General features: G+C 32.6%; 4 protein-coding genes and 1 long non-coding RNA gene across 12 annotated transcripts; 3 read left to right on the top strand and 2 right to left on the bottom strand.

Moving 5' to 3' along the window:
• The first annotated feature begins 11,015 nt into the window (after positions 1 to 11,015).
• Positions 11,016 to 12,161, top strand: LOC104881456 (disease resistance protein At4g27190). The gene has a single exon (XM_010661797.2). The coding sequence runs from the start codon at positions 11,016 to 11,018 to the stop codon at positions 12,159 to 12,161; it is 1,146 nt and encodes a 381-aa protein (XP_010660099.2).
• Positions 12,162 to 13,266: 1,105 nt separating this feature from the next.
• On the top strand, positions 13,267 to 19,214 carry LOC104881440 (uncharacterized). 2 transcript variants are annotated; one of them, XM_010661718.3, is made up of 5 exons: positions 13,267 to 13,375; positions 15,233 to 15,739; positions 16,186 to 17,235; positions 18,663 to 18,804; positions 18,898 to 19,214. In XM_010661718.3, exons 2-4 carry the CDS (start codon positions 15,272 to 15,274, stop codon positions 18,786 to 18,788), a joined length of 1,644 nt encoding a protein of 547 aa, XP_010660020.1. In that variant the 5' UTR covers positions 13,267 to 13,375; positions 15,233 to 15,271; the 3' UTR covers positions 18,789 to 18,804; positions 18,898 to 19,214. The 2 variants fall into 2 exon arrangements, with proteins under 2 accessions (XP_010660020.1, XP_010660019.1); XM_010661717.3 differs by having other exon boundaries at positions 18,663 to 19,214.
• Positions 19,215 to 40,177: 20,963 nt separating this feature from the next.
• On the bottom strand, positions 40,178 to 42,151 carry LOC104881439 (uncharacterized). Its single transcript, XM_059742875.1, has 5 exons — positions 41,694 to 42,151; positions 41,399 to 41,602; positions 41,147 to 41,239; positions 40,957 to 41,064; positions 40,178 to 40,856 (listed from the first exon to the last, which is right to left on the bottom strand). The coding sequence occupies exons 1-5, from the start codon at positions 41,793 to 41,795 to the stop codon at positions 40,776 to 40,778; spliced, it is 588 nt and encodes a 195-aa protein (XP_059598858.1). The 5' UTR covers positions 41,796 to 42,151; the 3' UTR covers positions 40,178 to 40,775.
• Positions 42,152 to 48,621: 6,470 nt separating this feature from the next.
• LOC104881438 (uncharacterized) lies at positions 48,622 to 49,028 on the top strand. Its single transcript, XR_002031872.2, has 2 exons — positions 48,622 to 48,739; positions 48,844 to 49,028. It is a non-coding gene; the product is annotated as an uncharacterized LOC104881438 (long non-coding RNA).
• A 6,772-nt stretch (positions 49,029 to 55,800) lies between these two features.
• LOC100241932 (protein BONZAI 3) lies at positions 55,801 to 65,140 on the bottom strand. 7 transcript variants are annotated; one of them, XM_010661713.3, is made up of 17 exons: positions 64,817 to 65,139; positions 64,515 to 64,746; positions 62,713 to 62,760; positions 61,315 to 61,463; positions 61,143 to 61,191; positions 60,739 to 60,795; positions 60,127 to 60,306; positions 59,887 to 60,021; positions 59,508 to 59,569; positions 59,264 to 59,363; positions 59,059 to 59,173; positions 58,894 to 58,970; positions 58,219 to 58,356; positions 57,001 to 57,165; positions 56,749 to 56,862; positions 56,506 to 56,602; positions 55,801 to 56,180 (listed from the first exon to the last, which is right to left on the bottom strand). In XM_010661713.3, exons 2-17 carry the CDS (start codon positions 64,677 to 64,679, stop codon positions 56,044 to 56,046), a joined length of 1,788 nt encoding a protein of 595 aa, XP_010660015.1. In that variant the 5' UTR covers positions 64,680 to 64,746; positions 64,817 to 65,139; the 3' UTR covers positions 55,801 to 56,043. The 7 variants fall into 7 exon arrangements, with proteins under 7 accessions (XP_010660015.1, XP_019080269.1, XP_010660014.1 ...); XM_019224724.2 differs by having other exon boundaries at positions 64,521 to 65,139; XM_010661712.3 differs by having other exon boundaries at positions 64,515 to 65,139.
• Positions 65,141 to 72,089: the final 6,949 nt, after the last annotated feature.

Below are 72,089 nucleotides of genomic sequence, written 5' to 3' on the forward strand. Positions count from 1 at the left end.
GTTGATCATAAGCTAAAATGTAAGTTATATATATTCCATTATCATAAATATATTATTTTATCAACTTTTTATTTTTTTATATTACTTATTTTGTAAAATAATTTTTTTATTATAAAATAAAATTTATGGTTAAAAAGGAAAAACTAAAAAAATGTTTATAAAATATATTGTAAAATAATATTAATTCATTTAAAATATTTATTTAAATATTATATTATTTTAATATGATGTTTAAATCCATTCATACAAAATGTACTATATAACTAGATTTAAAATTATGAAGAATTTAAAAATTAACAAAAAAAATCCTAGTAGTTGTAGAAGTTGTTATTGCTGATGCGTAGTGTAGAACCAACTAAATGAAAATCTAAACATAAAATTAAAATAATATTAAATATGAAAAATATTTCATATCTTTTTAAAGTTATATTTTGTATACATTTTTTATTTTTTATTTTAAAAAATAAAACATACAAATAAATTTTATATGAAAAATAGAATGTCTTGTAAAAATAGTATAAATTTATTTTATATTTTTAAAATCATTTTCAAAATTTCTTCAAAATTTAAGATAGTAAAGGTTTTTATACTTTGAACTTCTTAAAATAATTTTTAAAACCATTATATTTTTAACATAAACATTTTAAAATTTTTAATATATTATATAAAATATAATATAATTTTTTTATATTTTAAAAACAGAAAATAGAAAATAAAAAATGTAAACAAACTTGATTGATTTAATTAACATGTACGTTTTAAACACGTGTAATAAATGATGATTAAGTAATTTGTAGCCCATGAATACGATAACAAGGAAATAATTTTGTAACAAACATTTTTATTACAAATATGCATATTTGAAATTTTATATTCAATTATTTGTAAATATTATAACAAAAATGATAACACAAAAATGACACATTAAAATAAAACTTTTTATCAAACTTGATCTTACTAAAGAATTTGTCACATTAGTGAATTCTTGTGTTGACATCAATTGTGTCCAAGAAGGATTAATCCTGTTGGATACTTTGAGCAAACCCTTCATTTTCAATGTTTTCTATAATTTGAATTTTTTGCTTTTCTAAGACTTTTAGTCTTGCATTTAAGTCTTTGATGCCTTACAAAGAGAAACAGAGTCCGACTTTTTGAGACGGATTTGAAGAACTTTAAAATCCACGGATTTGAAAACTTTCGAATCCAAAGAAAGTTATTTGTGTTTTTATGCGGCTATCTTGGAATTTGAAGAATGGTTTTGAAGCCGAGTTTACAGCCAAATTAATGTTTATTGAAAAAAAAAAAAAAAAAACCAAACTAATACATCTTTCAAACTATTTGTTAAACTAGTCTTTTGAATCCACATCAGCAATCCACTACTCTGAAGATCCAATTTTTCATCCGAAATCATTCAACAAAAAGCCTAACTATTATTTTCTCTTCTGTGCGGCTCCCACCATCTACGGCTCCCACCAGCAACTCCACTAGCAACATCGGCTAGGTAAGTTTTTTTTCCCCTCATTTTCCTTAGCTTTCTTACTAACCAAACAGAGGAAAACGAAAAATTAAATGAAATTGTTTTCTGTACATTAGGGGTTTGGGTAGATTTCGAATTTGGGCAATGGTGGGTTAGGGTTCGAAGAGGAAGAAGAAGTGCAGGTCATGCAAAAATAACAAAGTTTTTACCCAAATGCAAAATCTTTGATTTTGCCCAATTTAATAAAAAAAATAAAAATCTTCTAGCTCTGTTCTTAACCCAACGAAACCCACCTCTCAAGGAGGCCTTCATCTTTCCCTCGACGCCATAAGGCTTATACAACGCGATCCTCTTCCTTTTCTTGATCTCGGGATCACTGAATCCCCATGATGAAGACGAGGAGTCCTCGTAATAATATTTTTTGAAAACGGAGGTTTTGCCGGAGCGAGGAGGAGAGTATGGCACCCCACTCACCTGTATGTTGGTGGAATAGGCCCTCGGCTCGCCTGGCCTGCCTGGCCTTTTATAGCATGGGAATATTGTGGATTTCTCATCTCTCTAACCTCTCTCATCTCTGCGTTGAAGCTTGGAATTTTTTAGTTTTGATGATAGAAAGAGGACAAGAAGGAGGGTAGGGAGGGCTGAACACATAAAAAAAATTATTTTAACTTTCTTGGGCTGTTGAAAAGGATGGTTTGGAACGCATAAAGAAATTATTTTGACTTTCTTGGGCTACCGAAAAGGATGGTTTGGAACGCATAAAGAAATATTTTAACTTTCTTGGGCTGCCGGAAAGGATGGTTTGGAACGAATAAAGAAATTATTTTAACTTTCTTTAAGGGATATTTGATAATTATCTTTGAATTAATTTTTATAATTTTAAAATTTTGAAAGCTAATTGAATTTTTTAATATAAAAATTATTTGTTTAATCATTTTTTATTTTCCCTTTTTAATAAAAAATTACAAATTAATCACAATCCACTTGTTTATTTTCCTTTTTTGAATAAAAAATTAAAAATCCACTTGTTTATTTTCCTTTTTTTAGTAAAAAATTAAAAATTAATCACAATCCACTTGTTTATTTTCCTTTTTTTAATAAAAAATTAAAAATTAATAATAATCTACTTGTTTAAAAATCGAGTGGGAACAAAAAGAAATAAAAAATAGAAGAAAATTAAAATAAATAAATAAAAACCACAAAGGAATATATATATATATATATATATATATATATATATATATATATATATATATTTCACTTATTATTATTATTATTATTATTATTATGAAAACTAAAAAATATCAAATTGTGTATAGTTATTAATTGTTTTCAAACACAAGTTTTTGATAGATAAAATATTATAAATAAAATATATTTTTAATAAATATTTGAAAAACAAGAAAACATGTCCAAAATCTTCCCATATGTATTTTTATTCTAAAAAAAACAAATAGAATCAAATTTAAAACTATTTTCAAAACACTTCCTAATAAATCCTTAGGGTTATGAGTTATAATTAAAATATTTTATCTTCTTATTTATTATAATTACTAGATTTACCGAGAAACCATCATTACAAATGCTTAAGTTTTTCAAATTATTTTTAAATTTGTTTTCATCATTTATTAACTTTATAAAATTGGAAGTGATTATTAAATTTATTTTTGTTTCTTTTTCTCCTCTAAAAAAATATATACTTTTTATTATTATATATATATATTTAAAAAATTTATTAGGATCAAGGAGATTTGAGTGTGGCATTTTTCAATCATCATTTTTATAAAGATAATACTATTGTGCATATAACAATCTCTTCCCCATTATAGGGCTCCTAGAACTCGAATCATTTAATGGCATGTGGAACATTTAATAGCACCTATACAAATGCTAACAACTTTATAAAACTGTAAAAAGACATGTAGAACCTCTGGATCTCCAAACCATGAAAATTGCTTGTAATTATTGGTTAGCTTTTGAATTGTATCATATATTAGAAAGTGTATCAAATTCTCAATTATTATAAATTCCTTTTTGTAAAGAATATTGTATAAAGTATTTTCTAAGTTAATTTATTATTGTGATATCATATTTCCTCATAGAATAAGGAAAGTTATTTAGAATATTTTTATAAATATTTTAGGTCATAGAGGGAAAAATCTATAAGATCGATTAATCAGGATCTTTGTTTTTTGGAGAATACCTTTTTTATAGGGGATACTATGTCGAAATTGTTTAAATTATAATATTAACATTAGTTTATTATGACAGTATAGTAATGGAGCATAGAGAGGGCAGATTCGATCCAGATCCGTTAGATCGCTCTATTTTAGCGCTATAGGACAGACATAGGTCTCAATTAGTGGATTCTGGTCAGGTATATATGTATATATAAATATAGATGTATAGAAAAATAAAATCATAAACCTTAATTAAGTTCTTATTTAATCGAAATGGTATCTTTTGTAGTTTAATCAGGTATTGACATGTCGACAACGTTTATGGACATTCATGCGAGAGTAGGAGATGGACCCTCGTATTTGGCGATATGTGATGCAGTCTGGATTTTATGGTGTATATCGTGTCGGACACATTTCACTAGATTGGCCATTGATCACGAGTCTTGTTGAGTGATGGTGGCCCGAGACACACACATTTCATTTATCTATTGGAGAGATGACTGTTACCTTACAGGATGTAGCCATGATTCTAGGATTACGTATTCATTGGCCTCCTATCACTGGCACATGTGACATAGATTGGTCACTACTATGTTCTGAGCTTTTAGGTGTCGTCCCACCTACATCTCAGATTAGAGGGTCATCTATATCAGCACGATGGTTGCGTGAGCAGTTCTCATATCCATCAGCAGGGTTCGATGATGTTATTTTACAGCGTTATGCGCGTGCTTTCATATTAGCACTATTGGGTGGAGCATTGTTCGCAGACAAGACTGGCACACATGTACAGTTATGTTACCTTCCACTATTGAGAGACTTCACTGAGATTTCTCACTATAGTTGGGGCAGTGCAGTGTTGGCATACCTATATAGAGAGCTATGTCGTGCGAGTTTAGATAGTGCCACAGAGATTTCTGGACCTATCACACTATTACAGGTATTTCGACATAACTATCTATTATAATTAATTTACTCACATTATTGTTGTAAGTTGTCTAATTTTGATAATGTTATATGATTTTGTAGTTGTGGTCATGGGAGAGACTTCATGTGGGTCGACCTGATTTCGGTCGTCCTCCAGTGTCTATAGTAGTCCCACATGTACATGATGATGTAGTTGATGGTTTACATGATCATCTATTGCCAGATGAGGCACTCTCAGTCGATCCATTGGGCCATAGGTGGAGAGTACCCCTGTCTTGGTCTCATAACCCATCACCACATGTGTTGACATTCTATCGAGATCAATTGGATGCCCAGACACAGGATCAAGTAAAGTGTAGATGCGTAAGATTACCTTTGCAATATTTTCCACCAATGTGACTAATTATTTTCTAAAAAAAATTACAGGTATTATGGGAATTATATATAGCAGATTTTATTGCACATCTTCCAGCTATATGTCAGGCTGATGAAGAAATTTGGCGAACTATGTCGCCTCTACTTTGCTTTGATATTATTGAGTGACATAGACCAGAGCGAGTTTTACGCCAGTTCCGTATACAACAAGGGATACCTCCACCTTGTTTGATAGATATGGAACTACATTTAGTGGATAGGCGAGGACGACATCAGTACGATTGGGTCACATTCCATGCTTAGTATATTTCTCTTTGGGCTACTCGTTCTGAGTGTATTGCGACAGTACCACTTGCGATTACTACCATGACTTTTTATGATCTATATATGCAGTGGTATCGACATATCACGCGATGCCTGATCGCACCTGTTTTGCATAGAGATCATATGAGGTTCCATAGTACAGCTTTTGCCACTGAGTTATTGGTGAGAACATTTGAGATACAAAACCATTTTTTAATGAATGTTAAACTTAAATTATGTGCAAATGCCTCATGTTTCATTTTCTTATACAGATCACCGCTGTATCGCAGATGACTATTTCAAATGATTTGGAGGAAACTCACCGAATTGCTATTGATGTTTTACGTGCTATAGGAGAGGACCATCGCGTACACTCGACACATGAGTCATCCACATCTTCAGGGCCATCCATGAGACCACCATCATTGATTACGCCTATTAGGGTACCACCCATTAGAGGTCGGGGGAGAGGTGGTCGTCGAGCTGGTCACCGACATGTACCTTTGGCATCTACTTTGGTACAACCCTCACATCCACTAGTCACATCTACCTTTCCTTTATTTCAGCCATCTGCATCATTAGAGTCGCCACTTTCTCCCCCTAATGTATCCATACCAACCCATTCATCTCGACCCGAGACTACCATACCATCTACCCTTACCCCTGTTCAGCCATCTATATCATTGGATGCACCCCCACCTATTATAGAGTCTATTGCACCCCCACCTGTTACAGAGTCTATTGCACCCCCACCTGTTACAGAGTCCACTGCACCTCTACTTTTTCTTTAGGGGACAGCTCATGCTGCACGATTACATGTACGGGTACCTAGAGGACATCGAGCTCCACGTGTATGTCGAGTTCTACCTCCATCAGTTCCATCTAACTCGACAGCTCATGTAGATGACGTGTCACAGTCTATAGAGATGGAGACTTTTCAGATAGCACAGATGGATACAACAAATATGACCATCTACCGTAGATGTTCACAACGAAAGAGAAAGATTCCATCATGTGGGACACATTGAGATCTTTTTTCATGTTTGTAGAACTATTATACTTTGATTTATACATTTAAGGTTATATAAAGTGTTAATTCAAATTAGTGATGTTATGTTATTCACATGTTTCCTTGATAATTTAAACAAATAAAACTCAAATGCATCCTAAAGTCTAAATGAAAGAAATTCTAACTAAATAAATTATTACAACCATTACCTATTTTTCTTTCATATAATTAAAAAATTATACGTTTTAACCAAGACATAAGTTCAAATCATACTTAATAATAAATAACCTAAAATCATAATCATTGGCATTAATTTTCATATGAAAATATAAAATTTTAAAATAATATAAACAATTTCTTTAGTTATTTTAAAATTTAAAAATAATATGAATAAATAATTTTCTTTAGTTCATATATGAAAATATTCGTAAAACAAATAAATATTTTATTTACCATAAATATATAAATTTTTATGGGAATGCATGTAGACCAAATTATTTTCTCAAATTTTCAAGGAAAATATGAAAAAATAAAGATAATATATATATATATATATATTTAAACAGTCATAACGAAAAAATTTGTGAAAAGCAAAGTTCTAAAATCCCATACTTTTTTACACATGAGTTCCCCTTAAAATATTTGTGAAAATTGTAAAACCACAGTCCATGACTGTGGTTTTAAAGAAAATTATAAAACCACCATTTGTGACTGTGGGTTTTATAACATTTTTAAAACCACAATTACTAACTGTGGTTTTATGGTTATTTTGATAAAAAAATATTTTAAAAATAATATTAAAATTACAACACCATTAAAATAGATGTGGGTTAAAAATAATTGTAAAACGACAGTTACTAATTGTGGTTTTATGATTATTTTGATAAAAAAATATTTTTAAAATAATATTAAAATTACAACACCATTAAAATAGACGTGGATTGAAAATAATTGTAAAACCACAGTTATTAACTGTGGTTTTATGGTTATTTTGATAAAAAATATTTTAAAAATAATATTAAAATTACAACACCATTAAAATAGATGTGAGTTAAAAATAATTGTAAAACCACAGTTACTAACTGTGGTTTTATGATTATTTTGATAAAAAAATATTTTAAAAATAATATTAAAATTACAACACCATTAAAATAGGTGTGGAATAAAAATAATTGTAAAACCACAATTACTAAATGTGGTTTTATGGGAAGTTGTAAAACCACAGTTTGTAACTGTGGTTTTAAGAATATTTTTTTAAAACCACAATTAGTAACGGTGGTTTTAAGAGAAATTGTAAAACCATAGTTTGTAACTGTGATTTTAAGGATATTTCTGTAAGTTTTAAAACCACATTCATCAATGGTGGTTTTTTACACTTAAAATCTATGTGGATGTTTATGTGGATAAAGAACACTATTATGACAAATATTTTGAAATGGATACTATTTTTACCATTTTTTTTTACAAATAAATTATTTTGTTCTTAAACTCTTTGAAGCCTGCCGAATTAGTCCACCGAATTGGAGGGCAGTTTTGGTGACTCATTAGTTTCCCGCCCACCGATTTGACCCATGGTTTCGAAGAACGGTGTGAACTGTGGATTTATGTCTCCGTCTTTTTGACTTTCTTCATAGATACAGCTGTTTTCACTGATAATTGATACAGAAATACATGGGAGCCCCTTTCCACAACATTAATAACGATAGGGACTTCATGTACTCAAATCTCATTTGATTTTCATTTTGCTTTAATTTACAAATTCAATTTTTAAAGGAAAAAAGAAAAAGAAAAAAAAGGCATACCGTTAGAGTTATTCTCTCGAAAATCATTTGTAATTGAAAAAATTATTAACAAAAGTCTTGATTAGAAAGCTTAAATGTTCCCTAATTTTTTATAAAATAAAAATCTTTTTAACAACCTTAAACGTTTTTAACCTGTTCCCAAAGAATGGGCTGTAGCAGGGAGATAGGACGGCTTCAGTGTCTTGGACAGCTAAAAAGTCGTGGTTGTGACAGGGGTAGGGATGGCTGAAGGCTGTGTTGTCACTAGGTTTTGGGTTGGTATGAGAGGCTATAGGTGGACGGCTGGTATGAATGATTGACCTCTAGATCATTTCTGGGGCTATAATGGCTAGGTGCATGGCTCTGTTCGGTTATTGTTTTCTCTTTTTTAAAACAAAAAAAAAAACTAAAAACTTGTTTCATGTTTTATTGTTTCCCTGGTTCGCAAAAGAGCATCAGGTAACAGCTGGTCTTGGTGTTTTTCTTCTCCTTCTTCTCACTTTTTTTCTACCTGTGGTTTCTCCTCTAGCACAGTGAAAGGCGTCTCCAACAGCACGAAACGAAGGTAACTTCACCAACCCATTTTTTCTTTCCTTTTATTTTTTGTTGTACATATTGAAGTTATTTCTGATAGCTCTGATAAAATAGGCTTATTTTATGACATTTGTTTGGAAAAATGTTAGATTTCGGCAAAGAAATATCTATATTTTTTTTTCTCAGCTCTTTTGTTATAAAAAAATATAGAAGTTATCGGAATACATACTGCGAAACCCTTTTTGTTTTGTTTGTTTCGCCATATCAAAACGTTACTTAGTTTTTGTTTGTTTTGAATTTGATTTTTGTTGCCAATAGGATTGTGGGAATCGTTTCTCAGTTATGTTATTCGAATGGGATCTAAATTTTTTTATTCTATGAGGCCTTTTTGTTTTCTGATTTTATTCCCGTTTAACGTTGAGAAAACTGGGAAAAGACCAGAAAAAGAATTTGATAAGAATCTTGAGATGTTTTATTAAAGGGAACGAAACATGGTATTCTTCCATGTTTTTTGTTTGAAAAATCGAAATTTTTGTTTCACTATGTCTGATAATCATTGATTGATTTTATGCATTCCGAAATACTATGTCCACTTTCTTATTCTTCTGAATATTCATATATTTTAAATTTGGTAAATTTTTAGTTTCAGCAGCGGGTACATTTTTTTGTATCATTTGAATTCAAAATTTGCTTAAGAACCTGCAAGTGAGGGAAACCGAATTGCTGGGGCAAAATTTAATGATGAATTTCATTGAAGATAATTACAAGTTTAATAAAATTTAAAAGACTCAAATAAAAACTAAAAACTTAATTTTTGTGTTGAATTAGTCGCTCTGTCATTGTGTATCTTCAAGGGGCCCTTCTATCTGGATTTATAGACCCGTAAATAAGATTGTACATTAATCCAAATATCTTTCTGAATTTATAAATGGCAGCTGTTAGACTGGTCACCATTCATTATGTTAATTTTGCAGATCCTTTGTCACCATAGATCTGTTGTCACCAGTAATACGAATTACTGGTAAATTCTTTGGTGGATCATTTTTGATAACTCAATCAAATAATTTTTCTAATGTTTTTTAGAACAAAAACCTAATTTTCTGAATTCAATATTTGACAGTTTTTTTAATTTATTTATTGAAAACACCAAAAACTGATTTCTGGAAAAATTTTCAAAGAGCCAAATATGCCCTAAATGTTGCAACTTAGGTGGTTTAGGGAGCCTGGTTTGTTTAGGAATATGTCAAAATTTATTATTAAAGTATAGACGATTATGAATAAAGAAGAAATTGTTATTAAAGTTTATAATAATATGTTTGTTATCAATTAAAATAACTTTTTTTTTTCTTAAAGCCTGGATTTAATAGTTATAGACAAAAATCAAATTCCTAGTTTGAATTATGGTTGATGAGATATTAGGAAGAATATTATCATAACTATACTCAAATGGGCCTCTGATGGAAAATCAAAGATTATGAGTCAATGAAATTGCATTGACATTCAAGGTGAAAGTTAGAGTTCTCAAATGGTTAATTATTTTTTTATTAATGTATGCAAGGATAATTTTCCCTATTCGAAACCATTATTCTTAAATTTTGCTACAAGAAAAGCAAACCATATATTGTACTTCTCTTCAAAATGAGAATAAGCTGATGTTCAACTGAATCAAACTGCATGCATCCCTTGTGCCTTCTCAATCTCATAACTCTGTACCCCTTTGTCCAATTTTCTTGTTTCACTCATACTCACTTCTGATTCTCCTTTTCATCTCTTTGCTTGGAGCAAGTCCTCTTCTCCTTTCATCTCCTAGTTTGGTTTCATTTGTTGCACTCTCTTCTTTGATTCCTGTTATTTCTGCTTTCATACGTTATGTTTTTTTTCTTTCTCAGTCACCATCTGTTTTCCCAAGCAAGCTAAAAGGGAGGGAAAAAAAAGAAACAGTCCGCCTTAGACGAAATGACAGACATCGTTATTAACATTGCTGCAACAGTTGCCGAGTACTTGGTTGCTCCAATTAGACGCCAACTTAGATATCTGTTTTGCTACCGGTTACGGATGATCTCAACAACAAGGTTCAGGAGTTGGGGCGTGTTAGGGATGACCTTCAGAGAACTGTTTGTGAAGAAACGACAAGAGTGGGGTATAAAATCAGACCTATTGTTCAAGAGTGGCTGAATCGGGTAGATGTGATTACAGGGGAGGCAGAGGAATTGATGAAAGATGAAAACAAGAGCTGTTTCAATGGGTGGTGTCCTAATCTCAAGTCACAGTACCTGCTAAGCAGGAAATCATACAAGAAGGCGCAGGTTATTGTTAAAATCCAAAAAGAAGGCAATTTCCCTCATGAAGTATCATATCGTGTCCCTCTACGAAACCTAACCTTTAAAAATTATGAACCTTTTGGATCGAGAGAATTGATTTTGAACGAAATAATGGATGCATTGGGAGATGATAAGATCAAGATGATTGGAGTTTGGGGGATGGGCGGTGTGGGCAAAACCACACTGGTTAAACAAGTAGCCGAACGAGCAAAGCAAGGGAAGCTGTTCACAACAGAAGTCTACATAGATGTATCCTGGACTCGAGACCTGGAAAAACCTCAACGAGGAATTTCTAATATTCAAAAAAAAATTGCAGAGATGTTAGGCTTGAAATTTACGGGGGAGGATGAGTCCACAAGAGCAATTGAACTGATGCATGGACTGAAGAAGCAGAACATCCTTCTTATCTTAGATGATATTTGGAAGGTGATAGATCTGGAGCAAGTTGGAATTCCTTGTAAAGATGATCGGATGGCATGCAAAGTAGTGTTGACGTCAAGACAGCATGGCATGTTATCTAAGGATATGGGTACTTGTAAGGACTTCCATGTTAATCATCTGTGTGATGAGGAAGCTTGGAAATTATTTCAGAGGACTGCAAGTGATTTCGAGCAGGAGCATGAATTGCGGCCCATAGCAACTGAAGTATTCAAAAAATGTGAGGGTCTTCCAGTAGCTATTGTAACAATTGCAACGGCGCTAAAGGGTGAGGGAGTGGCTGTATGGAGGAATGCCTTGCAGGAGCTGAGAATGTCTACACCAACAAACATAGAAGGAGTGACTGAAAATGTGTACTCGTGTCTGGAGTGGAGCTACAAGCATTTGAAAAGTGCTGAAGCGAAGTCATTGTTCTTGCTCATTGGTTCACTGGGCAATGGTGATATTCCATTGGATGACTTGTTAAAATATGGCATGGGTTTGGATTTGTTTAGTAAGATCGATTCATTGGAGCACGCAAGAGATAGAATAGTTTCCCTGGTGAGAATTCTTAAATCCTCAAGCCTGTTGCTTGATGCACTTGAAGATGATAAATACTATGATAGAGCTCCAAGCTTGCTTTTTGTGGAGGAAGGTAACGGGTTTGTCAAAATGCATGACGTGGTTCGTGATGTTGCCAAATTAATTGCATCGAAACATCTTCATCAATTTGAGGTGGACGGAGTTGTTAGATCACAAGAATGGGAAAAGAGTGGCGCTGAACCGAGAAATTGTACAGGAGTGGCGCTGAACCGAGAAATTGTACAGGCATATTTTTGAAATGCACACGTGTTAATGCCCTTCAAGAAGGATTGGTATGTTCTGAGCCTCCATTTGTTTTGTTGGATAGTATTCATTTTTCTTTGAAAATTCCAGATACTTTTTTCAAAGCAGAAGTCAGAGTTTTAAGCTTGACTGGATGGCATCGGCAACATCTGTCTTTATCAATTCACTCTCTTTCAAATCTTCGAACATTGTGTGTACACGGTCACCAGATCGAAGACATAAAAATACTTGGAAACCTTAAGAGACTACAAATTCTTAGCCTTGTAGATTGTTTGAGTTTCAAGGGTCTCGAAGTAATGATGGAATTGACTGATCTAAGGATGTTGAGTTTAAGGGGCACAATTCTCCCCAGTAGAAGTAATCCGCTGATGATATCAAGTTTACGTCGGTTAGAGCATTTGTGTATTAGGATTAATATATTGGAGGACAGTCCACTCTACCTAGACACCATTCCTACTCTTTGTGGGTTGAAACACTTGTCCTGTTTGAGGGCTTTGGAATTGGTCATACCATTTTCACGTTTGCTTTTGGAAGATGTTTCCTTTGAGAACCTCACTAGATATGATATATGTGTAGGCGATGGTCCATGGGCTTGGTGTGATGATGGTCAATGGGGTCGGTGTAATGATAGTACAAAGGCCTCTAGAAGGTTGTTGCTCAGTTTGGGTCAGAATGAGTGGAGCCAGCTCAATCCGAGCCTGCACGATGTGGTCAAAGTCCCCCATCTGGTCAAGTGCTTCTCCAAGCTTTTTAAGACAACTGAAGTTCTAGTATTGGACAGACTAGTTGATACCAAACATTTTATTAATGAGCTAGGCTGCGATGGTTTTCTTCAACTCAAGTATCTGTATATCTCTAGGAGTGATGGGATGCAATACATCATGAATACAAGGGAAATGGAATGGGTCGATCCACCACGTGCCTTTCCTCTCTTGGAAAGATTAAAGCTCAGATGTCTCGAGCAATTGGAAGCAGTATGGCATGGCTGATTTCCGGTGGGGTGTTTTGCCAACTTAAGAGTTCTGGAAATAGAGGAATGTAACAGCTTGAAATATATCATATGGCTTCCTACAACACAAGCCAGGGAATCAGTACTAGTGTTTCCTCAACTGGGATCCTTGAAACTGGAACGTCTGCCAAATCTCATTAACTTCTACTCCACAGGAACCAGTGGCAGCCAGGAGCCAAGCAGCTCTTTTTTCAATCAGGTATGTTTAATTTTCACTTTCAATTTCTGCCATTCAGCTCTTTTTACTCTTCAACTTCTCTTGCAAACAAATTAATCATATACATTAATTAAATCAGTAGTTTCCTAATGGTAGTATGTACTACTAAGAAAGCCAAATAGCCTGTCACAAGATTTGTTCCTCCTAAACATATTGATCTTATTTCGCCGTGAAATATGTATATTTTCTATTTCAATTTTTTTAAACTTACTAATCATTTTCTCTCAAAAAATTACATAACTAACCTTATTTTTTCTCATTAATTCTGATATAAGGAAATAGATTAATTTTGTCCATGAGTAAACTCTTATTAAGAAAGTGGAAAGTGATCCCTCATCATCCTGATTATGCCTCTTTCCTATTCCATTTCACAAGTTTATCTTCACTTTTTTAGGCTTATAAACATATTTATATTATTTAGCACACAAATATGTATATTTTAATTTTGAATTTTTAACTTAGAAAGTATTTATATTGTTTCATCCAAAATGTTGTAGATATAACAAAATTTCAAAATATATACATTTTTTTTCATTTCTCAAAGAGTTCCACTTCCATTATCTCATGAGTCTCCCATCATTAATCTCAAAAATTAACTCTTCAATCATGTTTAATTTCTAACATCAAATAAGAGGTGAATTTTGATTCTTTAATTTTATCTTGCTCTTCTTTCCATTATTATGAGTTCACTTTTTTTCTTAATATGCTTTTCATTTGTTTTTCCAATTCATTTGGCAAATCTCCATAGTTTTTCTAATATGGCATTTATTTTTATTATTTTTGCATGAAATATATTTTATTTAAGGAAAAATAAGCTAAGCTTATTCAACTAATTAAATATTTTTTTATAATAACTATTAACACACATTGTCGAATTATTTATCTCTTTTTGCTTTTTCTTTTTAAGCAATGTTATTCACCATTCAAATGGTGAAAATATTAGGTTAAAAAATGAAAATTTACAAAGGATAAAATTTACAAAAATTTGAAAATTGCATTTTGTTGCAAGAAACAAAAAATGGATGAACAATAGGGCAAAAATCACAATTGAAAATTAGAGCTTAAAAATTAAAATAATATGAAAGTCACATTATATACTTGTTTTATGAATGAAAATGTTAAAATAAAGGCTGATAATAACGAGAATCGTAATAGTTGCAATCAGTTCATAATGATTGAGTACCCTATCATTATTGAACAATTAATTTAAATACTTCAAATTTTAGAAAGTAAATAATCAAATAAAATAAGTCATACAAAACGTACAAATAAAATTAGTGGAAAAATTACCTATGTAGTGGAAAAAGTAAAAAAAGATAATGCATTAAAAATTTGATAGAAGTGATGTCAATATCAATCATGAGGTGCACATTAGTGGGACAATTAATTTGTAATTAATGAAGAAAAGTATTTATACAAATATCATTTTTTCTATTCTTTATTTTAATCTACAAAGCATGGTATGTTTGTGGATTGCATTTTTTTTTTTGCAAGCCTATAGAATCTGAACAAATAGATTGATGACTATTATGGCCGCCTCTACATGATCTACAATGATTTATCGAATAAAAAAAAAAAGATACAAAATTTAGGATCATTCTATTGCCTTAATTGTAAGAAAAAATTCAGTACCAACTTCCTTAAATTTAAAAATAGAGATGAAAATTGGGTTATCTTATTTTCTTATTTGAAAAGAGAATTTATAGCAAAATCTTAGTTAATTTTGTAGTTTGTCACATTGACATATTGATTGAAACCTCATATATTCAATTATATATGTTATTGGAATGTAGGTGAACGACTACATTAATTATTAATTCTATGTTATAAATTGGACAGGTTGCATTGCCCAGGTTGGAGTCCTTAAATTTGCGTTCAATGGAAAATATCAGAACAATATGGGACACGTGTGAGGAAGAAATTTGTTTAGATGGTCAAAATGTGAAGAGCGTGAGGAAGAAGGATCCCCAAGGATATCTTGCCTTTCAAAATCTAAATTCATTGAGCCTTTATGATTGTACTTCCTTGAAATATGTTTTTCCGGCTTCAATTGTGAAGGGTCTTGAGCAACTTAAGGACCTACAGATACATGATTGTGGAGTGGAGTATATTGTTTCAAATGAAAATGGAGTTGAAGCAGTGCCTTTGTTTCTTTTCCCTAGACTAACCTCTCTCACACTTTTTTGTTTAGGCCACCTCAGAAGGTTCGGCCAGGAGAAGTATACTTTGACTTGTTCACTGTTGAAGAAATTGGAAGTATATTGGTGTGATAAAGTGATCGTACTTTTTCAAGAAAAAAGTGTTGAAGGTGAACTTGATAAACAACCTCTTTTTGTGGTCGAAGAGGTATTACTCCTTTTGCACATTTGGGTTACTAGATTTATAGCCAAATTAATCAAATTAGATAAAGAGACTTTAGAATATGGAGAAAGAGGCACAAATAATTAATAGTCATGAGAATTTTGAGGTGTAATAAGCATTATGTTTTATAGATCCAACAATTTTTTATTGAGTTAACGGGTGCTACAAATGCTAGTGATATTATATTACCCATATTACCCAAACTGCATTTAGCTACTATAACTATCTATTCAAGGTATTTATATTAATTATCATATTCATGTTATGATTGTGTTCAATAATAATAGTAACCAGTTTTCATAAAATTAGCTTACTAGAGAACCTATAATGAAGATAAATTACTTGGAAGCCTTTTTATATATAGACCTTGTTTATTTACTAAAGTTTTGTTAGAGTAATAAAATATTAATGTTATTCATTTGATTTGTCAGAACGCATTTCCTAATTTGGAGGAACTGCGGGTGGGCTCAAAGGGCCTCGTGGAGATATGGCGGGGCCAATATTCAAGTGAGTCATTTGGAAAACTAAGAGTTTTAAGTATAGAAAATTGTGACGATATTTCAGTTGTGATCCCCTGCAGTAAGCTGCCAGTATTACAGAATCTAGAGATACTTAAGGTGTCTCGTTGTAAGTCAGTGGAAGAGGTAATGCAAGGTGAAGAGCTTGCGGGTGAGAAAATTCCCCGGTTAACTAATATATCCTTGTGTGCATTGCCTATGCTTATGCATCTATCCAGCTTACAGCCAATTCTTCAAAATCTTCATTCTCTGGAGGTATTTTACTGTGAAAATTTGAGAAATTTGGTATCACCCTCGATGGCTAAAAGACTAGTGAATCTCAAAAACCTTTGGATTGCGGTGTGCTTCAGTGTGAAGGAAATAGTACGAGATGATGGGAGTGAAGCTACAGATGATGTCAGTTTCACTAAGTTAGAGAAGCTACGACTTCGTGATTTAGTAAATCTGGAAAGCTTCTCCTCTGCAAGTAGCACCTTCAAATTCCCGTCCTTGGAAGAAGTATACATAAAGAGACTAGCAAGTCTCACACATCTATACAAGATAATCCCTGGCCAGAATCTTCAAAAGCTTCGTATTCTAGAATTATTGGGTTGTGAGAACTTGGAAATTTTGTTAACACTGTCAATGGTTAAGACACTTGAACAGCTTACTGTGAGCGACTGTGATAAGGTGAAAGTAATAGTTGAAAGTGAAGGAGGTGAAGCAACGGGTAATGAGGCTGTTCACACCAAATTACGAAGGCTAAAACTTCAGAATTTACCAAATCTGAAAAGCTTTTGCTCAGCAAGATACTGCATCATATTCCGATCCTTGACATTCGTGGATATCAAGGAATGCCCTCAGATGGAATTTTTTTGCCAGGGAGACTCATTCACACCAAGTTTAGAGTCTGTATGGATGAATAACCGGCGGGAAATTTTGGAGAATGACCTGAATACTATCATACATAAGTTTACGGAAAGGGTATGTTATAATTCCCCTGACTTCCTTCTACTCTTAACACCATCTTCCCCCATCACCATTCTCTGCATATCGTGAATTCTAATTATAATTCTGTCTGTTTACCATCTCTCAATTCTGCTTGCTATGAGAAGAAGACATAGAGCGCAAGCCCATAAAATTTTCATGTTTTTCAAGTCTATAACACATGTTTAGTTTCTTAAAATAAGGAATCTACATTGATGGGGGCAGAATTTTTCATGATTTGTGTGAATCAATCTTTTATTTTCGTATCCTTAGGCTACTTCATTTATTGTTTTTTTTTGGACAAAGTTAATCTTACTATCTGTTTTTGGTTGCTCAAGTATTTTAATGCATCACTTTTTAAAACATGACCGGACTGCACCCCAATTGAAACAAATTTAAGATCCATGGGAAAAGGTTATAGAAAATTTAAACCTTGGGTTTCCAGTCAGTTCAGATGCGGACCTAGAGAGATGGCCTATGTTGTGGGCTGAAACTAGATGTTATAATGTTCACGATAATTAGTTTTGTGTCTAACTTTGTTCAATAGTCAAGTTAGAATAGCTAGAGATCGAAACTTGATGATTGTGTTGATTATTTAAAAAATGACAAGACTTCTCATATGCATTGTTGTTTTAAGATTGGGGTTGTTAGAAAGTCTAAAATGCTCCTGTAAAAAAGGTTATATATATCCATAGAAAATACAAATGCAGCGAGAAAGTGAAAGTCAAGTGTAGTGGTTGCAAAAGAAATGAGAATAGATATGAGATCTTATCTTCGATCCAACATAGTTAAATAATCAAGTTAAAGGATGGAATTTGATAATTAAGTTCATTTAATGACCAAGTATAGATCAAAAGATGTTCTTGATCATTTGAGTTTGCATTGTTGTAGAGTTGGGTTTATGTTGTCAGTCCTTACTTGAGCACAGAAATTTACCAGTTTCCATTGATGTTAAAGGAGGTTATCTTATTTCGCATATTTCCATATTCTCAAGCATTTAAAACCAGTAAATCAGCAAAATCTTTTTAGCTTGTAATTTCTGTGGTGCAGTTTGGGGAGTACAATCCCAAGGTTCTTAGGAATGCCCCTAAGTTATTATCATATGTTTGGAGGTAAATCATTTAAAAAATTGTGTGAGGATTGATGCAGATTGAGGATTATAGGGGACAATAGATTGAAGGTATTTTCCTGTTAGAGCTGCATGGAGGGTCTCATTTTATGGATGGAGGAACTTGGTGAGACTTAATTAGGTCATTTACAAATAGTTATTAACGTTGAGAAATAACTACAAGGCTACCATGTAGCAGTAGTTTGATTTGATCATTCTGTGATTCTCCTTTCATACCGAGTACGTTTAAATTTTGTTCTTGTAATTTTTACTCTTTCCTGCTTAATATGATGCACTACATGTGTTGAATGCCCAGCATTCCAAGGGAGAAGTTCATGATGAAGAAGATGCTGAGGAAGGGGATTCTGAAGAGCAGCATCACGGGGTAGAGGATTCTGTGGAAGAAGACACCGAGGAAGAGGATTCTGGGGGAGGAAGTTGATCCTTAGGGCAAAGATGTGAGCGAGAAGCTGTTACAATTTTTTTTCCCTTTATATATCTTCAAATGTAAAAAAAACGCTTTTGTTCTTATCGTCTTCATTTTTTTTTAGATATATATGCAGAACTTGGCTTCATTAGAGGACATGTATTGATACCATCCCAGTCAGAGAGATGCTGCCAATGAATTTTTCATCAGTCTCTTTGGTATGTTTTGCTTTATGATGTCATATCTGTAAGTTGCTATTGTTCCCTGGCACTTAAGAGACCATTCAACTGCTTGGGGTTCAAAATATATATGTAGGTTTTGTGCACGTTTGACTTAATTTGCATTATTCTTGTGTACGTGTATTCGTATTATATAACCAAGCTTGTTAGGACCTTTCTTATTCAAATTTAAGAATAGCTTTAAGTAATTTTTAGTATAAAATATTCTTTCAAAAATGTTACAATCGTGATGATATAATAAACTCGTATGTGCCAATATAAAGATTCAAAATTATCTTTTGATGGTTACAAAATCATTTAGTCAACTCCAAACAAGGCTTGTTTTGTTGTGATCTTATTGTTGGTAAACAATTTACTCCTAGTCAAAACATCTCGTCAAAAAGATCATCTAGTGTTTCCTGCTTCAAGAGCAGATATTTTTAATGAGTTTAGGAACTCTTATGCTTTTTTTTTTTTAGCTTGGGTAGGTCGGCCAAATGATCTGATGACATATATTTATGTACCTTTTTGCTATTATCTAGAATAATTTAGTTCAACAATGACAAGGTTTGTTTGTTTTTTGTTTTTTGTTTTATAGCAAATCAAGAAAAGTGTCTTGAAAGTCAAAAAGTTGAAGAATAATTGTTTTGTATCATGTAAAGGAAAACAAAGAATTTGGTTATGTTTGGGAATTGTTCTCAAGATTATTTTTTAGTTTTTGAGAATAAAAAACATGTTTTTAAAAATAGTGTTTTCTTCTAACATATTTGAATTATTTTTACATGTTTCTAAAGATTTTTAAAAATTAATTACACCAATCCGTTTAACCTTGCACTATGTGATTGCTTTAGGCCATATAATGACTTTCTTAGGTGGTGTTTATTTGTTTTACTTTATTTTTAATAGAACCTTAATATTTAATAGTATTAAATATTAGGTTGTTTGTTTTTATAGTATTTTATTTTTTATGAAGTATTAAAAAGTAAAGCAAAACAAATATGTTATTTTTTCTATTTAAAAAAAGTTATATATTTTGGTTTCTTCTATTTAATAAAAAGTTTATAATAAGTCATGAAAAAGTAAAAAAATAAACAACTTTAATTCTGAAAACAAATTGTTTTTAGTATAAAGGAAAGAAAACAAACACCACCTTGGTCTACTATCTTTTATATTTTCTTTCTTCATCAAATCCCGAGGGTAACTCTGTATAGGCTTCTTCCAAGTTTCTATTTAAGAACACATTCTCCACATCTCATTGTTGAAGAATCTAACTAAATTGGTTGCAAATAACAATAGGACTTATGACTATATTTATCTTAGCATATAGAGTAAACGCTTCTTGGTAATCAATTCTATAGGTTTGAGTGTATTTCTTCGCAATGTGTTTTTCCTTGTATCATTTAATTGATCCATTTGCATTGTATTTGATTGTAAATAACCACTTACATCCCATAGTATCTTCTCCTTAGTGTCACAGACATAGTATTTTCTTAAGCTCGTGAGACAGTTACTCAAGTCTAGACACTTGATCTTGCTAAGTTAGCTTTACTTCTATGTTTAGCTTTTTAGGTTAAATTTACACGTCTTAGAAGTTTTAGAAGGCATAGTAGGTAACAATTAAAGAAGGGAAGCTTTTATTGCCCTTAAGGATGGTTTACAAGTGCATAGGAGGAAGCTCATTTGACTAATGCCTTGGCCAAATGAGGGCCTCATTTATTTATAGGCACCTTGGGAAGTCTGTAGAACCTTGGAGGGTTTCCTTACAAATCAAGAATATTCTAGATGCTCTTACACTAGTTTATGTATTAGGCTATGTACAAGATGACTTTGGAAGATTGTAGAACACCTCACACTATTGCAATACTAGCCAAGTGTAGAGATGTGTGGATATCTCTAGCCCTCTCTTGAAGCTTTCATACTCTTTCCAATTTGTAGTCTTCAAAGTCTTTTTAAGCATCTTGTGACATTAGCCTTTTATGGAACAACCCATGTACCATTTTGCATCAACCATGTATGGGGAAGGGACTTTCAAACCTCCTCGCAAGGCCTTTATACATTAGCCTTAGTGACTTGAATTGTTGAGGGAAGGATCTTGACAAGCACCATGCTCTGACTTTATGCATCGTGTGACGTCGCTTTTTATTAGCCCACTTTTTCATTTTCTTAGTAGCCTTGTCCAAGTATGAGCTAGCTATATCGGCTTGCTTATGCCATCCATTAGCAAACTTGAAAGTCGTCGGACTTCTTCCTGTATAGTCGATCTCTAATGTGGGAGGAGTCAATGGTTGTTGTCTTGTGGATAGCTTAAATGGGCTTTTGTGGGTCGCCTTACTCATTTTCAGGTTGTATGAGAATTGGGTCACATCTAGCAACTTAGCCCAATCCTTTTCGTTGGCACTCACAAAAGTGCCTCAAGTATAACTCTAGTAAGGCATTCACCCTCTTAGTTTGCCCATTTGTTTATGGGTTAAAGCTTGTAGAGAAATGAGGCTTTGATATTCTAAGTTTGAAGAGTCCCTTCTAAAACTTTCTTGTGAATTGTGGGTTGCGGTCACTAAAAATGTACTTGGGCAACCCCCAATATTTAACCACGTGCTTCAAGAATAGCTTTGTTGTCTCTTCCATGATATAGTTAGTAGGGGTTGCTAAGAAGGTGGCGTACATAGAGAACTTATCCATTACAACGATGATTGAGGTATAGCCGTCCAACTTGGGCAACCCAATGATAAAGTCCATAGTGATGTTCTCTTATGAACGTTTTGCATTGGGTAGTGGCTCCAATAGGTCCCTTGGTTGTTACTATTCTACCTTATCTTATTGGCACACAGGATAAGTCCTCACATAGACCTCGACTTCATCCCGTATTTGAGGCCAATAGTAAGTCGACCTGAGTAGTGCTCGTGTGCGTCCTTGTCCAGGGGTATTCTACCCACTTAGAATCATGGCATTCCTTGATAACATATCTCATGTTCCCTCACTTGGGCACGTAGAGTCGTCTCCTTTTAGTGTAAAGTAGGTTTTTGTCCACATAGAACCACTTAGTTTTTCCCTCATGGGCCAAGGGAATGAGGCTCTTAGCCATTGGATCATGTTGCAACTCCTCCCTTAGAAGGTCCAGCATGGCTTGTCATAGTAGCTAGTTTCGTCTTGCGGCTTAGGGTGTTGACCACATGATTAGCACTTCCCGACTTGTACTCTAATGTATAGTCGAACTCGGTCAGGAAGTTTTTCCACCTAGTTTGCTTGGGACTTAGCTTCTTCTGGGTTTGGAAGTAGCTAGTGGCAATGTTGTTGGTTTTCATTACAAAGTGAGACCCTAGTAGATAATGCCTCTATGAGCACAAGCAGTGGACAATGGCAGTCATATCATTTTCTTGCACCTTGTCTCGCCTCTGTCATTTAGCTTGCGAGTCTTGTAGGCGATCAGATTTTTATCTTGCATAAAAACCCTTCCATTAGCAAAGTAAGAGGCATCTGTGTGTACCTCAAACACCTTGGTATGGTCGGGTAATGCCAACACCGCTTCTTAGTCACAACCTTATTTAGGTCCTCAAAGTCTTGTTGGCACTTCTCATCTGATTCCCATGTCTTGTTCTTCTTGGGAAGATTGATGAGAGGAGTTGCCCTTATAGAGTAACCCTTGATGAATCGTTGGTAGTAGTTAACCAAGCTAAGGAAAGACCTTAGCTGAGGTACCTTAGTAGGTGGATCCCATTCTTAGATGGCCTTCACCTTTTTGTGATCCATCATCAGCTTGCCATCCTTGATGCGATTGCTCACCTCCTCCTTAGTAAAGGAGCATTTCTTCTTCTATACATATAACTTGTTCTGTCTTAGGATCTTGAAAACTTACCTTAGATACTCCATGTGTTCCTTCACGGTGTTATTGTAGATGACTATGTGGATCAAGTACACCACTACATACTTGTCTAGATATGGTTAGAAGATCTTATTCATGAGTGTCTAGATCGAAGGTCATCATTAGGAATTCATATAAGCCATATCGGGTCACGCATGAAGTCTTTGACTCATCACCTTCTGTTATCCTTGCTTGGTAGTAGTTCGATCTCAAGTCTTGCTATGTGAAGTATCTCACCTTACCAAGTTGATCAAACAAGTCGACAATGAGCGGAATAGGGGTACTTGTTCTTCCACCTTGTTGAGTGCCCAACAATCCATGCACATCCGTAGGGACCCATCATACTTATTTTGGAACAAGATTGACACGTCGTAGGGAGCTTTGGATGGAATAATGAACCTTGTGTCTGGAAACTCGTTGAATTGTCTCCTTAGCTCCTTGAGCTGGGGTAGTGCCATCCTATATGGCCCCATGGTAGCGGGCTTAGCTCTTGGCTCCAACTCAATCCTATGATCTTCCTCACTTCTAAGAGGGAGTTATTTGTGCAACTTGGGCTATATCACTTTCTTGAACTCATCAAGGACTCCCCCAATTTCCTTAGGCATGGGCTCTTCAAACCATCATCCTTATTCTCCTTTACAGTGGCCAAATAAGGCACATATTTCCTTTTTAAGCGTTCCTTCAATTGCAAGGTAGATAGCATGGGGGTCTTGGGCGAACCTTCGGTGATCGTAGGAACCATGCATGACTTCTCATCTTCCAAGATAACCATTGAGTGTAGAAAGGGCATTGGCACAACCTTGACCTTTCAAGGAAGTTTGTCCCCAATACCATTTTAAAGTCATCCACGGGTGTCACTACTATGAAGTCGACCATTCTCATGAGCCAATGCGTATAGCCACCTTGCCTGCTACACCATGTGATGGCTTGGTAGCAGAGTTAATTGCCTTGAGCCAACCTCTCTCCTTGGAAATTTGGATCTCTAGCCTCTTTGCCTCATCTTCCGAGACAAAGTAATGAGTGGCACCAGTGTCCACTAGGGCTTAGGTGGCCTTTCCATATTCAAGGGCCTCCACGTGCATTAACCCTTTATGTTGAGGCATCTTAGGCATCGATTTAGCCTTGAGGGTGTTTAGGAGTTGCAATGATCCCATATGTGCATAACCCTCCTTTTCCTTTTCTTTTTCCTTGACCATGGTCTTTAAGCCCTTTCGCTTAAGGTAATCTCGTGCTGAGTGCTGATCGTCACATAAGAAGAAATTGATCTTGGGTGTGAACTTCTTTCTATTATTGTTGCCCTTACCATCGTTGTCACTAGGGTCATTACTTGATCCTTTCTTAGGAGTGTAGCCTTGTGATCCCTTGTCTTCCTCACCTTTGGCATGATTACCCTTGGACAATGGCTTGGGCTTGGAGCAGTTTATCATTTTACATTCTACCAAGGACTCCTTTACGACAATGGTTGTGGCTAGGTCTTGGACCCCACGTTGCCTCAACTCTTTCTCAACCTAGCTTTGTAGGTGTTCCATGAAGTTGAATAGTAGTTCCTCTTTAGGCATGTTGGAATTCTCAAGCATTAGTTTAGAGAACTCTTTGACATATTCATGAATCAAGCCCGTGTGTTTGAGACGTTTTATGTTTTTTCTTGCTAGATAAGCCACATCATAATTGTCTTTTGATCTCCTTAAAGGCATCTCATGTGTCTATAGTGCATGTCCTATTTTCTATATCAACAAACCTCCAATGCCACCATAGAGTAACATTATTAGTGAGGTAACGGGTCGCAGTGCGTACTTTAATGGCTTCAGCCATTAGTGTGATAACTTCAATGTAACGCTCCATATGCCACAAGTTAGCATCCCTCTTGTCATTGAACATGCGTGGCTTTGATACCTCCATCCTTGGTGCCTCATGAGTGGCCATTATATGTGCTAAAACAATAGTCTTGTAGATGGCTAGCTCTTGTCGAACCTCTTCATCTTAGGCTTCCATGTGTGAAGCCAAGGCCTCCATTCTCGACTCCATATTAATGAGCATGCTCATGTCCTTGTCTTGGAAGGACATGACCTCATCGTGTGACATCGGTGAACTTGTGAGATATGCACCCTTCTTGAAGGTCTTGGATCTACTCCCTTAGATCCTCTAAACCCTTTTTCATGCTTTGCTCGATCAATTCCACCTCTTTTCAAGTGTTCACCATTGCTAGCTCCACCTTGGCTAGCCTTGCCTCCATGTTGGTAAAGGCATTAGGAGACTTATGCTTTCTGACCCTGTCATGTGCAACAAGCTCGGTCTCCCTTCCACGGGCTTGCTCGTTAGTCCCCTCAATGTTAGAGCTTGACATGCTTCCTTCACTACGCTCGCTTCTTAGTCGCGCTCTTATATCAATTGTCATGGGTTTAGTTTTTTCCTAAGCTTGTGTGACATTTAGATAAGTCAAGACATTTGATGTTGCTAAGTAAGCCTTACTCCCGAAGATTTAGAATGCATGGTAGGCAACACTTAAAGAATGAAAGCTTTTACTGCTCTTAAGGATGCTTAACAAGTGTTTAGGAAGCTCACTTGCTTGGTGTTTTGGCCAAATGAAGACCTTATCTATTTATAGGCATATTGGGAAGTCTTTGGAACCTTAGAGGGTTCCTTACAAATAGCTAACTTATGTACATTTTTATAATAATAAGTTATTTTTACATATTTCTTCAAACTCATTTCATTTATTTTTTTTCTAAAAGATTTAATAATTTAAAAACATGTAACTCTTTAATTAATTCTAGTTATGTTTGACTTTTTTTTTTAATAAACTAAATATAAGAAAACATTTTTTTTTATTCTTTCGTTATTATAACTTTCTTGAAACATAAATGATCCTTGTTAAAATAGTTTATAATTAATAAAAGTACTCTATATACACACTAAAATCACTCTGGTCTTATTTTAAAAGAAGTAACTCATAGATTTATACTTCACATTTTTATATAAAAATTTCCTTAATAGCGTTGTCATTCATTGGGCTGGTATCTGGATGGGTCTAGTCCTTAATAGGGCAAGTTTGGAAAACAGGTCACAATAAGTCAATATCCAAACTCATTGTCAACTATAGTCCAATCAAAACCTTCACATTTTTTTGAAAAGAATTTTATTCATTTATTTAAAATTTGGTTAAAAGAGATGAAATAATTCATATAATTGTAAATATAATTTTGCTCATATTTTTACTTGAAAAATAACTCATGTTTGATATAATTATTCTTTATCATTTTTAGTATGTATGTGTATGTTTTTTTTTTTAAAAAAGAATTATTTTTAACAAAAATAAAAAATAGTGAGAATTTTTATAAAAATGTGATAAAAATTTGAAAAAATTGTGTTTCCAATGACTATTTTAATCAAATACTCCTTTAATCTATGGGTCATGGATTAGTTCTCATTCTCGACAAGCCTCTTCCATGTTGGGTGCGATATCACATAAGAATGGGCCATTTTTAAAAAACAGTTGTCAAAATATCTTTAATGGATTAAAATATGTATTTTTATTTTCTACATATTATTAAAAAGAAATATGGAAGTGTTGATAATATGCATGTTATATATGCTAATTAATGTTTTTCTCACAATCCCTCTCTTTTCAAAGTAAGGGTTTTGATGCACTGATTTGTAAACTTCATGTGATTGATAGAATTGTTTTAATAAAATAAATTGTGAATATGCATGGACATGGTGATTTCACATGTGAAATCCGAATGTTTAACATCAAACTGACCCAATAAACTAAAATAATTATGTCACTAGTTAGATTCCTCTATGTTTTTGTTATGGTTTGTATTAAACATCAAAAGTTACATAATTGCATTAAAATATTGTAGTTTTAATAGCTGATGCCACAAAAGTTCCATGATGATAATCCCTGCAAGAAATGAATTGAATGCATTATGTGCATATTTGGGGTAAAGGGTTTTACTACATTATTTATATGTATCGTTAATAGAATTCTTTTAACAAAATAAATTGTGAATATTCATAATAGATATTTAGGTTGCATGGAAAACAGTTTGCATATTAACCATTTTTCAGAAAATTGTATTTTATTTGGGTTTAGAAAGAAATTGTGAAAAATGGTTTTCAAAAATTATTTTATGATATTTTGTAAAATAAAAATTTATTTAGAAACCTGAAATATTTTTAACATATTTTCTATGTTTTTAAATATATTTTAAAAATATTTTTTATATATATATATATATATATATATATATATATATATATATATATATATATATTATCCTTTATTTTAAACCATTCTCCATATTTTTATAATTATTTTTTAAAAATAATTATTAATGAAAAGTGAAAACATTAAAAGATATTTGAAAACATCACATTTTCTAAATTAATATATAATAAATAAATAAATACTAATATTTAAATTAAAGATAATGTTAATTTTCCTTGATAACATGCAAGTGGTGATTGACAGGCAATGGGATTTAGAATCACTTATTGTGATTTTATATGTATCTTTGTCATTTTCTTTATTTTTTCCATTGCTTTTACGGTGGGGCTTTAGTACATATAAAGGTTCTACAACAATAATAATAATAGTTGAGTGATTATGTAATAAAAAAGAAACAAAATAGTATAATTTTTTTGGTATGTTATATGAAAATTTTTGTGCTTATAGGTGAGGTAACCATATTGTTGGTTTAGTACATAAAAAAGATGTGGATGAATTGGGTGATAATTTTCCAATTAAAAATTTTATGAAAAATGAATTTAAATTCAAACAAATTTTATACCCTAATTTTTAAGTTTTTGTTATTTCATTTAAAAAGTAAAAATTAAAATAGGATACATTTGCACAATTATTTTACAAATTAGATTTTAAAAATGAAAAAGGAGATAATAATACTAATTATGGGAGAGAAAGTTAAATTTTTTATTCCTTCAACAAACTAAATATTAATACACACACATATATATATATACCATAATGAAATAAAATTAAAATCAATATTTTTTAGCTTTCTTTTTTCGTGGAGATTATATGAGAATTTACTGATCTTATAATATTACATTGAAATCAAAACATATTGCTATATTTTGTAGGCAAAAATGAATTTGATTGTATGTTTGCATACTCTTTTTTATTTTATTTTTTATTTTTTATTTTTATAAGTGGAACTTACTAACTAATAAACGATAGCCATTATTAATGTCCTATCTTGCTTACTAATATTTCTACGAATTATTGAAAAGAAAAATAGAAGTGTTGATAATATGCATGTTATATATGCTAATTAATGTTTTCCTCACAATTCTTCTCTTTTCAAAGTCCTGATTTGTAAAAATCATGTAATTAATAGAATTGTTTTAACAAAATAAAATGTGAATATGCATGGACATGGTTTTAACAAAATTAAAATTTGAAATAGGTAACATATTGAGAAGGCGCAGGTTATTGTTCAAATAAAAAAAAAAGGCAATTTTCCTTATGGAGTATCGGATCGTGTCCCTTTACGGAACTTAACCTTTAAAAAATATGAACCTTTGGGATCGAGAGCATCGATTTTGAACAAAATAATGGATGCATTCGGAGATGATAAGATCAAGATGATTGGAGTGTGGGGGATGGGCGGCGTGGGCAAAACCACACTGGTTGAACAAGTAGCCGAACAAGCTAAGCAAGGGAAGTTGTTCGCAACAGAAGTCTACATATGTATCCTGGACTCGAGACCCAGAAAAACCTCAACAAGGAATTGCTAAAATTCAACAAAAAATTGCAGAGATGTTACACTTGGAGTTTACGGGGAAGGATGAATCCACAAGAGCAGTTGAACTAAAGCACAGACTGAAGAAGGAGAAGATCCTAATTATATTAGATGATATTTGGAAGGAGATTGATCTGGAGGAAGTTGGAATTCCATGTAAAGATGATCAGACAGAATGCAAAGTAGTGTTGACGTCTAGAGATCTACACATATTAAGCAACGACATGGGCACAGAAAAATGTTTTCAAATTCAACAATTACCACAAGAAGAAGCTTGGAGTTTATTTAACAAGTAATCTTGAACTGCGACCCATAGCAATGAAGTAGTTGAAGAATGTGAGGGTATACCAGTTGCGATTGCAACAATTGCAAAGGCATTAAAAGGTGGGAGCGTGGCTGTATGGAAGAGTGCCTTGGAAGAACTGAGAACATCCACACCAACAAGCATAAGAGGAGTGAGTAAAAACGTGTACGCATGTCTTGAGTTGAGCTACAAACATTTGACAAGTGTTGAAGTCAAGTCATTGTTCTTACTCTGTGGTTTGTTGGGCAATGGCCATATTTCATTGGATGACTTGATGGGATAAATACAAACAATGCACAACCAAGTTTTATCCCCTCTTATGAGAACCTAATAGGAATCAATTAAATAGAGCAACAAGAATTCACCCAATCAACAAGTATATGAATACCAATAATTTTTAGTGTGGAAAACCTTCTCCAATATGAGAAGTAAAAACCACGGGACCCTTAGGCCACTTAAAAAACTCCATTAATATAATCAATGGGTTACACAATTCTCTCTAGATAAAACTAGAGGCATACATCAACCATATCTCACGACAAATTAATCTTGGCAATTTCAACAGCTTTGGATAAAAACAATGGAGAGATCTCACCAAACACACCACTGTTCTCAGACTGAAATATAACTGTTCCGAACTTCAAATCCAATCTCCACCGTTCAGAATGAAGATCAATGAGTTTTGAACGTGCTCTCCAAAAATCGACTCAATCGAACCACAGATTAACCTTGATCAGAGCTCATGATCAAAACTGTTTGCATAGAAAACGCATCAAAACAGAGGCTCTATTCTCGGATTGAAAGACAACCGTCCGGATCTCCAAATCCGATCTCCACCATTCAGATTGAAGATCAATGAGTCACGAACCTCTCCTCCAAATTTAAGGTCGATTAGCCCACAGATGAGGGGTTGGATCTTTGATGAAATCTAGGCAGTGAAGAAAAAATGAGTTTTTCTCTTCAAAAATGGTGGTTCTCCCCTTCTCTCTTTTCTCTTTCTACTCTCTTTTTCTTCTACCTCCGGTGGCTGCAAAAAAATTGGAAGAAGAAGAAGAAGAAGAAGAAGAAGGATTCTTCTTCTAACCCTTTTATATAAAGGCCTAAGAGGCCTTAAGTTTTGGGCTCTTAATTTTAGGCCTTCCACATGAGAAAAAACCCAACAAATCTCTCCCTTTCCGATTATGTAAAAGGACTCGCCATCCTGACCATTGAACAACAAGCTTCAAACTTCTCCCTTGGTAAGGACTTTGTTAACATATCTGAGCCGTTGTGATCGGTATGTATCTTCTCAAGTTCAAATAAGTTGTCATTGAGAGCATCTCTCATCCAATTATACCTCACATCAATGTGCTTCGATCTTGCATGAAAGGTAGAATTCTTACTAAGGTGAATGACGCTCTGGTTATCACAATATACCACATAGCGTTGCTGCTTAAACCCAAGCTCATGTATGAAACGCTTCATCCACAACAACTCTTTACATGCTTCTGCTGCTACAATGTATTTTGCCTCTGTTATAGAAAGTGCAACACATTTCTGTAGTTTTGATTGCCAAGACACAACACCTCCTGAGAATGTCATCCAATAGCCTGAAGTAAACCTTCTATTATCTATATCCCCTATCATATCTGAATCAATGTAGCTAACAAGTACTGGTTTTCCACTTCCAAAAGTGAGTTTCAATTTGGAAGTGCCTCGCAAATATCTCATAATCCACTTGACTGCTTCCCAATGTAGCCTTCCTAGATTAGATAGAAAACGGCTAACAACACCAACTACATAAGCTATGTCTAGTCTAGTACATACCATGACATACATCAAACTTCTTACTGCTGAGACATAAGGAACTATTCTCATGTCTTCCTTCTCCTTATCTATAGAAGGGTTATGTTTGCTACTTAGCTTAAAGTGACTAGCCAGAGGAGAACTAACCACTTTAGCTTTGCTCATGTTAAATCTTTCAAGCACATTTTCAATATATTGCTCCTATGACATATACAACTTCTTGGATGCTCTATCTCGCTCAATTCTATGACCAAGAATTTTCTTTGCTGACCCCAAATCCTTCATGGAAAATGATTTACTTAACTGCTTCCTCAGCTTATCAATTCTTGAAACATTTCTGCCAACAATCAAGATATCATCAACATAGAGCAACAATATAACAAAATCATCATCAAAGAATTTCTACACAAATACACAATGGCCAGAAGTAGTTTTTCGATAGCCTTGCTTCCCCATAACTAATTCAAACTTCTTATACTACTGCCTCGGTGCCTGCTTTAAGCCATAAAACTTTTCTTCAACTTACACACGTAATCCTCTTTTCCTTTTATTGTGAAACCCTTTGGTTGTTCCATATAAATTTCTTTTTTTAAATCACCATGGAGAAATGTAGTTTTAACATCTATCTGCTCAATCTTCAAATCAAGACTAACTGCCAAGCCCAAAACTACACGAATAGATGACATCTTAACAACAGGAGAAAAAATCTCATCAAAATCAATACCTTTCTTTTGACTGAACCCTTTGACAACCAATTTAGCTTTGTAACGTGGCTGTGAAGTGTGTTATTCTTGCTTCACTCTGTAAACCCACCTATTCTTCAAAGCTCTTTTTCCCTTTGGCAACTTGACAAGCTCAAAAGAATGATTCTCATGCAATGACTTCATCTCATATTGCATAGCATCAACCCACTTCATCTTATTTTCATCTCTCATGGCTTCCTCATAACTTTCAGGTTCTTCCCCGTCAGTTAGTAATACATAATCATCAACAGAATATCGTGTGGAAGGATGTCGGTTTCTGGTGGAGTCTCTACTACTGGTGACTTATGAACATCATCATCCATATCAACCTGTGTGGGAGTTTCAATATCACCAATGTCAGGTTGGTCATCATGTGCTTCATTTTCAACCTGTGTAGGAAGATGTGTCAAAGGAACTGGATCTAAGTAAATCAGATTATCACTATATTGAAACTCTGTTGCATCAGTTTTCTCAATGTCCTGTATGGTATGATCTTCCATAAACATAGCATCTTGGTTTCTTACATGCTTTTTTGCACTGGATCATAGAAAACCTGTAACCAAGCTCATCCTGACCATAGCCAATGAATACACAAGGTCTTATCTTAGCATCAAGCTTAGACCTCTCATCTTTCGGAACGTGCATAAAAGCCTTGCATCCAAAGACATGCAAGTGATCATAAGAGATTTCATTATCTGACCAAATTCTATCTGGAACATCAAATTCTAAAGGAACACATGGTGTAAGATTGAGAACATGTACAACAGTATTCAAAGCCTCACCCTAAAAGGATCTTGGCAACTGTGATTGTGAAAGTAAACATCTCACCCTTTCAACCAGTGTCCTATTCATTCTTTCAGCCAACCCATTCGACTGAGGAGTCTTAGGAGGTGTCTTTTGATGTCGAATACCATGTTGTCTACAATACTCATCAAAAGGACCATAATACTCACCCCCATTATCAGTTTGGATGCATTTCAATTTTTCACCAGATTGTCTCTCAACAAGAGCATGAAACTGCTTAAACACTTCTAACACTTCGTCTTTTGTTTTCAAGGTATACACTCAAATCTTTCTTGAATGATCATCTATAAAAGTCACAAAATATAGAGATCCACCAAGTGTTTTTGTTTTCATAAGACCACACATATCAGAATACACTAAATCAAGCATACCTGGCTTCCTTGTATGGCAGTGTGTTTTGAATGCAACTCTGGTCTGCTTTCCTGCTAAGCAATGAGTACACCTTTTCAAAGATCCCTTCTTCATACCATAAAGAAGATTCTTCTTAGCCAAAATCATCAAGCCTTTTTCACTCATGTGAACGAGTCTGTTGTGCTATCATCATCCACTACATTGATTCTAGAATCAATTACCCTTGCCTGCATCAAATACAATGAGGAACACTTCTTTCCTTTTGCTACCACCATAGAACCTCTGGTAAGCTTCCACTGACTATCACGAAAGGTGTTGTAGAACCTTCATCATCAAACTTACCTGTGGAGATTAAATTCATGCGGATATCCGGAATGTGTTTGACATTCTTCAAAATCAACACAGTACCATTACTAGTCTCCAAATGCACATTTCCCATACCAATGGCTTTAGTTGAGCCATCATTATCCATCATAACACTTCCAAAATCACCGGATGTGTAGGATGTAAAGAAATCTTTCCGAGGTGTAGCATGGATTGAGGCACAACTATCAATCACCCAACTGGTCTATTGGAAAGCAAAATTAACAACATCACTATCATAAACAATAAGGAAATCTGAAGTGGTAGTGACAACTCGATCATCTTCACCACTATTGTCATTCTTCTTGTCTTTCACTTGTCATTGTTTCATATCTCTCTTCAATTGGCGACAATACTTCCTTATATGCCTTTTCAAATGACAATAATGACACTCAATAGTGGTAAACTTGTTAGTCTTGCTTTTGCTTTTGTCTCTGTTCTTCGGACCTCTACTCTTACTCCTACCCTCTTTTCAGCAACTAGGACATCTGATTGTGAAGAAGAACCCTGTGACTTTCTTTTCATCTCTTCATTTAGAACACAACTCTTAACCAAATCCATATTCATAGTACCATTTGGGGCCGAGTTAGACAAAGAAGTTCTAAACATCTCCCACGAGTTCGGTAATGTACCAAGAAGCCACAACCCTTGCACCTCTTCCTCAAACTTGATATTCATTTCAGCCAACTGATTAATAATACCTTGGAATGTATTCAAGTGATCTGTCATAGGAGTTCCATCTTGATACTTCAAGTTAATCATCTTCTTGATAAGAAACAATTTATTGTTACCAGTCTTTCGAGCATATAACTGTTCGAGCTTGTTCCATAGACTCCGTGCATGTTTCTCTTCACTAACATGATTGAGAACATTATCATCTGCCCATTGTCTGATATAACCACAAACTTGCCGATGAAGTAAATTTCATTCTGCATCAGTTTTATTTTCTGGCTTTTCAGAAGCAAACACGGGCAAATAATAATCCTTCACATGCAATAAGTCTTCCATCTTTCCTTTCCAAACATGATAATTAGAGCCATTTAGAGTAATCATTCTACTTGTATTGCTTTCTATTGTTTTACACAAGACACAAATTATCTTTAACCAATGCTCTGATACCACTTTGATGGGATAAATACAAACAATGCACAACCAGGTTTTATCCCTTCTTGTGAGAACCTAATAGGAATCAATCAAATAAAGTAACAAGAATTCACTCAATCAACAAGTATATGAACACCAATAATTTTTAGTGTGGAAAACCTTCTCCAATATGAGAAGTAAAAACCACGGACCCTTAGGTCACTTAAAAAACTCCACTAATATAATCAATGGGTTATACAATTCTCTTTAGATAAAATTAGAGGCATACATCAACCATATCTTAAGACAAATTAATCTTGGCAATTTCAACAACTTTGCATAAAAACAATGGAGAGATCTCACTAAACACACCACCGTTCTCGGACTGAAATATAACTGTTCCGAACTCCAAATCCAATCTCCACCGTTCAGAATGAAGATCAATGAGTTTTGAACGTGCTCTCCAAAAATCGACTCAATCGAACCACAGATTAACCTTGATAGGAGCTCATGATCAAAACTGTTCGCATAGAAAACGCATCAAAACAGAGGCTCTATTCTCGAACTAAAAGACGACCGTCCAGATCTCCAAATCCGATCTCCACCATTCAGATTGAAGATCAATGAGTCATGAACCTTTCCTCCAAATTTTAGGTCAATCGACCCATAGAAGAAGCAGGATCGGACCTTTGATGAAATCTGTGCAATGAAGAAAAATTGAGTTTTTCTCTTCAAAAATGGTGGTTCTCCCATTCTCTCTCTTTTCTCCTTCTACTCTTTTTTTCTTCTACCTCTGGTGGCTGCAAAAAAATTGGAAGAAAAAGAAGAGGAGAGATTCTTCTTCTAACCCTTTTATATAAAGACTTAAGAGGCCTTAAGTTTTGGACTCTTAATTTTAGGCCTTCCACATGAGGAAAAACCCAACGGACTTGTTAAAATATGTCATGGGTTTGGATTTGTTTGGTTACATCCATTCATTGGAGCAAACAAGAAATAAACTACTTACTCGGGTGGAAATCCTTAAAGCCTCAAGCCTGTTGCTTGAAGTTGAAGATGGACGCAATTGTGAAGCTCCGAGTTTGTTTTTTATGGAGGAAGGTAACAGGTTTGTTAGAATGCATGACGTGGTTCGTGATGTTGCCAAAACAATTGCATCGAAAGATCCTCATCATCGATTTGCGGTGAAAGAAGATGTTAGATTACAAGAATGGGAAAAGAGGGATGGTGAGTTGAGAAATTGTACTGGCATATCTTTGTAATGCACACATGTCCATGAGCTTCCAGAAGGGTTGGAATGTCCCAAACTTGGATTCTTTTTGTTGAATGGTAATGATACTTTCTTGAAAATTCCAGACACCTTTTTCAAAGAAATGAAAGAAGTCGGAGTTTTAAGCTTGTTTAGGATTGATCTTACACAACTGCCTTCATCACTTCACTTTTTTTCAAATCTTCGAACATTGTGTCTACATCGATGTAGGACGTTCAAAGACATAACCATACTTGGAGAACCGAAGAAACTACAAATTCTTAGCCTTGTAGATTGTGAGATTCTAGTGTTTCCCAAAGAAATTATGCAATTGACTGATCTAAGGATGTTGAATTTGATGGATTCCACAATTCTCGATCCAAGAAATGTGAAATCAAGTCTATCTCGGTTAGAGTATTTGTGTATGAGGATTAGTTTTGATCCATGGGAGAGTGGAGGAGTTGACGGTGGAAGGAGGAATGGTTGGCTTTCTGAGTTGAAACACTTGTCCTGTTTGAGGGCCTTGCAATTGCAAATATTACGTTCAGGTTTGCCTTCGGAAGATGTATCCTTTGAGAACCTCACTAGATATGATATATCTATAGGCTATCGACCGTGCCAGTATGGGGAGACGAAGACCTCAAGAAGGTTGAAACTATATAAGATCAAAGGCCCAGATATGGTGAAGTGCTTCTCCAAACTGTTAAAGACAACTGAAGTCCTAGCATTGGACAGATTGGGTGATACCAAACATTTTGTTTATGAGTTAGACTGCGACGGTTTTCTTCAACTCAAGTATCTGTATATCTCTAGGAGTGATGTGATGCAATACATCATGAATACAATGGAAATGGAATGGGTCGACCCACCACATAGTGCCTTTCCTCTCTTGGAGGAATTACGGCTTGCCTTCCTCCTCAACCTGGAAGCAGTATGCCATGGCCCAATTCCGATGGGGTGTTTTGCCAACTTAAGAGTTCTGATAATAGAGGAATGCAACAGCTTGAAATATATCATATGGCTTCCTACAACACAAGCAAGGGAATCAGTACAAGTGTTTCCTCAACTGGTATCCTTGAAACTGGAACGTCTGCCAAATCTCATTAACTTCTACTCCACAGGAACCAGTGGCAGCCAGGAGCCAGGTAGCTCTTTTTTCAATCAGGTATGTTTAATTTTCATTTTCAATTTCTGCCATTCAGCTCTTTTTAATTTTCAACTTCTCTTGCAAACAAATTAATCACGTACATTAATTAAATCAGTAGTTTCCTAATGGTAGTATGTACTACTAAGAAAGCCAAATAGCCAATCACAAGATTTGTCCCTCCTCGTCATTTTCTCTCATAAAATTACATAACTAAGCTTATTTTGCTCATGTATCCTAATTTAAGAAAATAGATTAATTTTTTCCATGAGTAATCTCTTATTAAGAAAGTGGATAGTGAGATCCCTCTATCATTTGTATTTTGCCTCTCTTTCCCATACCATTTCACTCTTTTATATTCATTTTTTTTAAAGCTTATAAACATATTTATATTATTGAGCCCACAAATATGTATATTTTCTATTTCAATTTTTTAACTTGAAAAGTATCTATATTGTTTCATCCACAAATGTTCTTGATATAACAAAATTTCAAAATATATTACTCAAAATCCAAAATTTAACTATCCTCTTTATCCTTTCCTTTTCATCTTTGGTTTTTTTTTTTTTTTTTTTCATTTCTCAAATAGTCACACTTTTATTTTTTTCCATTTTTGTTTCTATGTACAATTTTACTCCAATATCTCATGAGCCTCCCATGCTCAATCTCAAAAATTAACTCTTCAATCATGTTTAATTTCTAATATCAAATAAGAGGTGAATTTTGATTCTTCAATTTTATCTTGCTCTTTTTTCTATTATTACTACTACACTTTTTTTCTTAACATTCTTTTCATTTTTTTTAATTCCTTTTGCAAATCTCCATAGTTTTTCAAATATGGCATTTATTTTTATTATTTTTGCACGAAAAATATTTTATTTAAGTACAAATAAGCTTATTCAACAAATTAAATATTTTGTTTAATAACTGTTAACACACATTGTACAATTATTTACCCTTTTTTGCTTTTTCTTTTTGAGCAATGTTATTCACCATTCAAATGATTTTGATTTCATTTTAGAAGAATAAAAAAAATGAATTTAAAAAAATAAAAAATATAAAAATATTAGGGCAAAATTAAGAATAAATAAAGATGGAAGAATATAGAGTATGACTCACCTCAATTGAAAATTATAGCTTAAAAATTTAAATAATGTGAAAGAGTCACATTATTTACTTGTTTTATGGTATTATAAGTTAATAAAAATTATATTGGAGAATTATCATTGAAAAATAATAAAATAAAGGCATTAAATAATGATAATCTTAATAGTTTTAATCAATTCATAATGATTGAGTACCCTATCAATATTGAATCATTAATTTCAATACTTCTTCAAATTTTAAAATGTAAATAATAAAATAAAATAAGTTGTAAAAAATATACAAATAAAAATAGTGAAAAAAATTACAAACAAAGGGAGTGAAAAAATTAAGAAAAGATCATACGTTAAAAATTGGAAGAAAGAGATGTCAATATCAAACATGAGGTGCATGCTAGTGCGATAATTAATTTGTAATTAGATGAAGAAAAGTATTTATACAAATATCATTTTTTCTATTCTTTATTTTAATCTACAAAGCATGGTAGAAGGGTTGATTTAATTTTTTTTTTTTTTTACAAGGCTATGGAATATGAAAAAAGAGATTGATGACTATTATGGCCACTTCTACATGATCTACAATGATTTATCAAATGATAAAAAAAAAAAAAAAAAGAGAAGGAGATGCAAAAATTGGGATCATTCTATTGCCTTAATTGAAAGAAAATATTTGGTACCAACTTCCTTAAATTTAAAAAAAGAGATGAAAAATGGGATCTCTTATTTTCTCATTTAAAAAGAGAATTTATAGTAAAGTTTCGGTTAATTTTGTACTTTGTCACACTAACATGTTGAGTTTCTACCTCTTATATTCAATTATATATGTCTAGTTATTGGAATATAGGTGAATGACTACATTAATTATTAATTCTATGTGATAAATTGGACAGGTTGCACTCCCCGAGTTGGAGTCCTTACATTTGAATCCAATGGATAATGTCAGAACAGTGTGGGACAACCAAGATCCTGTAGGTTCCTCTAGCAAATTGAAGGACTTGTATCTCAAGGGTTGTGAAAATTTACTGATTGTTTTTCCATCCAATTTCTTAGAAGGGATACAAAGCCTACAAACTCTGAATATAGAAGATTGTTGCTCCTTAAAAGAGATTTTTGAAATGGGAGAAATAAATAGGGCAGAATCCGATGGTATTGCAGTCCCTCCATTGAGAAATGTCTTTATTACATGGTCAAAATATGGAGTGTGAGGAAGAAGGATTCCCGAGGATATCTTGCCTTTCAAAGTCTAAATTCATTGAAAGTTGGTAACTGTGCTTCCCTGAAATATCTTTTTCCAGCTTCGGTTGCGAAGGGCCTTGTACAACTTAAGGTCCTAGAGATATTTGATTGTGGAGTGGAGGAAATTGTTGCAAATGAAAATGGACTTGAAGAAGTGCCAATTTTTTTATTCCCTAGACTAACCTCTCTCAAACTTACTAAATTAGACCAGCTCAAGAGATTCTATCGGGATAAGTATACTTTAGGATGTCCACTCTTGAAAACATTGGTGGTATGCAATTGTGACGAAGTGGAGCTACTGCTGCAAGAAAAAAGTCTTGAAGGTGAAGTTGATAAACAACCTCTCTTCTTGATCGAAAAGGTATGACTTCTTTTGCACATCTAGGTTACTTCATTTATAACTAAATTAATCAAATTAGATAAAAGGACTTGAGAACATGGAGAAAGAGGCACAAATAATTATAAGTGATGAGAGTTTTGCAGGTGTAATGAGCATTATGTTTTATTATATCCAATAATTAATCATTGATATAACAAGTGCTACAAATGCTAGTGATATACTACAAGAAATAGGATTTTTGGTGACGGTCGCCAACCGTCACCAAATCGTATATATCCGTGACCAAAACCTATTGTCGCGGTCTTACGAAACCGTGACCGAGCGTCACAGTATGAGGCGTAGCTAAAGGTATTGGTCACGGTCAGGTAATAAACCGTGACTATATGTTTAACCTTTGGTCACGGTCAGTACCCTAACCGTGACTACATGTAAGTCTATAGTCACGGTTAATAAAAATGACCGTGACCAAAACGTGACATTTGGTCACGGTCAATGCCTCTAACCGTGACCAAATGTCAACTTTTGGTCACGGTCAATGCCTCTAACCGTGACCAAATGTCAACTTTTGGTCACGGTTAATGCCTCTAACCGTGACCAAATGTCAACTTTTGGTCACGGTCAATGCCCCTAACCGTGACCAAATTTCACCTTTTGGTCACGGTCATTTTTATTAACCGTGACTAAATATAGGTATATGGTCACAGTAATTAAGTGACCGTGACTAAACATTAAGTTTATTATGACCGCTATCCCTAACTTTTGGTGACGATTCATTTTAAGCGTGATTAAAAGCACACTTATGGTCACAATTTTTTAGTGGCCGTGACTAAAATATGTTATATTTTGGACATTGGTTTTTTATAAATTAAAATTTCCCAAACCTGTTATAAACCCAAACAAACCCATTTTAGACCTGTATATGCAATTAAAAAATTAAACCAATTTCAAAATATTACAATCAATTATTCCAAGCTAGTTAAAAACTTATATATCAATATAAGTCATTAAATAAAAAAAAACATAATATAACAAAAAAAAAACCAAACAAACAAAAAACAAAGAGATTCAAATTTAGTTTCACATTCTAACATAATATAACAAATCAACCAACCAAACATCACATAATAGTCATAGAAAGCAAAAAAAAGTTAGGAGAATCTATCATATAAATAAGTAGCATAATCTTAAAAAAAAAGTTAAGAGAATCTATCATATAAAGATATAGCAAAATCTTCAAATGTCTACTGCTTTTGCTGAAATTGTTGCATCATTTGCATCATCTGTTCTTGAATTTGTGCTTGCATTTGTGCTTGCATTTTTCTTTGCATTTCCATCATTTTTTTCTTCAAACTCTTCTTTCACTTCTTCACGTGTCTTCTTTTGAACTTCTATCAACCTCTCTTCAAATGTTTCTTTCACATGTGAGAGTTCATCTTTCACATTTGAGAGTTCTTCAGTTGCAGTTGTAAACTTTTGTTCTGCAGCTATTAGCATCTCTTGGGCGTTTTCAAGTTGTGTTGAAAGAATAACTCCTGATCGTCTCCTACTAGTAGAACCAAAGATTGAGGTAGGAGTAGGACCAAATCCATACCCTCGAACACGACCATGCCTCTCTGGACCCATGACTTGAGTATATATCTCATCTACATATGTAGATGCTACAGATGTAGATGCTCCAGATGATGCAGAAGTAGAAGAAGATGTCCCCTCAGGTTGAGATAGTAATTGTTGAAATTGATCTTGGAATTATAAAAAATAAAAAATTGTTAGACTTCTAAAATAATTTAGTATGAGGCTATGACTGAAATACAAGTATATAAAATTTATTTACTTCATTACCATAATCTCCTTAGAATGATCATCAACAGGCGTCCCATCTTTTCTTGTGTGTGTTAGGGCAAACATCTCAATTCTATTAGGCTCACTTCGATCCTCCTTCTTTTGTGCCTATTCTTATAAGTAAAACAATTGAGTTATTTATGATGAATTATTTATGTACAAACAAATCATATTAATAATAAATTTCAACCTGTTCATATTGAATTTGAGCATAACTTTTTGATCCCGATGTATGCTTTATCACTTGTTTTGCCCTATTTGCCTTGTTTTTTTCTGAGATATCCTACATCAATTAAAAAATAGCAAGTTACCTATATAGGTAATAGAAACATAATAAAAGTTATATACATGAAGTATTAGGTTAGATATAACTAATAAATATCATTTTATGTGAATATGAGTATCATAAGATACATTATCAAGAAAAGATCATTATCTTTACCTTGGCCTCAGGTGTACCCCAAAAGTGGATGAGCCATCTCCAATCATCATCCGATAAGTGTGGAGATCGATGGCACAATCTCTCCTCATCTGTATTATAAGGGTTATAATACTTGGCCTTCATTTTATTTCTGTAGCTTCTAAACAAATTTCCACAACATTGAAGAATGTAGCTCTTACATGTTTCTTCTAGTTCATATTTTTCCTGTATTGCATTAAAATGTCATGTTTAAATAAGAGGTATCATTTTTAAAAAATAACATTACAATTTAGATTGAATATTAACTACCATATACCAATACTAAGGCCCAAATCTTTTCCTTCACATCTTCACTAACATGATTCCAATCTTGAACTTGGATGGGTACATTATGTTGAGATCGCACCAATGTTCCCATATAGCTTGACAATCTTTCCCCTTTTCCATCATAAACAACTTGTCCTCTGGTATTGAATCGTGTAGTTTTGACTCACTTTTTTTAAAAAAATATATAAAAAATAAAAAATAATTATTTGTATATATAAAATAAAATATCTACTTGTATCTCTTATTTGTATCTCGACGCCTATAAAATAGTTGCCAATTAAGCTAATCAATAATCCATCCTTTATTATTTTATTCATTTCATAATTCTAATTTATAAAATTTCTTTAATCATGTAAGTTTGGATGCATTGAGGGATTTACTTTAACTTTAATTAATCCACCATTGCAATCTAGTTTGCACCACTATTGTAAATTTCTTTATTTATTTTAGAATAAAAATGATTTGACTATGACATGATGTCATGCCACATAGAAAATCATTAAATTTTAGGGGACTTATGGTGGGAGCTATTACATACTTAAGTTTCATTCTATATTATTAATTGTATAATGAATTTATTTAGAAAGAATTATGATTCAAAATTTTTAATAGCATGTTTGATAATTATTTTTAAAAAGAGTTTTAATAATTATGTTTAATAAAACAAAAGAATATTTAAAAATTTAAAATATTTTTAAAATAAATTTTATATATAATATTTTATTTTATATATTTATATAATTATTTTTTTAAACGGTTATTTGTATACAAACTTTTCCATAATTATTTGTATCTCTTATTATATAATTAATAGTTCTTAAATTATAATTTTTTTTTATCTACTTTCTATTTTTTTTTATCTTCTTAAAATATCATGGATTTTAGATAGTTGGTAATATGAGTTCCCAAAGCTAAAAAAATATTATTGAAAAGGCAATTTAAAATTACTTTAAAAAAAAAGGAAGATAATTTTAATTTTAATTTAAAATTGTCTTTTAAAAAATATTTTAATATTTAATTGAAAAGGCAATTTCCTAATACACTTAATGGTATCATAAAATTTAAAATAATTTTTAGGACTATCTTAAAAAATATTTGTTTAAATTACCATATCCTTAACTAAAGTGTGACATATGGTATAGAAATCTATCTTACATGGAAAATAATATTCATAAAAGTGATGTGTCTTAATTGTATGACTATTTGATATACAAATAAAATATTTAAAATTTTGTAAAATATTATTGTTTGTGAGACTCATAAACGTGGAGTGTGGAATATATGGTTTTAATCCATATCAACATGTTCACAAACTCAAAGCTACAAAAACAAAGAAAAAACAACATTGTTGGAAACTAATCAAATTTTCAACACAATAATTAAACCCAATGGAAATAGGCAATTGAAGATAATACAACAAACAAAAGAAAAATTCTTTCATTACACAGTAACAATGAAAATAAACCCAATAACAATGAAATCAGAATTAAATCATAGAAAAAATAGAGAGAGAAACTAGAGAGAAATTGTACCTTAGGAAGTAATTAAGTGTGATTTTTCCAAAAGCACCAAAACCCTATAACAATGAAAATAAACCCAATAAAATGAAAATAAACCCAATAACAATGGAATCTCAAACCTAATCACAAACATTTCCAAAATACCAATTAACAAAACTCAAAAAAAAAAAAAAATCCCAAAACTCACCAAAACCTAGAGAGAAACGATTTTTACGGGAGTTTCTTGGAGGTGGCTTTGGCTTTACGGACCATAGCTTCCATGGGGCTTCTTCAGCATGGCTTCCATAAGCTTTTTCCGGAAATGGCTTCCTCCAAGCAATGGGGGCTGTGGGTAGATTTTGTGGGTTTTATGGCCGTGGGTTTTGGAGAGGAAGAGAAACAGAGTTTTGTTGGCAGAAGAGAGGGGCTTTTATATTGGAAATGTTTGGGAGAAGGCTTTTACTCAATGGTTAAATGGGTTAAAAAACGTTGCCTGTGTCTTTGATATTGGAAAGTCAATGGTTAAGGCCCACAGTTAAAATATTATATTGGAAAGTGATAGATTATAATGGAAAGTGATGTGAGACTTTATAATATGGCTTTTTATATGGTTATTATCAAATCTCATTTTAACATTTTAAGAGTTAAAATGTTGCCCGTGGTTATTATCAATTATTTTAAAATTTTAAATTTACAATTATTTTAAAATTTTAAATTAATTTTGAAAGTTCAATGTTTTACTCAAAGTGTTGTTTTAAAATTTTTATTAAGTTTTATAAAGTTTTTCAAAATTTAAAATTATCAAGTTTAAAATTTAAAAATTTTATATTAGAAATTTATCAAGTATTATATTTTAAATTTTTTTATCAAGTTTTAAAATTTTAAATTTTACAATTATGTATGAGAAAATTATCAAGTTTTATATTTTAAAATTGTTATTTTCAGAGTTTTATCAAGCTTATCAAGTTTTAAAATTTTAAAATTTTATATTAGAAATTTATCAAGTTCTATATTTTAAAATTTTAATAGTTAAACATGTTTAGTAAATTTAAGTTTACTAAAAAAGAAATAACTGCTCTTAGTGATGTTAATATTAATGATGATAAAATTTAATAAAATCTTCTAATAATAACTTATCTTATTATAAAACCTATTATTTATCATATATAAAATGTTCTTTTTCTAAAATAATTCAAAGGTATAGGCAGTGTTTGCTAACGAGCTTTTAATTATAACAATTTTTTATTCTTAAAAATAAATAAATAAATAAGTAAACCATAGAGGGGAAACAATTTTTTGTTCTTAAAAACAAAAAATAAGATATTTTAAAAAAATATTAATATTTTTAGTTATCTTAAATTGTTTTCACTTATTAGAGTAAAAGATATTTTCAAAAATAATTATGTAAATACAAAGAATAATCAAAAATAAAATATAACATATAAAAGTTATTTTTTAAACATATTTAAAAACATAAAAAATATATTGAGAATATTATAGGTTTCTAAATCGACTTTTATTTTAAAATACATCCGTTAACAAATTTTTCAAAATGTTTTAAAAAACTGTTTTTTGTATAACTGTTTATGAAAATGTCAAAATACTTCACAAATAAAACTATAATTTATTAGTATTTTTGTGGGCCTTAGGTGCTAGGAAATGTTACATGTGCATTCTACTCCTACTTTGTCTTCATTATTTTCAGTCACATGTCTCTTTATATCTTATACCAATCTATTATTATTTTATCATATGGTATCATTTTTTCATATTTAATGATATTAATTTCTACCTTATCCCATATGCTTGTAGCTTAATTTCATCATACATTTGGACAACAGAATTTCAGACTTCCATTTGGTACTAAATATAATAAACATAAACAAAGAATGGTGCATTTAAGAATATTTTTCCATGAATTTTAACTTTATAAATTTGTTAATTTTACAAATTTAAGAATTATAAAAGTTTAGAACTTTTATTTTTAATCATAAACAAAGAATGTTATTTTTGTAGTTATAAACTATTTCTGTATTGCAAAAATCATAAAGATTAAAAAATATTTTATGATTGAAAATTAAATAAAACTATAAACAATTTTACTAGTAATTGTTTGTAGTAAAATTTATTTATCACGACTATTGATACTTTAAATATAATAAGAATTATTTATCATATATAAAATCAAAATTGTTTTTAATTTGCTAACTCACTTGCATTTAAACTTTTTATCAAATAATATCAAATTGAACCATCATATTTTTAAACTAACATATTAAACTTTATTTTGCTTCTTATTAAAACATTAATCATAACAAGGAAATTAAATAATTTTAACTAAAGAAAAATAGGTAACACACTAATTTGTTTCTTAACTTAAAAAAAATATAGTAATATAACTTTAAACTTTTTATAATTAATAAGAACTATTATTATTACTATTAATGATAATTTCTATTTATGATATATATATATATATATATAATTTTCTAAAAAATTATAATAGATAACCCAAAAAATGGTTTAAAATAAATAATAGACTTTTGGTCACGATTATGTGAACCCCGTGACCATAGGTTCAAAATATTTAAAATAAACCTCTATGCATTTGGTCACGGTCATGAGAAATTCGTGACTATAGCTTCCCCTACAGTCATGATCAATCAATGGCGTGACTAAAAGTCACAATATATATATATGGTCACGGTTTTACAAAAAACCGTGACTAAAACATCTTTTCGTTACACTTTTTGTCACGGATGATAAAATTACCGTGACTAAAATTATTGGCGCCAAAATTTCCCTCCATAAATTTACAAATAGTCACGGTTTCAAAAAAATCCGTGACTAAAATACCCTCTCATCAATACTTTTGGTGACGGTTGATAAAATCACCGTGACTAAACATATTTTTTTTCCACATTAACACATTTAGTCACAACTTTATCCTGGCCGTGACAAAATAATATCTTTGGTCACTATATTTGTGGCCGTGACCAAAGATTCGTCACTAAAAACCTATTTTTTTGTAGTCTAGCTATATTATATTACCCAAACTGCATTTAGCTACTATAACTATTCAAGGTATTTATATAAATTCCATATTCATCTTATGATCATGTGTTCAATAATACTAGTAACCAGATTATAAAATTAGCTTACTAGAGAACCTATAACGAAGATAAATTACTTGGAAGCCTTTTTATATATAGACCTTGTTTATTTACTAAAGTTTTGTTAGCATAATAAAATATTAATGTTATTTATTTGATTTGTTAGAACACATTTTCTAACGTGGAGGAGCTGAAGTTGGGCTTCAAGGGCCCCATGGAGATATGGTGGGGCCAATTTTCAAGGGAGTCATTTGGAAAACTAAGAGTTTTGGAGATAGTAGCGTGTCATGATATTTCGCTTGTGATCCCACATAATATAGAGCAGCTCATCGTGAGAAGTTGTTTATTCAGTGGAAAAGGTAATCCAAGTGGAAGGTCATGCGGGTGAGACACTTCCACGGTTAACTATAATGTACTTGGAAGATCTACCTATGCTTAGGCATCTATCTGGGTTTGGGTCAATTCTTCAAAATCTTCAGTCTCTACATGTATCTCGATGTAGAAATTTGATAAATTTGGTATCACCTTCAATGGCTAAAAGACTAGTGCAACTCAAAGAGCTGACTGTTCGCTCTTGTGATAAGGTGAAAGAAATAGTTGAAAATGAAGGAGGTGAAGCAACGGGTGATGAGATTCTTTTCACCAAATTACAAAAACTGGAACTTTCTTTTTTACCAAATCTGAAAAGCTTTTGCTCAGCAAGATACACTTTCAAATTCCCATGCTTGATAGAAATGCAGGTAATAACATGCCCTAAGATGGAGTTTTTTTGCAAAGGAGACTCAATCACAGAAAGGTTACAGAGAGTGGAGATGGATTATTATCACCAACGTTGGGAGAATGACCTGAATACTACCATACAAAAGATGTTTATGGAGACGGTACATAATAATTCCCCTCAACTTCCTTCACTCTTAACACCTTCTTTTCCCTTCACTATTCTCTGCATATTGTGAATTCTAGTTCTAATTCTGTCTGTTTACCATCTTTCAATTTTTGTTGCTATGAGAAGCAGGCATAGAGCAAGCCATAGAATTTTCATGTTTTTCAAGTCTATAAGCATGTTTAGTTTCTTAAAAGAAGGAATCTACATTGATGGAGGTAGAATTTTCCATGATTTGTGTGGAATGATCCTTTTTTTTTTTTTTTTTTTCTCTCATATCCTTAGGTTGCTTTGGGCTAAGTTTGTCTTACTATCTGTTTTTGGTTGTTCAAGTATTTTAATGCTTCATTTTTTAAAACATGACCCGATTGCACCCCAATTGAAATGAATTTAAGATACATAGGTAAAGGTTATAGAAAATTTTAAACATAGATTTCCAGTCAGTTCAGATGCGGACCTAGAGAGACAGCCTATGCTGTGGCTTAAACTAGAAGTTATAATGTACATGAGAATTAATTGTCTCTAACTTGGTCCAATAGTCAGGTTAGAATAGTTAAAGATGGAAACTTGATGATTGTGTTGATTATTTAAAAAATGACAGACTTCTCATGTACATTGTTGTTGTAAGATTGGGATTGTTACAAACTCTGAAGTGCTTGCCAAAAAGATTATATATATAGAAAATCCAAATGCAAAGAGAAACTGGAAGTCAAGTATTGTGGTTGCAAAAGAAGTGAGAATAGATATGAGGGCTTATCTTCGATCCAACATAGTTAAGTAATCAAGTTGGAATAGTTAGAGGAAGAAATTTGATAATTAAGTTCATTTAAGGACCAAGTTAGTATAGATCAAAAGATGTCCTTAATTATTTGAGTTTCTACTTTTCTAGAGTTGGGTTTACGCTGCCAGTCCTTACTTGAGCACGAATATTTACCAGTTTCCCTTGATGTTAAAGGAGTCTGTCTTATTTCACATATTTTCATATTCTCAAATATTTCAAACCAGTAAATCAGCAAAATATTTTTAACTCGTAATTTCCATGGTGGAGTTTGAGGAGTAGAATCCCAAGGTTCTTAGGAATGCCCTTAAGTTATTATCATATGTTTGGAGGTAAATCATTTCAAAAATTGTTTGAGGCTTGATGCAGATTGAAGATAATATGGGACACTAGATTGAAGGTATTTACCTATTTTAGCTACATGGAGGGTCTCATTTTATGGATTGAGGAACTTGGTGAGACTTAATTAGGTCATTTACAATAGTTATCAATGTTGACAAAGAACTACAAGGTTACCATGTAGCAGCAATTTGATTTGGTCATTGTGTGATTCTCTTTTCATACCGGGAATTCTCGTTTAAGTTTTGTTATTGTAATTTTTCTTCTTTCCTGCTCAATATGATGCTCTACATGTGTAGAATGCTGAGGAAGGGGATTCTGAAGGACGAAGTGGACCCTTCGGGCCAAGGTCCTGATAAGGAAGACTAAGTTCAACTTTTCATATGAAAAACAAAGAAAGGGTTTTCCTTCTACATGGTACATGTGAGTGAGAAACTGCTACATTTTTTTTTTCCCCTTTATATACCTTCAAATGTCAAAAAGGCTTTTGTTCTTAATGTCTTCATTTCTTCTAGATATATATGCAGAATTTGGCTTCATTTGAGGACATGTATTGATACCATCCCAGTCAGAGAGATGCTGCCAATGAATTGTTCATCAGTCTCTTTTGTATGTTTTGCTTTATGATGCCATATCTGTAAGTTGCTAATGCTACCTGCTGGCACTTAAGAGACCATTTCAAAATATGTATGTGAGATTAAGCTTTTGTGCACATTTGACTTTATTTGCATTATTCTTGTGTACGTGTATTAATATTATATAACCAAGCTTGCCAGGACCTTTCATATTCATTCAAATTTAAAAAAAGTTTTTTAAGTAATTTTTAGTATGAAATATTCTTTCAAAATTGTTACAATCTGATATCATAAACTCTTGTATACTAATGTAAAGATTCAAAATTATATTTTGATGGGGTTTACAAAATCATTTAGTCAACTCCAAACAAAGCTTGTTTGGTTGTGATCTCATGACATATATATATATATATATATGTACCTTTTTGTTAATATCTGGAACAATTTAATTCAACAATGTTGACAAGGTTTGTATGTCTTTGTCTTTGTTTTTCTAATTCTAGCAAATCAAGAAAAATGTCTTGAAAGTTAAAAGAGGTGAAGGAGAATTATTTTGTATTATGTAAAGGAAAAAAAGGGAATTTGGCTATGTTTGGGAACTATTCTCAAGAATATTTTTTGGTTTTTAAGAAAAAAAACATAAAAATAGTTGTCAATGATTTCCAAAACAACAGGTTTCTAAAAATTATTGAAAATAGTGTTTCTTATAACATATTTGAATTATTTTTACTTGTTTTTTTAAGACTATTTAAAAAAAATTATACCAATATAAAAAATGATTGAAAATAATGCATTAAATATCATAGTTATTTTTCAAAAATATTTAAAATACAGGAAAAACAGTGAGAACATTCAAAGTTTTTTAACATTCTAGAAAAAATAAAATCATATATAGAAATATTTTCTAGAACTGTTCTTCAAAACAATTTTTTGTAAAATGTTTTTAAATAAGTTATTTGTTTTTCTATAGATTTTTCAAAGCCAACACAAGGAAGGAATCAACAAAACACCACAACAGTTTTTTTTAATTGAAAAAAAAAAACCTATTTTATTGACCAATACAATCTTCCCTTATAGGTTGTAGACATCATTTGTTCTAAAAACTGAAAAACACATAACTAGCTACCCAGAAAATGAGAAAAAACAACGTCTAATAACTTTGACTAAGTCATCTAATAACAACCAAACTAATCTCCATCCATTCGCTTATACTCCCCTCAAGCTAGACTAAACAAATTAAACAACCTCAGCTTGTCTACTAACTTCTCGAATGATGGCTCAATGAGTCCTTTTGTAAGAAGGTTTGTAGCTTGTTTTGATGATGGCACATAAGTCATACAGATAATTCCCTCCTCTAATTTTTCTTTAATAAAATGTTTATCAACCTTCGCATGCTTGGTTTGTTCATGATGCATTGAATTGTGCAAAAAAATTATGGTAGTCTTGTTATCATAGTAAAGTTTCATTGGTAGCTTTACTATTACTTTTAACTTTGCTAACAACTTTAGCCATAATAACTTGCAAATTCCATGAGCTACATATCTCATTTCTACTTCAGCATTGCTTCTTACTACCACTGTTTGCTTCTTGCTTCTCCAAGTTACTAGATTTTCCCAAACAAATGAGGAGTAGCCTGATGTTGATCTTTAATCATTAACTGAGCCATCCCAATTAGCAGTAAAGGCTTCAACACCTCTTTTTTCTGTTTTCTTAAAGAAGAGTCCTCTTCTAAGATTACCTTTTAGATACTTCAAAATTCATTATACTTCTTCCTTATGTTCTTTCAATGGAGAATGCATAAATTGGCTCACAAAACTTACTGCAAAAGAAATGTTTCGCCTAGAATGAGATAGATAAATAAGCTTCCTGACCAAGCGTTGACATTTTCCTTTGTCCATCGGGTTGTTAATTAGTTTTTCACCCAACTTCAAGTTTAGATCCATAGGAGTGTCTACTAGTTTACATCAAAGCATTCTTGTCCCCTTTAGTAGATCTAACACACATTTCCTTTGAGAAACTGAAATCACCTTTTTCTCTTTCTTGTAATCTCCATCCTAAGAAAATATCTTAAACTTCCCAAGTCTTTCATCTCAAATTTAGCTGCAAGATTTTTCTTTAAGCATTCTATCTCTACTTGGTCATCCCTAGTTAAGATAATACCATCAACACAAATAATGAGAATTGTTGTTTTTCCTTTTTTATACCTATGAAATTAAGTATGATCTGCATGTGGTTGCTTATATCCATGTTGACAAAGAGCCTTATTAAATTGGTTGAACGATGCCCTAGGTGATTGCTTTGGGCCATATAATGACTTTCTTAGTTTGTAAACTTTTCCATTTTTTTTTCTTTATCAAATCCTGGTGGTAACTTTGTTAGGACATTGAGTCTTGTTTATATGTTTTGTTAGTAATTTTGTTCATTTTTATGTTTGGTCATAGAAGTCTTTTTAGATAGTGACTTGCTCTCCATTGAAGATCAAGAGTTGTTGTTCATCCAACTGAAAAGTCATTAGTATGTTTAAAAATGTTTTGTTTGTGGCAAATTAGGTTACTTTGAGGTATTAAGAGGATTAATTTTGTTTTGAACTTAAAATTATTTAAATTTTGACTTTTGAAAGAGGGTAGGACTGCTTAATCAGCCTAGAGCACTCAAGCGCTCAAGATCACTCGAGCAATCCATACCCTCAAGCCCCCAAGGCACTAAAGCGGCGGGTAAGTTAGCTCGAGTAGTCATGCAGATTTTGCCAAGATTTTCCAAGCAAGTTTGATTTAAAACTCTTTAAAAATCGAAACTCTTTAGGCTTTTGCCTATAAATACCTCTCTATTAACCCCTTGAGGGTTAGAGGTCATATAGAGATTGTGGAAAGAACTTACTTATACTCTTTAGAGAGGATCTCCTAGAGAAAAAGCCTAAAGTGTCACACTATTCTCGATCTCTCATTTGTGGATTTGATCTTTAAATCTTGGTTCAAAGACCTCCATCCCTTTAGCGAGGCTGAAGTGATCCATAAGAGTAATTGAAGGTTGTTGTATCGTTGATGTGAATCAAGTTGTATACTAAATAATAAGTCTTTAGCATAAAACGGTCAAATAAATTCGTGTAACTTGATTTCGTGTAGTCAATTTAGATTAATAGGTCTTAGATCTCATAGTTTTTTATATCCACAATTAGTGTGAGGGTTTTCCATGTAAAAAATCTTATGTCTCATTATTTATATCTTTTATATTTGATATTCTATTTGAATTGCCTATAATTGATAAAATTGATTATCCCTAACATGTAGTGTAAAAGAACTAGGTATAACATATAAATCTTTATTGAAAATTTTTAAACCACCTATTCACCCCCCTCCTCCCATCACCCCTCTAGGTGTTTTCTATTAGACTTTAGTTTTTCAAACTCCATATAGACTTCTTCTTCTAGATCTCCATTTAAGAAGACATTCTCCACATCTAATTGTTGAAGAATCCAATCTAAATTGGCTGTCAATGACAATAGGACCTAAATTGTATGTCTTAGCAACCAAAGTGAATGTTTCTTAGTAATCAATTTCATGAACGTTTCTTAGTAATCAATTTCATAGGTTTAAGTGCATTCCTTTGCAACAAGTCTTGCCTTGTAGCGTTCAATCGATCCATCTACTTTATATTTGACTATAAATACCCATCAATGTCTTTCCTTAAGTTTTTATACAACAACTCATGTACCATTTTTTTTTCTAGAGTTTGCATCTCTTCTATTTTTCCATTCTAAGCTTCTTTGTTCATCTTGCACATTTTTAGGGATTTCCACACTTGAGAGGTTAGTAACAAGTGCTTCGATAGAGTGGCGTAAGTGTTCATATGTCACAAAATCTGATATGGGATGCTTTGTACAAGATCTAATTCTTTTCCTCATAACAATAGGAATGTCAAGGTCAATTAAATCTACGTTCATACTTGACTTCAGATTGGATTCTTGATAGTGGGAATTTTAGGATTATTTTCCTTCTTTGAAGTCTCTTTTCGTGAGTAAACAAAGTCTAAATAAGTGCAAATCTCCCCTACAGCCATTGTTTCCTTGGCTGTACATAAATCTGAATTGTTGGGTCTCTCATTTGGATCTAAGGTGGTGTTTGTTTTTTTACTTAATTTTAAATAGAACCTTAATGATTAATAGTGTTAAATATTATATTGTTTGTTTTTGTAGTATTTTATTTCTATTAAGTATTAAAAAGTAAAGAAAAACCAATATGTTATTTTTTCTATTTAGAAAAAACTACATATTTTGGTTTTTTTTGTTTAGTAAAAAGTTTATAATAAGTAATGAAAAAGTAGAAAAACAAACCACCTAAATTCTCAAAACAAATTGCTTTTAATAAAAAGCCAAAAAAACAAACACCACCTAAGTTTTCCAGATTGGGTGCAATTTGAGTGGATATGGGCTGAATAGAAGGCATAAACTAAGGAGTACTAGAATCTGAACTTTGTGGTTGATGCAGATTTTCTGGCATAGGGTTGACTTGAGATAGATTTGGTATCGTATTTGGAGGATAGAAATTTGAACTAGGAGAATTCCGCTTTGACGTACTGGGAATTGAATTCTGATTAGGTGGAAGCCTCCGGCTAATGAAAGAGATTAGGATCTTGGAATGGTTGTGTGGAAGATATGGATGGTAGAGAAGAATCGAGTGAGAAATCCTCCTAAAAATACTTCCATGGACTCGAATTTTTTTGAATTGGATGAGTTTTTAAAATTTTTTTTGGTAAAAACATTACAAATTCAATTTATATAATATGGATTGAATTTAATTCAAGTCTTATTAAAACTGAAAATAGTTTTATAATTATAAATAAATTAAAAAAATAAATAGTTTTTAGTAAGACATGAATAGTAACATTATAATAAAATCATAAATTTTTTTTTTATAAAAAAAAATACACTATTTTAGTATATGTTAGAAATATAAGGATATTAACATCTTGTAAAATTTTTTTGGTTAAAATAAATGATAATAATTTTTAATAATATTTTATTTAAAATGAATAATAAATCAAGTTTAGTTTTATAACATGTGAATGAGTTAAGTTAAAAAATCAATAATAATAATTTTAAAATAATAATTTTTAATAATATTTTATTTAAAATGAATAATAAATAAAGTTCAGATTTTTAACATATAAATGAATCAAGTTTTTCATTTCATGTACACATTTAGTATTGAATTATGAACATAATATTCTCAAATGTTTTTATTTACTCTGTAATTAATTATATTAGTTTTTTCAATTCAAAATTATTCTTGAAATTAAAAAATTCATTAAAGAATTTAAAACATTAGTTACTTCAGCTTATTTGTCTAATTAAAAATTAGAAAATAATGATGTTATATAAAAGAGAAACAATAGTCATTTTATACTAATTTTTGTCCATAAATTTATGATATTGATTGAATAATTATTTAAGTTTTAAGTTATTTTTAAAAATTATTAGACTCTTTAATAAATTCAACGCATCAAGTCTTATTTAATTTGGAGTTCATTTGCCTAGTAAAAAAATTTAGAAAATAATGATTTTATGTAAAAGATAAACAATTAATAAAATCATTCTAAACTAATTTTTGTTCATAAATTTTTTATATTAATTAGTTCATTATTTGAATTTTAAATTACTTTTTAAAATTACTAGATTTGTTAATGAATCCAATACATTAAGTTTTATCTAATTTGAAGTTCATTTTCCTAGTAAAAAAGAATCATAAAATAATGATTTTATATAAAAAGATAAACAATAAAATCATTGTTAGACAAATTTTTATTCATAAACTTCTAATATTAATTGCTTCATTATTAGAATTTTAAATTATATTTAAAAATTACTAAACTTATTAATGAATCTTGCACATTAAGTTTTGGTTAATTTAAAGTTCATTTGTCTACTGAAAAAATTTGAAAAATAATGATTTTATATAAAAGAGAAACAATAAAATCATTCTAAACTAACACATTAAATTTTGTTTAATTTAGAGTTCATTTGTCTTATAAAAAAATTTGTACAAATATATATATATATATATGTAATGAACCCAAACATTTAAAATAAATTGTTGTCTATGACTTATTGATTTTATTGAGTTCCATGACTTTTTAGTATTAATTAGATCGGTTTTTGAGTTTTGAATTATTTTTTAAATTAATAAATTTTATGTATCAAGTACAATTTGATTTGAAATTTATTTCTTTAATGTAAAATTTAAAAAAAATTAAAAAAAAAATTAAAAGTAGGTATAATTTAAAAGATTATCATATTTTAAGATTTTTGGTATTAGTATTAAATCATGGAGAGAGCAAGGAAAATGATATTATGTTCAATTTTATTTATTTTTTTAATGATTTTTTTTATAATTTTCTATATTTTCCTTTCGTTTTAAAAAAATTAGTAAAAACAACTTTTATTTGTTTTTTCAAATTATTTTCTATTTCACTTTGTTTTTAAATGCTATTTCCAAAAAGCAATGGCCAACCAGTATTAAAAGTTTTTAAAAACAATTTTCTATTTTTAAAAATAGAAAACTATTTTTAAATCACATGATTAAATTGGCTCTTATATTATAGAATTTAGGAATTCCAAACTTATTATATATTAATGGTTGAAGTGAAGTGGGTTGAAGATCTATGCATCTTACCTGTTACAAAGGTATGAATTTTTTTTTTTTTTTTAAATTTTAAAGAAAAGGAAGTCCGGCTTTGTTAAAAAATTATGACCGGTTATCTAAATATTGAACACAAAAACATAGTTATTCTGAAGAATAAAATGCGCTAGCTTGTTGATCCTTCATGGAAAACACTTCACATGCTAACCCATATCCATTGGCTTGCTACCTAAAAATATAAGCTTAAAGGTCAATTGGCATGCATGATACACACTGATGAAACTCTGAATATTTGTAATCAAATCAGTGCATTCCAATGCTATCAATTGTTACTACAATTGGGCCAATTCATCATTCTTGAAAACAGATTGTACCCAGTATAGACTAAGTAATCTAACCTTTTCCCTTTGGGATATGTCAATCATCTGTGGATCCTATAGACATGTATATTGTCAACCTAGTTTCGGTATTTACAATGCCTTGGAACTCTGGAGTGATGAATGGGAGACAACCCTTACTAGATGGTGGCATGGGAAGCAGATGTTTGAGCTATGTTGACTGCACCGGGTTTAATATCTCTGCTTCTCATGTAAGTCAGGAACTGCCCAGGTAGCTCTTCTAATAGAGCTTGGACTACGGAAGTTTGCCCACCTGCTTCAAGATTTAAGATAAGAATTACTCTTTAAGGAAAACCACTTTCAAATTGATTTGCCAAGAAAAAGTACATCATTCTTGTCTATGGGATATAAAAGGGAAATAAATATTTCAAATTTATAGACCCAGGATTCAAGAGAGAAAAGAAAATAGAATTGTATGTACAAAAACAAGTTATATGCAAACTGCTCAAACTCTGGAGTTCACGACCTATTCAAGTACGTCTATTAGCCTCTAACAGGATGATGTGAGATTGAAGTTTGAGCTGAAAACTCAAGTTTTTCAAAACCTATGCTGGACAAGCTAATGAAAAATATGTACTCACCACGCACTTCCCTCATGGGAACAAACTGTACAATATCTCGAGTTGCCACACGTCCTGTAGAACTCTCTAGCCGACGACCATCATCAGCATCAAGGATCTGCCAAACAATAAGAATCAGAACACAATCAAACACTGTTGAGACATGAAACCCATAGTACCGATTAAAGCATTAAGTACTGAAATGCCACTAAGGCATAAATTAATTGAAGTATTGAATGCTAAATTAAGAAAACAAGGGTACACCTCCATTTGTTTAAAATCTGCTCCTCTCACTCCAACTATCAGAATTGATAAGGGCAAATCAGATGCCCTGACCAAAGCATCTTTTGTTTCTTGGAGATCTGTAAGTACTCCATCCTAGAAAGATGAGAAATTACTAACAAAGAAAAGAAAAAGGAAAAAAGAATATGAAGATAAATGCAACTTTGAAGTTAGATTTTCTCTACAAAGAAGTAAGATAAAATAAAAATAAATGCAATTATAAGTCCTCTTTACCGTTATGATAAGCAAAACAAAATATTTGCAGCTGCTATAGGAGAGGGACTGGCCAGCAATTTCAGCTGCATTGTTGATCACTTGTCCAAATAAAGTCGGTCCCGCCAGAGCAACATGGTTCAGTGCACTTGCATAGGCAGCCATGATCCCTTGGACCCCTTCAACCTGTGAAATAATAGAAACTTAATAGTGTTTTAATGGCCTGTTATGAGGTCCTCATAGATCAGAACATAGTCCAGGCAGAAGGAGGCCTCAATAGGCAATCCAGTGCAACAAGCAACACTATGCTACAACTACAGTGTAGCTCATCTAAAGCAATATTTGGGATGCCACAATCATAACAACTAAGAACAATTCAAACATACGTCTGTCTTTTCTTGATAGGTTACACTATTTATCTCTTTTTTCCCCCTGCCCTCTTGGAACAAGCATCATTTGTAAATGCAATGAAGCACTAGATAATTTTGAGCATATCAGGACGGTTCTTCCACAGACTAGTTAAACTCTCTCATTTCACCAAACAATATGGAGGGTTATTTTTAATTGAAGAGCAAACATAACATACCAAAGAGGCAAACTCAGCCAAAAAAAAAAAAATTGTTGTTTAATCTAGGGTTTCAAGTGTTAGTTTTATGGCCAAATACAAGAAAAAATATTTTGCTTCCCCCCTTCTTTTTTTTTTTTTTTTTTTGATAGGGAAAGGCAAACTCTGCCAAACAAAAAAAAGAAAAAAGAAAAAAAAAAAGATGTTTAATCTAGGGTTTTGAGTGTTAGTTTTATGCGCTAATACAAGTAAAAATGTTTTGCTTCCCTTCTTGTCTACACATATGCCATGACATGGAATTCGGTCCAAAACACAACAATGAAAATCTAATTGCAAATGATCAGAATAATATAATCCATTTTAAAGGATCTTACTTGTAGACATTTCAATTGATAGCCATATTTTCTGTCTTTAATAGTAAAGTCAAGTCTTCAATAAAACAAATTATTTTCATTTTGAGTTAAAAAAATTTACTAATACTAAAATCTAGCAAAAAGAGTAAGGTGATGAATGTGGAGTTAAATCCATTTCCTTGAATTAACAAGAATTAGCACTTTCACAACTTGGAAGAAAATCAAGGCTTTCATTATGATAAATTGCAAAGACAATGTAATATATCTTCTTTATTGGTAGTTGTGTAGAAGACAAATCGGAAAAACCTTGAGTCTTCTTACCTCAACGCCACTAGCACTTCCATTCAAGTTAAAACAATGTGATATGGTACCATCAATTGTCCTTCCCCCAAATCCCCATGCAGGAAAGCGCTTATCAGAATCATAAAATTGTATTACCTCTCCAACCTCCATTATAGCCTGAAAGGAATTCAGTCAAGAAATTATATTACCCACTACATCAATAAAGATTGATTTATTTTGTGAGCTAACATTCAAGCTATAAACATGGAATTTAGTGTATAAGATTGATTTATTTTGTGAGAGGCTTATGCTAAGCCAATGTTAGGTTAAACCCCTCCTCCTGAACATCCTTCGTTTGGCATGCACATGAGATCAATAAATAGGGGAAATACAGATGTTGCATGCTTTCAACCCATCACCTCATGATAACCAATTTGATGCTATGTTAAGCTACCAAGTTGTCCCCAAAAATTTAAGCTATTAGATAATGGTGGATCAACTATGTATACAAGGCTGGTGTTAGGCTAAAACCCTAACAAAGTTAGGTCAGTCATAAAATCTACCACACTCCTCAATCATATCCACAGGTTGGTATCAAAAAACCAAATAATCCTTTTCCATCAACAGAATTCCACCAAGTATACCGCTGGATGGTGGGAATGCAATTTAAATGAGCATCTCATCTGAGCTCTAATGGTAGATGGGAAGCCTCACCTGTTGGTAAGCATTGAACTGGCCAGAAGGATCAATGTAGTGCAAAGAATCTGGAGTTCGCGGATTTCCATTTGATGCTGGACAAAATAAAACAGCTGCTCATGAAACAGAAAAATTATAAAAACGCAAAAAGATAGCAATCCTGCAAAGCTGAAGAGTATTTACCGGTAAAATCGACAGCAACCATAAAATTAAGTTCAAATCCACTAGAAACATAATCAATAAAACTGTATAGAGGCTTCTCACAAAATTGATCAACAAATAGCTGGCCCTTCAGAACCTATACATTAATAGTTATAAGAAATGTAAGGGTTAAAAATCACCAACTAATGCAATATGTGGTTCCTGTTTCCAAGTATCAAACAAATACCTTCTCATAACCATGCTGAGCAGAAGAGGGTAAGATGAAATTGGCACCAGTTTTTTGTTTATGAAGTTTTTCCAGGTCTGCCACTGATTTCTGAAGTTTACTGATGAAGGAATTTTCAAAGTTAACATTTATATCTCAAGAAACAAAGGATGATGACATAAAATTTGGTAAACCAAAGGAAAAAAAAAAAAACGAAAAGGATGATAATAAAAAACTAATGAGAGAAATAGATTCGTATAATTACCCAATCAGTACATGATTCCCACTACTATTGAAATCAAAGCACTCGATAACTAATGGGTTATCCTGCAAAGCAAATGAGAAACAGAAAGTTTAGTAACCTGTCGGCTGGGGTAGACCCACCAAGACATCGAATTGGTTCCAAAAAATGTGGATTTGACACCCACTATCTTAGTAAAAAAATATGAAAAAACCAAGCACTCAATGGTTCCTTGAGTAATGTAGTAAACAATAACACAATTTTTGTAAACTGAAAGACACTGTACTCAGGTAGCTCACAAATTACTTGTGTCTCTTTTCTTCCAGAGTAATCACAAATGTCTACATTTAGTTTTACTGTAGACCACCATCTATCTAGAATTGTAAGAAGGTGAAAAACTTGCCTTGCTAACAAATTGCTGCATTGTCAGACATAAAGGCCTCCAGATTGGATTCAAGTTGTTATCAACCACTTCTGTCTTGCAAATTGGAATAGAACCTCCATTTTCAACAATCCTAGATATTCTTAAAAAAGGGTCCTAATAAAGAAAAACAAAAAAGATGAGAAAAATTTAAGACCCAAACACAAATCAATACACCTATAAGTAACAAAATGCTCTAAGTCATGGGTTCTAAGTACATACACTTTTAGAAAACAAGTCCTTGTTTTCTAAGCGTGAACAATGGAATATAACCTCAATAGCATTCCTTGAAGCAACTGTTTCCTCTGCATGGACAGTGAGTTTCCCTAGGTTTTTCAAACCCCTGTTCCCATTTCTGTTATGAAGATCTAGGGTTAAGCTCTGGCCTTGTTTAGTCACTATCTGCCATGAGTTAAGCAAAACACATACAATAAAGTGTAAGTTCAATAATGACCAAATAATTGTAATAAATGATGTCCCATGGACTTCCTAATACAGATGACTACATTTTTGCATGTGTCTTGCCATGTGTTACACAAGCACAACTGCACAAGCTTTAAAATCAGACAATACTACAACTGTATAAAGAAAAGTGCTCTTTCTAGAGATGGACGGCTGCTTTCAACAGCCATTTTTAAGCAGAAAATTGAAAATTCTCACTCGAAACATCATAGAAACAGCCAAATAGCTTTTCTACTACTCAAAAATCTTCACAGGAACATTGCATAATATACTGGTTATGTAATTTCTAACCGACTTTATTGCTATTGTGAACATAGGAAACATGCAGAACTGTGCAGCATTATTAAGTTGGGACAAACCAAGGCAACTTACCTCTGACAGAACACAACCGCCTTCCCCAAGGAATTCTTGATCATTCAACTTCAGCATCTGCAAGGTCATAAAGTATAAAGTTTAACTCTGAAATTCACCTTCTGAAAGACTTTGAAGTTTAAGTCTGAATGTAAAAGTTTAATCCTAAACTTATTTATGGAAAAGGAAACAATGATTTCAATTTTGAATAAAATCTGATTAAAGCACATGAATAAAATCTCTTCTTTAAAATGTGCTTTACAAAATTCTTCTACAAATGTCTGATGTATGGCTACAAGCCTATGTTTCTCAGATGAAATTTTTGTAATCAAAGGTCATAACTTAAAGTGATAGGCAGATGTCAAATCTATATAATGAAGTCAGATTTATATTATAGAGGAACTAAGAAGCAGATGTCAAATTACCTTCACAGGTAAATTGAAATATTTTGTATCAACATCATACACGTGAAATCTGGAAACACAAATGAGCAAACACATGATTGAACCAATGACACTAAAGAGAGGTCTACCAGATGTAGTGAACAGAACAAATCTACATAATGAAGAAATGTACATAGAAATATAACATGCTTACATCAATGGTTGAACAATCTCAAAGTGATAGGCAACAGTAATTTTTTTAATCCAAGCTGGATTCAAGCTGTTCATTATTACTTCTGTGCGCCCAAGTTCCTCAAGTGTTCCATCTCTTTTCTTAGTATATACTACTACCATAGGATCACTCTGCAATAGAAGGGGAAAAAGGAACTTTTTCAGTTTAAACCATAATAGGACAAGCCTCAGCACCATATCCAAGCACATGTCATAGAAATATTTACCATATGGAGGCTACTAAAATTAAAAGCTATGCCAGTACTTTGATAGAACAAGTCCAGGTATCACAGACCAACTCTCCACATATGCAAGGGTCATGCCACTCTAACAGTATAATTTTTTGACACGTGAAATAAGTGAAAGATAATGTAGGCATACAAATACCTTATGAATAGCAGTAGGTTTTGAGTCTTTGACTTGTTTCTTTAGACCACCACTGCTACTTATTCAGTTATATTGCCATACAAAGTACCGCCTAAAACTCATATTACAGCTTTATGTTGAGATACAAAATATCAAAAACTGTGTATGCAAGAACACTTACATGGTTGGATAAATTAAATTTTAAAGTAGATAGATGGTATGTGGTTCAGCACGTTATGTACATACACATCACCTATGATCCTTCCAATCTTAGGATTAGTTCCCATGAATGGTGGAGGTTAGTAACGATTCACAATTCATGGTAAAAACTTTATCATATAATGCAAGTACCAAATAGGAAATAAATTAATCAGAGTCTAGGGGATAGATGTTTTTGATTGAGTTTGAGGGTTGTCAAATTCTAGCCTCGGCAACGAGGCCATTTTCAGAGGGAGTGGCAGGAGAAGAGGAAGTCCCTCTTCTGTAATGAATGTTATGATATTGCTCTTGATAACAATTCATCAGTCAAGAAACAATGCAAATAGGACTATAGAACAAATCATAAAGTGTTTCATTAGTTCCTGATGAAAATTTCCTCCTCATGCAGTGTATACTATGCATAATGTGTTATAAATCACATGCACTCCAGTACTAATGAGCCTGGATTTTTCCCCACCATCACCCACAGCTACATGTTTTTGGTTGCCTTCTTTTCTAGGTTTTCCTGTAGCAACATTTCTTGTCCTTTTATTCTACATAATTACTCTCTTAGCATTTTTTATAAGTTTTCACTCACAATGGGACACCCAGGTAAGAATTCCATATCCACGTGGACAAATGAACAGCAAGAAGCAAGAAATAGTAGCCAAAGTCTTACAAAGCATTCAAAAATAAAGAGGAAAAAGAAAAATCAAACTACCACAAACAAACTGATATTTAATACAACAAAGGAAGGTAGGCCCCATAAGACAGCAAAAGAAAATTGCACTATGAAAACACGTGTGAAAATACATGCCTTAGAGATGATGTCACGATCACGTAACCTGGAACCAGATAAAGATAACTGCAGAAATCAATGAAAAGATATTAGTACAATTTGAAGAACAAAATCAAACAGGCAGACAGTAAAGAGGAATCATCACACTCTGAACAACAGACCCATCCATGTTTCTAGAATCACTACTGCCTATGGTTAAAGTTAAATATTGAATCTCCAATTTCCATGCGGTCTTCTTACTCTTGGAGTTGGGAACATTTCTAACCTTTATTTTGTAAAGAGCTGGATCCAAGGTCTACAAAATATATCTCCCTTGGGGATCATAGAATGCTAGGATCACCTGCCCATTCTAAAAGGGCATTTCACATATTGAATCATATTGAGCGTGGAGGGGAAAAACTCTCTTCTTTAAAATATTAGGTTGCAACATCCTATTTTTAGTGTTCAACCTGACTTTCATAGTATGGAAATGCAATTTTCTGGCCAGTTTTTTCCTGATTTGAAAGTGCTTAAAATGAACAGGAGTTCAGAGAACTTGGTGATCAAAATTTTGTTGGTTCATGGAAGTTAATTGTCACAGTATCAAGAATATTAAAATGGATAACATCAAAACCTAGTACAACTTCAGACAAGGCCCACATGAGTAAGAATATAACAGAAAAGCATCTAGTGGTCCAGGATATGAATAGAAGCTACAAAAAAAAAAATACACTTTTTCACACATTTATATTAAATTGTAAAAGTTTGGAATCAATGATTTTGTTGTATGCTCAAATGTCAAATACACATAGAATAGGGGAATCTTTCCATGTTTCTTAAATTTGGGAGCAACTTTCTGGCAGTCTTTTAGTGAGGATGAGATGGAAAACTAGCATGTCATGCAATGGCAGGCAGAAGCACGATGCTAACATTTCAAGCAATGGGCAAAAAATTGCACTGATTTGGGAGATATCCAAAAAGAAGAATTTTCTTGACACAACCAACCAACAACCCTTTGTAGATAACCAAATTTCTCAGTTTATATTCACCATTCTTTTACTATTTTTAAATCTAATAATATTACGATACCCTATAGAGAATGTATGCTTCTGCATAAGCAATCCCAAATACAACTCAAAAATTGCCCTGCAGACCTCATACACTTCAATTATCAAGCTCCACTCATGGATACAAAATGTTACGATCCAAAAAGCATTAAAAAAAATCTCACACTCCAGCATGCAAAAAACACATAATTTTCATAATTATTCATGAAATTGATCTCAGAAAATCATGGATTATTTCATAAGTGAGATATTCTTCACCGAACATTTTAAGAGCTCTGTTTTCACTTAAGAAAACAATTTGCAGGGCCATTGCCAATTACTATTATAAAAATAACGATGACGATTTTTTTGGCCAATTCCTAATGATAATAGTAATAACAATTTCCAGGGCAAATCGGTTGACCGTGTCCTCGTATTGACATTGCAATCCATTTTGGTTGCCATTGCCAAGAAATAGGAATAGAAAATTTCAATTGACAACGATTTCCTTACTCCACTTTCTCATCAACCAAACACAACATTGGGGATTCATATATGTGATGAAAACAAAAGTTTTAAAAATAATAAGAGGAAAAGATAAGAAACAAAGATAATCCACAGAAAAAAAAAAATTGCAAAATGGAATAAAACAACCCAGAAAATAAAATAAAATCACAAAAGTTAGGGTTTGACCCAATGTGTGGCTGAAAAAAAAAACATTCAATATCGAAAAGAAAAGGAAAATTAGGGTTTGGCTACAGAAAAAAACACAACGAAGTGTACGGGAGGCACCACCTCGACCTGCGTGAATAGTTGATGAAGGCCTCGAGCTCGAAAGAAGTGGTCAACGGCATCGTTGAGTGTAGCGTCGCTGGTGGGCATGGGAGACATGCTGGGCCCCGTCAGGCCCACTCCTACAGCCTGTTTCCCTCCTCTCACATCTGAAAAACACCCTCCCATCTTTCTCTCTAAAACAACCCTGGGATTTCTTCTCTCTCTAGAATTTCATCTCCTTTGATTATTCTATCTGTGTAACAGAAGGCAAAGACAGTTCATTCGCATGCATAAATGATATTTGCATGTGTATATATACTTACTTTTCTGTTTGGTTCTCGAGAATGTTCAAGGAGAATTTTGGAGAAAAAAGAGGGAAACTTGCAGGAATCAGGATCATGAGAATCTGTTTTTCCTATTTCGAAAAGCAGAAATATTCAGTTTTGCTTCATCTAACAATAATTTATAAAATCAACTATGTGTTTGGCCATCTAACAATAGTGTATAAAATATTTGAGTGCAACAAGGCCTCCATTTGGATATGAAAGAAAATATTATAAAATTAAGTCTGCAAATAATTTATAGGAAAAAGAATAATGAGAACCCAACGGCAAAAAGAAGAATCTTAATTTGGGTGGGATGCAAAATTACCCAAAACAGAGAGAGGGAAGGGGGGGGTGGGGTGAAGAGTTAATATTTAGAAGAACTGATGTTTCTTATTTAAAATTTATTGCGTTGATTTTTATTTTTTTTTAATTTCCAAGTCTTCTGCCAAGTCTTTTAATTTCATTTCCACAGTTTCTTCGTCTTCCTGATCGTCACCATGAAATGATGCAAGAAGAATCTAACGGAGAATCCGTTTGGTGGGATAGAAAATTAATGAAAATTCGGAAGAAAATTGAACTACAGGTGTCAAGAAGCTTATATCATACTACAAACATTATGATTGGACCAACTCGTAGTCATATCAAATACTAGACAAGTCCCCAACAGACCTGGACCATTTTATGGTCTCCATGTTAGTCTCTTTGCCGTTATTCACGGGCTTTTATTTTGTACAGAATCTATGGACAGTAGATTCAAATTTAGCATTATAGTATGCTCCAAACTTTGTTAAAAAATTTTAAATTATTAAACTTCGTTAACGTTGGTATATATGTCCTTACCTAAACCATTTTATGGTCTGCGGAGTTGTTAACGTTGCTATATATGTCCTAACAATATTCTACCTACACCATTTTATGGTCTCCTTCAACTTTCTCTGGATAACCAACCAACCCACCTTTCCGCCCTTTGTTTTTAAACATTGACGGACATTGGAAGTCGTAACTTTCGGTCATATGAAAAGTTCCAACTTTTAGTTTGAGATAATGCATGAGAAAGTAACGTCCATGTTACTTCCATTGATACAAAACTATTAAATTTGTGAGAAATTGCACACGACTTAAAGTAATTGACTTTTTGGCTCCAATGATAAGGAAAGGGAGAAAGAGAGGAAAAATAAAATAAAAAATATATTTAAAATTAATAAATTATTTTTATATATTACTTTAAACTTATTTCATTTATTTAATTTTTTATTTAAAAAATAAATAATTTAAAAATATATAAATTCCTTATTAACTTTTATTTGAAATGCTTTTCATTTTCTACTATTTTTAGTTTTAGTTAAAAGCAAACTTTAAAATTACTATTATAAAATTTTTATTAAAGATGAACAATTTTTTTTTTATAAGTCGAGTTAAAGCGTGTTTAATAATAATTTTAAAAAATATTTATAATTTTTTAATATTTGAAAATTTTAATCTTTCAAAGTATTAAAAAAAAATTAAAAACATTTTTTATAATCACCATCAAATACACTTTTAATACAAAATTAACTCTATAAAATTGGTAAAAATTTAAAACTTCTATAATAAATAATATTTTTCGATCTATTTATTTAACTCTTTTTAATTTGTAAGTGCTTTTTTTTTAAATAAAATTGGCCAAATAGACATGTTGATATTGATCTTAAAAATGAATTTTAAACTTCTCATATACAACCAAGCTTAATATAGATTATAAAAACTAGTAACCCGTAACTATTTCAACAAATATATCTTATTTTAGATTTCCAAACCCTAAGGCTCTATTTGGGTTTTGAGAAACTTGGAATGTTTTCAATCTATTTTTAAGTTTTTAATTTTTTTTAAAAATAAAATTTATCCATTTCATTTCATATTTATCCAAAGATTTAAAATATAGGTAAATACGGTTATATCAATACTTAAATTTTATAAATATATCGAAAATATTGGTGGATATTGTGGACCCCGTATTTCGGCTCATGCGCTTCCACTCGATGACGAACTCGCTTTTTATTTGAAAAATGATTTTATTTATTAAAAAAATGACTTGGGGTCGCCACTTATTTTTACTTTAAAAGATAAACAAAATAATAAAGAAAACCCTAAATGTGACTCCTTATTTGGAAAATGTGGTTTACAAAAAATCGGATCGGGGTTCGAGGGTCAGGTTACTTATCAGAAAGATACGGTAAAGACCGTAACACCCTTTTATGTCCCTAAAAACGAGTCTTTACTAAATAAAATGAAGCAATCATGACAATTGATTAATCGAGCATGGATACCAAATGAATATCACTCAAAACAAAATAACTGAATGAATAGGAGAGACAAATGATGTACCTGAGTGATGAACCAGTTTATTTAAAGGAAAACAAATGTGAGCAATTAAACATAGAATAATTGCATGCATGTCATAGAGTGGAACAAATCAATCACGCATGACAATCAAATCAACTAAACAATCAATCAATCAATCATAAAATCACGTATGTGGGGCCCTCACCAAAGCCCGATCCGTCTTGCACGAATTAGTCTCACAAATTCCATTATTCTGGAATTATGAAAAAAAAAATTGCATTCATGCTTATGTAAAATTAAGAGAAATAGAAAATTATTTGAAACCCGAAGGGAATTAAAACTGTTAGAGGGAAAAATGGATTTTTTAAATTTATTTGAAAATTGGAGTCTTGGGAATTAAATTTAAGAATCGGAATCTTGTAAATTAAATTTGAAAGAAATTAGCAAATTATTTGAGAATTAGAATTTCAAAAATTTAAATTTAAGAATTGAGATTTTAGGGATTAAATTCGAAAGAAAAAATAATTTTGAAAAATATTTGGGAAGTAGAAACTATGAAAGTTAAATTATGAAAATTGGGACTTTGGAAATTAAATTTTGAAAGAAATTAGAATTGAAAATTATTTAAGAATTAGAAATTATTAAATTATATAAACTGGAATTTTGGAAATTATTCGAAGGTGGAATTTTTTAAAGATAAATAACTAAAATGATAATAATAATAATAATAATAATAATAACCATAATAATAATAAATGAACGTTAATAGTGGAATTTTTAAAATTGAAAATTAAATTTGGAAATTGGATTTTCGAAAATTAAATTTTGAGAGTTCAAGTTTTGGAAATTAGAATTTTGAAAATTATATTTAGAAGTTGAAGTTTGGAGTTTTTTTTTTTAAATTAAATTTAAAGATTGAAATTTTGAAAAATTAAACTTTGACATATATATATAAAATGAAGAATTAAAATAGGAATGAGAGCTACACGTGCATGAAACAAGGTTGGGAGAAATTTAAGTGGGAGAAATAGTGAGAGAAAGGAAAAAGTAAATAAATGAATAAAGAATGGGCTTGGTGGTGGAATGAGTGGAGGTTATTAAACTTAATGTCTTTTCATGGCCCACTTTCCCATAACTCTTACAGGTTCTAGATCTTGGCTGAATAATTGAAGTTCCTCAATTCCATTTTTTGAGTGAGTTGCTGGTATACCCAAGAAAATCATAGCCGACCAAGAAACCACATTCCTCTCACACATTTCATCAAACACTTTGCGTGCATCATCCATTCTCCTAATCTTCCCATACATTCCCATCAATTCACGGATCAAGTTTCACTCGTTAAATAAGCCAAAAAAAAAACAAGACACCGGCTACAACAAGCAATTAAACTAAATATAGAAATAAGAAATGGGTTTTCAAATGCAGGTGTGGGTGTGAAGAACTAACCATGAAGAACCAATAATCTCATGACAATAGCAATGACTAGTGTTCTTGGCATATTCTAAAGCTCCAATTGGGATCCCAATACAGATATAGAAAGAACACCCAAGACCCAAAAATCGCAGAATAAACAAATGTTGGAAACAGAGACCAAAGCTTTAGGGTTCGAAGACTATACCTCGATTTCAATGCAAAGCAACAGCACAATTCAACACAATCACCGACCCTCCTATAGTTGTGACTCGCGCAACGCCTCCAAAGGTCAAAGTTCGCGCATAAACACATATAAAAACAAAGTCATAACACCACAACCTCCCACTCTCGCTAACAGCCTCCAAAAAAACACATTTTTCTCCCTCAAAAAAATATTCCCCTCTTTTTTCTCCTCTTTCCTCCAGTTTTCTTTTTTGCCCGGGAATCCTCCTCTATAGCCAAGCTTCTCCTATTTTTGTCTTCCTTCACAAGCCAGTCTCTACTCCTCTATTCACCGCTCAGCATCTCTAGAGCTCCAACCACCACCATGGCGATGGTCAGCTACCTCGTCACGCGTCCCATGTAGCTTGCCCCTAGCAGTTGCCCCCTACTTTTCCAAAAAAATAAATGAATAAAGATGCTCAGCTCCTTCGGGGTGGCCAACAAGGGGTCTACAAATATGCCCCTCTTCGGTAGAGTTATGAGTGTAAGGAATATGAACACTAAAGTGAAAAGAAAGTGTGAATAGTGAGTGGAATGAAGTGAACTGTACCGAAGAACAAAGAAGACCCCCCAAAAGGACACTAGTGAAACAAGAACTCACTCAAGCCAACAGATGAACAAAAGGGCTCTAATCCTAAGAGAAAAGTGGATCTTTCAAAGCGCATTTGAAGCCACACTAAGGACCCAGACTCCCTCTAAGACGTCTCTAAAAGTGATTCGAAGATCAATGTCAAAGATGAGTAACGGTCGAACCACCTTAAAGTACAAGAAAGAATGCGTCCAACTGAGACTCCCTATGTGAACTACATGAGAATGCTAAGTGTAGCATGCCCAACAACATGACTGAAACACGTGTCACGATATCAAAAGATTGTGTTATGTGTAGTGGAAGGGAAAGTTTAGAAGAACATGATGAAACAACAATAGGCACCAAGTAACCAGGTGAGGAGAATGACTCTGAATGTCATACTGAACAAAAACTCTGGACGTCGAACTGAGCTGATAGGAAGAATGAATGACCGATCGATATAGGCGCGGTCCAGACTCAAACTGAAACTGACATAAAAGATGATCGATTGATATATGTGCGGTCTCAAGTCAAACTGAACTCAAACTGATAAAATGATAAATGACCGATCGATATAGGTGCAGTCCCAAAAAAACTCAAACTGACATGTAAATGATAAAAAGATGGTCGATCGATATAGGTGCGACCTCGACTCAAGCTGACATGGAAGATGATCGATCGATATAGGTGCGGTCCCGAAAAACTCAAACATGGAAATGACTAATCGATATAGGTGTGGCCCCGAAAAACTCGAACTAACATGGAAAATGACCGATCGATATAAGTGCGGTCCCAAAACTCAAGTTGAAATGGAAATGACCGATCGATATAGGTGTGGTCCCAAAAACTCAAACTGACATGGAAAATGACCGATCGATATAGGTACGGTCCTGACTCAAACTGAACACAAACTGATAGGAAAATGACCGATCGATATGGGTGCAGCCCCGAAAACTCAAACTAACACAAAAAAAAGACCAATCGATATAGATACGGCCCCGAAAAACTCAAACTAACATGGAAATGATAGGAATATGGTCGATTGATATAGGTGTGGCCCCAAAAACTCAAATTGACACGAAAAATGACTAATCGATATAGGTGCGGTCCTAAAAAACTCAAACTAACATGGAAATAATAGGAAGATGACCGATCGATATAGGTGCGATCCCGAAAAAACTCAAACTGACATGGAAGTGATAGGAAGATGGCCGATTGATATGGGTGCGGTCCCAAAACTCAAGTTGAAATGGAAATGATCAATCGATATAGATGCAGTCCTAAAAACTCAAACCGACATGGAAAATGACTGATCAATATAGGCATGGTCTCAACTAAACTGAACACAAACTGATAGGAAAATGGACGATCGATATAAGTGCGACCCTGACTCAAATTGAACTGAAATTGACAAATGAATGACCAATCGATATAGGTGCGGTCCCTACTCAAACTGAAAAGGACAATGATGGGAAGATGGTCGATCGATATAGGTGCGGCCTTGACTCAAACTGAACTGAAATGGACAAACGAATGACCGGTCAATATAGTTGCGGTCCCAAAAATGTAAACTAACAAGATGAAAGAATGACCGATCGATATAGGTGCGGTCCCGACTCAAACTGACAAGGACAATGATAGGAAGATGTGGCCTAAAGTCAGAGAATACTAAGATGACTATGCAAGAGAACTCTGTTGGAGTGAATATGCTTCAGTATGACAACTCATGAGGATCGATAAATAGGTCAAAGGATACCAAAGCCTGGGAAAGGTCAAATGATCCTAAGGAATGGGGGTATGCCCCAGTATGCAACTCGTAAGGGTCAACCACTAAAACAAAAGGTGAATGAAGCCTATGGAAGGTCTGATGCCATCGGAGAAAGGGGTATGCCCCAATATGCAACGATGAACAAACAGAAATGCAAAATGCCTCCAAACTACTATACTCTGAAATATGCTCATCTATCATGTAATGAAAAAGTCCAACCTCAGATAAGTAATGTCAAATAGGACCATGTATCGTGACGTCATGCTGACAAAACAAAACTAACTAGTAAATAATAACAATAATGATCAGTGCTCAAAATGCAAAGAGCAAACGAATCAACAGTCAACATGCCAACTGTCAAAATGAAAACATCGTCACAAATAAATCAACAATCTATTAGGCCCTGCCATCATGGAAGATGCCGAACCTAAAGTCCGAAGGATGTATGAAAGCACAACCAAAGTGATCGAGGATTGATCCACGTCTTCTCCTAATCGAGATAGGGGTGAGGTCATGTGTCATAGTGGGATGTGTAGGATAAAAGAAAGTGATGATCAAGTTTTGGTACGATAGAAGGCATGAAGGTATCCGAGGTGAAATGTCCAAGTATGGAATGAAAGGTATGTAGGTATCTAAGATCATTCAAGTATGCCGAGAAGATTAAACCCAAGGTGTCAATAGCTCCATAATCCATCGAAAGCAACAATCACAAATAGAAATTCAAGTCTCGATATCAAAACATCTGACTAGGTGGCTATGCCCCCAATATGCAATGAGGACAACATGAAATAATCCAATGATTTCCATATCAATCGTCATATGCTCCAATGTCGAGAATCAGTCTGATCTCCCTCCAAAAGATGGATATGCCTCAGTGTAAAGGATCCAATAGTGTGGCTATGCTCCAATGAAAAATACTCTCCATCCCGGCTATGCCCTAGTGTAAAGCAATGTATCCAAGTCAACAACTGCTGAGG

The sequence above is a fragment of the Vitis vinifera genome, chromosome 14, assembly GCF_030704535.1.
Source record: "Vitis vinifera cultivar Pinot Noir 40024 chromosome 14, ASM3070453v1".
NCBI classification, from domain to species: Eukaryota; Viridiplantae; Streptophyta; class Magnoliopsida; order Vitales; family Vitaceae; genus Vitis; species Vitis vinifera.

Coding starts and splice junctions, on each gene's coding strand:
- LOC104881440 (XM_010661717.3), top strand. CDS start 15,272: ATGGAAAATATCAGAACAATATGGGACACGTGTGAGGAAGAAATTTGT. Junction 15,740..16,185: donor CTCTTTTTGTGGTCGAAGAG/GTATTACTCCTT, acceptor TTGATTTGTCAG/AACGCATTTCCTAATTTGGA. Junction 17,236..18,662: donor TACATAAGTTTACGGAAAGG/GTATGTTATAAT, acceptor TTGAATGCCCAG/CATTCCAAGGGAGAAGTTCA.
- LOC104881456 (XM_010661797.2), top strand. CDS start 11,016: ATGGATGCATTGGGAGATGATAAGATCAAGATGATTGGAGTTTGGGGG.
- LOC100241932 (XM_010661713.3), bottom strand. CDS start 64,679: ATGGGAGGGTGTTTTTCAGATGTGAGAGGAGGGAAACAGGCTGTAGGA. Junction 60,796..61,142: donor ATTTCAATTTACCTGTGAAG/GTAATTTGACAT, acceptor ATGACCTTGCAG/ATGCTGAAGTTGAATGATCA. Junction 60,307..60,738: donor GCGGTTGTGTTCTGTCAGAG/GTAAGTTGCCTT, acceptor AACTCATGGCAG/ATAGTGACTAAACAAGGCCA.
- LOC104881439 (XM_059742875.1), bottom strand. CDS start 41,795: ATGGGAACATTGGTGCGATCTCAACATAATGTACCCATCCAAGTTCAA. Junction 41,603..41,693: donor AGATTTGGGCCTTAGTATTG/GTATATGGTAGT, acceptor AATGCAATACAG/GAAAAATATGAACTAGAAGA. Junction 40,857..40,956: donor ATCATTCTAAGGAGATTATG/GTAATGAAGTAA, acceptor TATAATTCCAAG/ATCAATTTCAACAATTACTA.